Raw genomic sequence first — 72,089 nt, 5'->3', positions numbered from 1 at the left:
AAGAATAGATGTAAAATTGCCTTGCAAAATGTTGTAATTTTTGTTGGGTTGTGTTATATTCTTTCCACATAGTTAACAGGGGGTTTGGAGGGCACCCGTAACCCAGGGCAATGACATGGAAAATTTTGGTTTTGGACCCTATGTTAGGTTGGGCGGACCCACCTATGGTTTTGCGCATGATTTTCGCACATGTTTTTCGGATGCAATAGTTTTTGGTCCATGGTATTGGACGCGATGGTTTTCGGTCCATGGTATTAGATGCTTCGGCATAAATATGTATTGTAACATTGAAAGGAACATAATGAAAAATCAAGATGGTAGTCCCGGTTTTGGGATCCATGGGAAAATCTACGTGTATATGTGTTTTATGTCTTATGATCTCGCATTGTTTATTTTCTGTGTTTTAGAATTCGTATGCAAGTAATTTCTGTACGGGGTTAAAACCTACATTTGGTATCAGAGTTGTTTTGGCTTCAAGGGGACGCTTTTACTGCAGAGGGGTTTCGCTTGGGACTGTGGTAGACCCTATTCAGTGGGAGATCTGCGAGATCGATTCTAGTGGTGAAAGAATATGGTGAGCAGTGGAAAGATAGAGATCGAGAAATTTAATGGTCAGAGTTTTAAGTTGTGGAAACTTAATATGGAGGATCTATTGGTGGATAAAGACCAGTGGATCTAGGTACTAAACCAACGGGAGTGTTCGATGAAGAATGGAAGAAGTTAGATCAGAAGGCAAAGAGCACAATACGATTGTGTGTCTCAGATTCAGTATTGATGAATGTATAAGGGGAAGCTACATCGAAGGCTTTGTGGGACAAGTTAGGGACTTTGTACTGATCTAAGTCTCTTGTGAATAAACTGTTCCTGTGGAAAAAGTTGTATAACTTGAGGATGAAAGATGGAGACTCGGTGACAGAGCATCTGAATGCATTTAATATTGTGGTATGTTAGTTAGCATCTGTTGATATTAAAATTTCAGATGAAGATAAGTGCATCAGTTTGTTGTGTTCTCTACTAGATTCGTGGGATAGTCTGGTTATTGCAACAAGTAGCAATGCAATGGCCTTGCATTTTGATGAAATAGTCTCATCCTTGCTGATAGAGGAGATGAGATGGAAAAATATGGAGAGAAAAAATGGTGATGCCTTGTCTATACGAGGGTAGACCCAGAACACAAACAAAAATAAGTCATCGAGTGGGAGATGTAAATCTCCAGGAAAACCTATAAAGGTGGTGTACCGGAAATGTGGAAAGGAAGGGCTCTACAAAAGGGACTATATATCTAAAGCTCTTGACAAAGGAAAGGGATCTGATGAGGCTCCTTTTGCAGTGGTGAAAACCACCTTAGATGAAGGTGGGGATGTGTACTTGGCTTCTTCAAGTTGATTGACTCAGGTGCATCCTTTCACTTCACTCCCCATAAAGAGTGGTTCTGCAAGTATGAGAAATATGATGGTGGTGATGTATTCTTGGGGGATGACAGAAAGGCTAGTATCATTGGTCGCAGAAAATGAAAGTTGAAGTTGCAAGGTGGAAGGGTTAGAATGCTTACAGGTGTTCTACATATTCTTGCATTAGCTAGAAATCTGATTTATGTTAGCAAGCTGGATGATGTAGGTGTAAAAATAGTGTTCAAGAAGGATACCTACAAGATGGTTCGGGCAGCACTGGTATTGATGCAGGGAGTTCGGATTGGAACTCTATACAAGCTGCAAGGTAGCATTGTTATTGATGGGTGCAATAGTTCAGTGGTTCTTGAAAGTGGAGTAGAAAATCTAGTGGTCTCTAAAGAGAAGACCATGTTGTGGCATCAAAGGCTTGGACATATTGGAGAAAAGGGCCTTCGGATACTTCATGGTAGAGGTATGGTAGAAGGTATGAGCAATAGCTCTCTGGATTTTGATTTCCATGAAAATTGTGTATATGGGAAGTAGAATCGGGTGAGTTTCCCCTCTGGTAGTAAGAGGGCAAAACAGATATTAGAACTTGTGCACAGTGATGTGTTTGGACCTGTGAAGGTTCCATCACTAGGTAAGTCTATGTACTATGTATCATTTATAGATGACTTCTCAAGGAATACATGGATATATTTCCTTAAGAAGAAATCTAAAGTCTTTGACAGGTTTAAAGAATTTAAGGCTCTGGTGGAAAACCGAACGGAGAAGAAGATAAAGATGCTGAGGACAGATAACGGTGGAGAGTTTTACAGTGAGGAATTTGAAGAATTATATAAGAAGTTTGGTATAGCACAGTAGAAGACTACTAAATATACACCTCAGCAAAATGGACTTGCAGAAAGAATGAATAAGATGTTGATGGAAAGGGCAGGAAGCATGCTCAGTGGTGCCGGGTTAGGACAAGAATTTTGGGCAGAGGCAGTGGATACTACATGTTACCTGGTCAATAGGTCACCTTCATCAGTGTTGGAGGATAAGACTCCACAAAAGGTATGGACTGGTAAGAAACCCTCTCTTTCACATCTAAGGGTATTTGGATGTGATGCATATGTACATGTTCCAAAGGAGAAACGAACCAAGTTGGATAGTAAATCTGAAAAGTGCATCTTTATTGGGTATAAGGATGGTTTAAAGGGTTATAAGCTTTGGAACCCAGTCACATGGAAGGTTGTGTACAACAGAGATGTGGTGTTCAGAGAGGTGAAAGATGTTATTAAACATGAAGTACAATGAAAGGAACCTGAGAAGATAGAGTTTGAGCTAAAGGAGGAAGAATCAGACTATACAGCAGAGGAGGAATCAAAATATGAAGAGCCACAAACTCCGACTATGAGAAGATCACTTCGAGAAAGAAGGCAGTCTGAAAGGTATAGTCCATCTGCTTTCTGTTCAAATTTTTCTTTATCTATTACTAACAATCATCCCACAACTGTGAAGGAAGCAGTAGATTCAGAGGATGGAAAACTTTGGAAAGAGGCCATGGTTGATGAAATGGCATCTTTGCACAAAAATGAGGCTTGGGATCTGGTGGAGTTTCCAGCTGGAAGGAAACCCATTGTCAGCAAATGGGTGTTCAAAAAGAAGACAAGTGAAGAAGGAAAAGTGGAGAAATACAAAGCTCGGTTGGTAGCAAAAGGTTATTCCCTGGTGCCGGGAATTGATTTTGGTGATATTTTTTCTCCTGTTGCCAAGATAACTTCCATTAGATTACTTTTATCTATTGCTGCTACTTTTGATTTTGAGGTAGAACAGATGGATGTGAAGACAACATTTCTTCATGGGGATCTGGAAGAGGAAATCTATATGAAGCAACCTAAAGGCTTTGCAGTGAAGGGTAAGAAAGAACTGGTATGCAAGTTAAAGAAGTCTCTGTATGGGTTAAAACAATCACCAAGGATGTGATATCAGAAATTTGATACATTTATACGGGGACTTGGCTTCACCAGAAGAAAAGTATATCACTGTGTGTTTTTTAAATTAATTGGTGACCGTGTTATTTATCTGGTCTTGTATATGGATGATATGTTGCTGGTCGGAAATGACAAAGAAATTATCCAGGATTTGAAGACCCAATTGTCCTCCAAATTCGACATGAAAGATCTTGGTGCTGCAAACTATATTTTGGGCATGGAAATTAAAAGACATCGGGCAAAGAGGAAGCTCTGGTTAAACCAAAGGAAGTATGTCGAGACAATACTACAAAAGTTTGATATGCAGGATAGTAAACCGATGAAGGTTCTTATCCCTGTAGGTGCGAGGTTATCTACTAAACAATACCCCATATGCAAGTGTAGTCGGTAGCCTAATGTATGCAATGGTCTGTACTAGACCAGACATTGCACATGAAGTGGGAGTATTGAGCAGGTTTATGTCAAAACCAGGAAAGGAGAATTGGACAACAGTGAAGCGAGTTTTCAAGTATTTGCGTGGCACTAGTGATTATGGTCTGTGCTACCAAGGAAGACCAGGATTGGAAAGAGTGTTGGATATTCATGGCTTTGTTGATGCAGACTGGGCTGGATATCTGGACCAGAGAAGATCTACAAGTGGGTATGTGTTTAACCTATTTGGAGGTGCAGTCAGTTGGATGAGTAAGAAACAATCTGTTGTGGCACTATCAACTACAGAGGCAAAATACATGGCAACCACTCATGCAAGCAAGGAAGCAGTTTGGTTGCAGAGATTGTGTTCAAGTATGGGGTTAGTACAGGAAGCTATAAGGATAGACTGTGATTTCCAAAGTGCAATTTTCTTGGCAAAGAACCCTGTATATCATTGAAAGACAAAGCACATTGATGTTCAGTATCACTTTGTGAGGGATATGATAGAAGAAAAAAAGGTGTTGCTGGTAAAGGTGGACACTTTGAAGAATACTGCAGTTGCATTAACAAAATTTGTTAGCTCTGAGAAGTTCTCTTGGTGTAGGGAGACAATGGGCATTTCAGGGTTGGGAAAATGACTAAGCTCTCTTGTGGCCCCCTGTGGAAAGAAAACAACAAGTGGGAGAATGTTGGGTTGTGTTATATTATTTTCACGTAGTTAACAAGGGGTTTGAAGGCCCCCGGTAACCCCACTTTATGGGGTCCGGGGCAGCACCCCGAAAATTTTGGTTTTGGACCCAATGTTAGGTTGGGTAGACTTACCTATGGTTTTTTGCATGATTTTTGCACATGCTTTTTGGACGCGATGGTTTTCGGTCCATGGTATTGGACACAATGGTTTTCGGTCCATGGTATTGGATGCTTCGACATGTATAAATGTGTATTGTAACATTGAAAAGAACATAATGAAAAATCAAGCTGGTAGTCCCGGTTTTGGGATCCAAGGGAAAATCTCCGTGTATATGTGTTTTATGTGTTATGATCTCGCATTGTTTATTTTCTTTATTTTAGAATTCGTATGCAGGTAATTTCTATACTAGGTTAAAACCTACAATATTGGCGTCAATTTGGGTTGTTCATTAGGACGATGATCTGACGATAGAAGTTTTGTTTAATTGAGGATTTTTTGCCCTAGAAGGAAACCCGTCTCTATATATGATGGAATTGCATTACATCTATGAAAATCTGTATTTTGATTGAGCAAGAGAGAGGAAATTGAGAGCGAAGAGGGTGTTACAGCGAATCTTTTGTAGGTTGTATCTCTTCAGTTCGTTGGATAATATAAAAAGAAGGACTAGCTATTTCTCCGTGGATATAGCCGAAACTAGGTGAACTACGTATATCTGTGTCTCTCTTGTTTTATGTGTTTTCTTTGTTTATATTTATGGAATATCTTATGTGTTCCATTGGTCTATAATATATAATTTTAAACAACTAGTATCAGAGCTAAAGGTCTATTTGGCTGATAAACTCGCAGGAGAGAAGGGTTCCTGGTTCGAGTAGGAGTAATGGCAAAATATGGTAGGTTTAGGGTCGAAAAATTTAATGGCAAAAACTACAAGCTGTGGAAGATGCAGATGGAAAATTATCTATATCAGAGAGATCTGTACCTACCATTGAGCGGAACGACAAAGAAGCCGACAAGTATGACGGACACAGAATGGGATATTCTTCACAGAAAGGCACTTCAAACAATACCGCTGTGCCTAGTGGCGTCGGTAGCGTTTAATATTTCAAAGGAAACGACAACAAAGGGTTTAATGTCGACATTGGCCAAACTATATGAAAAACTCTCGGCCAAAAATAACGTATTTCTTATGAAGCGTTTATTTAATATGAAGATGTCAGAAGGTGGATCTCTTGCTGATCATTTAAATTATTTTAATACAGTTACAAGTCATTTAAGTTCTTTAGGGGTAAAATTTGATGATGAAGTTAGGGCTCTGTTATTTCTGTGCTCATTGCTATAAATTTGGAATGGTTTAGTTATGGCCATTAGTAACTCTGTCTCTGGATCTAGTACTTTAAAGTTTGATGATATTGTTGGTGCAATCCTTAGCGAGGAAATGCGACGGAAAAGCTCTGTTGAGACATCAGGTAATTCTTTGGCTGCAGAGACAAGGGGAAGAAAAATGGAAAGAGGAAGGAGCCTAGGATATTGCAGTAAGTCAAGAAAAGGCAGATCCAAGTCCAGATCGGGGATAGTGTGTTGGAAATACGGGAAGAAAGGACACCTGAAGAAAGATTGCAAGTCTCGGAAGGGAAAAGAAGGAGGTGTGCAACAAGAAACTAATCATGAAGCGAATGTAACAGGTGATGTGTTCCAAGATGATTTGATTCTTTCATTAGAAAATATTATTGATGCTTGGGTGGTAGATTCAGGGGCCTCATTCCATGCCACACCTGATAAGAAAAATTTTCATGATTATGTTTAAGGAGATTTTGGACAGGTTTGATTGGGTGATGATAAACCTTGTAAAATTGTTGGAATGGGTACAAATTTCATAAAATAGTAGAATGGAAATCAATGGCTATTGAAGGAGGTAAGGCATGTTCCAGATCTGAAGAAAAATCTGATTTCAACAGGGCAATTAGGAGGTGAAGGTTGCGTAACTACTTTCACAGATAAAACCTGGAAGGTCACTAAAAGATCCCTGGTAATATCGAAACGAGGAAAGGTTGGTACATTGTATTTATGTAATGGTATTTCTAATTCTATTAATGCTTTAACCTCTACAGGAGAAGATACGACATTGTGGCAACATAGGCTCGGGTGCATGAGTGAGAAGGGGATGAAGATGCTTCACTCAAGAAAGTTGTTGCCAGGTTTGATGCATGTCGATTTAAAATTCTGTGAGAATTGTGTTTATGGAAAACATAAGAGAGTCATATTCCTTAGAGTTGGGAAAGAAAAGAAGAGTGAAAAATTAGAGCTTGTGCATACATATGTATGGGGACCTGCTCAGGTATCATCTCTTGATGGCTCTCATTATTATGTTACTTTTATTGATGATGCAGCCAAGAAAACCTAGATTTATTGTATTCGAAATAAATCTAATGTATTTGATCCTTTCAAGAAATGGAAAGCTTTGGTTGAAAATGAGACAGGAAAAAAGGTAAAAGTGTCTCAGATCAGATAATGGAGGTGAATATTGCAGCAAAGAGTTTGATAGGTACCGTTCAGAAAATGGAATTCGTAGAGAGAAGACTATTCTAAGAACACCACAATAAAACAACGTGTCAAAAAGGATGGATAGGACAATCATGGAGCGTGCAAGGTGCATGAGATTGCGTGTAGGATTGCCTTTAAAATTTTGGGTAGATGCCACAGATACTGTCGTTTATCTAATAAACAGAGGGCCTTCTAGTTCCTTGGATGGTGGTATTCTAGAGGAGGCATGGACAGGTAAAAAGGTAAACTACTCTTTTTTAAAGACTTTTGGTTGTAAAGCCTTTGTCCACATTAACAAGAAAATAGAACAAAGCTTGAGGCAAAATCAAAGAAAAGTACCTTTATTGGATATGGTGTTAATGATTTTGGTTATCGCTTATATGATTATGAAAATCACAAAATCATTGGGAGAAAAAATGTAATATTCAATGAAAAGGTCTTGTATAAGAATCAGTTGCAGGAAAAGAAACATGAAAAAGAAAACAAAGAATACACAATACTTGATGATATCACAGGAAAAGTGATGGTGCCTGAAAATCATAATTATCAACAGCTAGAACAACAACCAAAACAGCAACAAGCATCTCAAACACCTGAAAGTGGTGTTAGAAGATCTACCAGGATAAGTAGACCCCCTGAAAGATACTCTCCTTCATTATATTATGTATTGTTGACAGATTCTAGTGAACCAGAATGTTATGAAGAATAGTGCAGGAAGAAAGTAGGAAGAAGTGGGAGCAGGCCATGAAAGAAGAGATGGAATCCATAGCACATAACCAGATTTGGGACTTAGTCAACTTGCCTGTAGGTTTACAAATTGAAGGAAGAAGATGGAGGAAAACAAAGGTACAAAGCTAGACTTGTGGTGAACGGGTTTACACAGAAGAAAGGTATTGATTTTGATGAAATATTTTCTCCTGTTGTTAAAATGACTTCAATCATAACTATTTTAAGTCTAGTAGCAGTTGAAGGTTTTCATCTTGAGAAGTTAGACGTAAAGACAACCTTTCTCCATGGGTATTTGGAGGAAGAGATATATGTAGCAGCCACAAGGATATGAGGTAAAAGGGAAGGAGAAACTAGTGTGCAGGTTGAAGAAAATCTTGTATGGCTTAAAATAGGCTCTAAGGCAGTGGTATCTAAAATTTGACATGTTTATGTTTGAACAAGGTTATACTAGATGTCACTCTGATCATTGTGTTTATCTCAAAAGGAAAAATGATGGCAGCTATATTATATTGTTATTGTATGTAGATTACATGCTTGTTGCAGGTTCTAGCATGTAGGAAATAAATGTGCTCAAAAGAAAATTGGCAATTTCATTTGCAATGAAGGATTTGGGTGCTGCAAAACAAATCCTTGGTATGAGAATAACTAGAGACAGGAAGAATCACAAATTAACATTGTCTCAAATTGAGTACATAGAAAAAGTGTTGAAAAGGTTTAATATGCATAATGCAAAACTAGTTAGTATACCTTTGGCTAGACATTTCAAATTAAGTAAGGTAGCATGTCCCAAGACTCAGGAAGAAATGACTCATATGTCTAAAGTTCCATATGCATCATCAGTTGGAAGCTTAATGTACGCAGTGGTCTCCACAAGGCCTGATATTGCACATGCAGTAGGAGTTGTAAGCACATGAACAATCCAAGGAAAGAACATTGGATGGCGGTGAAGTGGATTCTCAGGTATTTGAGAGGTACCACAAATCAAGGATTATGGTTTAGTGGTTCAATTCATGCTCTACAGGGATATGTTGATGCAGATATGGTAGGTGATAGAGATAACAGGAGGAGCACTACAGGATATGTATTTACTATAGGTGGAACAACTGTCAGTTGTGTTTCAAAAAACCAAAGTGTTGTTGCACTTTCAGCAACAGAAGCAGAGCATGTTGCTGCTACAGAGGCTAGTAAAGAAATGATTTGGTTACAAAGGTTTCTGGATGAATTGGATAAAAAGCTGGAGTTGGGCAGGTTATACAGTGATAGCAAGAGTGTCATACATCTTGCAAAGAACTTTGCATTTCATTCCAAGACTAAACATATATAGCTCAAATACCATTTCATATGGTCAACATTGGAAGATGGACAGTTGAAGCTAGAAAAGATACACACTAGCCAGAATCCTGCAAATATGTTAACAAAAGTTGTAACGAGGGAGAAACTGAGAATCTGCTCAATTTCAATTGGTCTTCAAGTATGATGAATAAGATGAGAAATAGCCAGGTCTAAGGTGGAGTCATTATCTAGCAAATGAAGTAGCGGTGGAGTTGCTATAATCAGTCTCCAAGCGGGAGATTGTTGGGTGTGGAGCCTGATTATCTTCTGTATTCAAAGGATTTAGTTGGATGTATACCCTAAGGAGACTGTACACCCCTCCACATCGAGGAGTGCAGGCAGGACTTGTCCCCCCCGTGGGGGTCCGGGGGCCAGCGGTCCCCCGGTGTGGGTTCGGGGGCATTGTCCCCGAAGCTAAGAATAGATGTATAATTGCCTTGTAAAATGTTGTAATTTCATAGACAATCTGGGCCATTCATTAGGCGAATGATCTGATGGTAAAAGTTATGTTTAATTTAGGGTTTTTTGCCCTAGAAGGCAACCCCTCGCTATATATGAGGGAATTGTATTACATCTAGGAAAATCTGTATTTTGAGTGAGGAAGAGAGAGGATTTTGAGAGCGAAGAGGGTGTTACAGTGGATCTGCTGTAGGTTGTATCTCTTCAATTTGCTGGATAATATAAAAAGAAGGACTGGTTGTTTCTCCGTGGATGTAGGCCAAGCTGGGTGAACCACGTATATATATGTCTCTCTTGTTTTATGTGTTTATATTTATGCAATATTTTATGTGTTCCATTGCTCTCTAATATATAATTGTTTAACAACAAGGATCAGAGCCGAAGGTCTATTTGGTTGATAAACTCTCAGGAGAGAAGGGTTCTTGGTTCGAGTGGGAGCAATGACAGAATATGGTAGGTTTAGGTCAAAAAATTTAACAGCCAAAATTACCAGCTGTGGAAGATGCAGATGGAAAATTATCTATATCAGAGAGATTTGTACTACCATTGAGCAGAAAGACAAAGAAGCCGATGAGTATGACAAACATAGAATGGGATATTCTCAAGAGAAAGGCACTGGGAACAATATGGCTGTGCCTATCGGTATCGGTAGTGTTTAATATTGCAAAGGAAATGACAACAGAGGGTTTAATATCGACATTGGGCAAACTATATGAAAATCCCTCAACCTCAAATAAGGTATTCCATATGAACCATTTATTTAATATGAAGATGTCATAAGATGGATATGTTGTTGATCATTTAAATGATTTTAATACAGTTACAAGTCAGTTTAGTTCTGTATGGGTAAATTTTGATGATGAAGCTAGGGCACTGTTGTTTCTCTGCTCATTTCCAGAAAGTTGGAATGGTTTAGTTATGGCCATTAGTAACTCTGTCTCTGGATCTAGAACTTTAAAGTTTGATGATGTTGTCAGTGCAATCCTTAGCAAGGAAATGTGATGGAAAAGCTCTGGTGAGACATCAGGTGATCTAAAAATGGAATGTACTTGTTTAAGGGTGCAAGGTATCCATTTCCCATAATTTCAAATGTGAGCTATACACTCAATGTGACCTTTGAAAATGTGAAAAATTCTTATTTCTTATACAGAGATAGACTGTAGGGGCATTCACCAGACATGTCACCTCTAAAGAGAGGATGATTTCCAGAGGCTACCTAGCCCTCTACAGGCTCTGCCTAAAGAAATAATGAAGTAAACACTTAGAAGTCTTTGACATACACATACTTGAAGTTTGATGTCTTGCGGAATAAGACAAATAACTTTCTGTGGCTGAATAGGTGATTATGTGTGTATGCAAGTTATGTATATTTGTTGTTTAACACTTTATATCAGTTTTGTTTAGCATATCATCTTCAGCAAATAAAAACATCAAAATGATAAAGTAGTTCACCCCCTCTGGGCTACATCTATTGGACCAAGCCTCTCAAACTAGGCTTGTCCTCTTGTATTAAAAATGCTACAAAGGCTTATACAAGAATATGAGTGTCTTGAAAGACAGATCTGACTGCAAATACATAATCAAAATATAGGAATTAGCTAAACATGCTCTTTCCCAAGCACTAAACAGTGAAATTGTACCTTATACAGTACTTTCCCCAATTGGCCCTCGTGGCCCTTTAAACTTTCATGGAGAATTTCGAGGTGAATATGACCTCAATTGGTTCTGAAACCTCTGCCATTAGACTCAAAAGGTCGAAAATAGTATACATAGGCTTTTGAATCACCAAAAATGGATGAACATAGCCCCCAAACAGCTCAAGCACCGAAATGGCCCTAGTGGCCCTGAAATCTTCCCTGAAGCTAAACAATGAGAAGAATGTCTCAACAGGAAAAAAAAGCTGTAGAAATGGATTCAGAATGCTGAAAAACTTCAAGAATTACCTTTGTTCCACATTCACTGGCTACACAATTCCTAATGCAACTCCCAAACTGATTTGACCCTAGTGGCTCCTGGAACTTCCACGAAGTAAAATCACCTGCAAACGACCTTAGATGGTTGTGAAACCTGTGCCAATGGCTTCAGAAGGTCGAAGAGACCCAAAATCAAAAAGCAAATTTGTCCAAAAAAGACTTTCCTAGCCAAAGTTATGGCTCATTAAAGTTTCTCCAGTCTGCCCTAGAAAAACTCCAAATAAAACTGGCTAACTGCCAGATAACCCCGACAAATAGACAATCCCGCCATTTTTGGAGCACTCCGCCAAAAATATGCCAACTTGACTGTCAGTTAACGGCCAGTAAATCCTGCATGTGACCAAAAATCTCGGGCTGGTGGTTTGCATTGGATTTCGCGCTGGCAGTTAAGGGTTTAGACCCACGGTTTTGGGCAGGTTGGTCACGTGTATGGGGGTTGGCCCTTAGGGGTTGGCACCCTTTGGGCTCACCAAAATCCTCTTTAAACTTTATGAAAGGTTTCTTGGCCATCCCCTATAAGATCTTCCTTCGCAACGTAATGGTAAGACGTTGGGTTAATATGAACAAGGTCGCATGTTCAAACCCCTCTGCCACCAAACAAACTTTAGTGTGCGCCCAACATAACTTTACTAATGTCACCCTAGCCATGTGGCTACCTCTGGGACTGCCACATGGCAGTCTTCCATTTTTTGCTCTAAATGGAATATTCCAAAGAATATTTTATGGAATATTCTATTTTAAATTTTTTTGAAAAAATTCAAAATTTCAATGTTATTGGGCAATTTTTCGTTTTGGCATAACTTCCTCATACGAAGACCGTTTTCTGAACCATTCACAATGCTGGAATCAGGAAGACAAGCTCTATCTGGTCATTCAGATTCAAACCAGTTTTGAGCACTTACATTTTTTTACCATTTTACGACACTTGGTCCTGAGCTCCTGATCACATCTCCCAAATGAGAGGCTTTTGGTCCCCAAAATCTTACTGAATCTCTGAACTGAACTGTACATCACTTGAGGAATAGAAATATCCTCTTCCGTTCAGCCAAAAGAGCATACTAATGCCCAAAATTTCATGCCTTGCCAACTGTCGTCATGACGACTTTTTGCTGCATAAGCCAAGTACTTGTCGAATCCCGACCAAGTTCTTTCACCAGACAAATTTGAAATTGCAAGAACCAACAATGATACTTGCGGATGTATGAGCTGAAATCTTCCTCTGTACATGTGGGCTTGCCAACTGTCACAATTCCCATCCATGGCACCTCCGCTCCAAAAGAAGAGCTGCCTCCCAAATGAGAAGACTTTTACTGGATGTAGCATGTTGAATGTACTGCAAATGCTCATCCAAAACTCTTGGGATACTTTCTGCAAAAACTTCTCAAAAGAAGTAGAGACCCATGCTGAAATTTGAGCCCTCTTTGCATGCATGCTTTTCTAGCTCATGGGATTGTGCATAGCTTTGCACCAAATTCTTTCACTACACCAAATGACACCAAAGGTATCTTGTGCAACAAGACAATCATCAACAACAATTTGTCCTGAAATATGCTGAACAATGGACTCAACCATCAACATAACAATTGTGTAGACAACCGACACAAGTCGACAAAACATGTGCACCACAATTAACACAAGTCGATAATCAATGTGTGACACAATCGACAATGTAAAAGTGTGCTCACAAGCAACACTAGTCGACTGTCAACAAGATACATTTACAAACACCTATGCATGTATCATGTACAATGAACTATATACAGTTCGACGAATACACCTACAACATCTATGTACAGGTGTAACTTCAAATCTTCTTTTGCAAAGACCAACAGATACATCAACCCAATAAAAACACATATGGGTGACAACAGCTGAAATGAAAAACATTGTTTCAAAACTAGTGAGTATTATACTCATCTTTTCCATCCTGCACTTGCATTCCCTTAACAAAGAAATGCATTCAATCAAAAGACATGCAACTTTAATTGGATAAGAATTCTAACCATTTCTTACCAATCCATTTCAAAGGTGCTTCCTTTAATTGCACATCGATATCAACATGTGTATCATCCTGACACATATAAATGATGGAAACTTCCTTCCCATTCTTGCCATACTCTTTCTCCAATTTCTTCAACTTTCGTGGAAGCATTGTTGAATTCAAAGTCCAACACCTTTCAACAATATGTCCTTGCTTATGGCAATAAGTGCAACACATGTTCATCTTCTTGACAGCATGATTTTCATTATTCAATGGAACTTTGGCTTCTTGCCTCCTTTCCTTCAAAAGCTTCTTGTATGTTTCCATTCTTTTCCAACATCTAGAAACACTATGGTTAACCAAACCACAAAAAGAACATGCAATTATTTTCCAATGCTTATGTGGAAATTTTCCATGCTTTACATGATCAAAGGAAATATGATTGCATCAGATTTATACCTTTCTCTTTCACCTTCATTACCTTGATGAGGAGGTGAATCAAATGAAGAAGAAGCTCCTTTTGGAACACCATCAATCCCTTCAATGGTTTTAGAGCTTTCACCACTTTCTTGTTCAAGTGCATGCTTATGCACACCTTCTTCCTTCATGGCTGCTTTGGAACTTTCTTCATAAGATTGTCCATAGCCAAGACCCAAATTCTTAGGCCTTACCTCAACCATTATTGGCTCAACTATACCCTGTGCATGTTTGCCCAATCCTTTTCCTTCATATCCCATTTTGGACATCAACTTAGACCTTATGCATTTGGTATGTTTCTCAAAAGAACCAACATAAACATTCTTGTAAGAATTTGAAGACAAACTAGAACTTTTTACCTCTTCTTCAAGCTGATACTTGGCTAAGGCTTCTTTGGAAACAAGGAGTTGTGTCTCCAACTCATGCATCCTTTCCAGCTTGATGTTTTCAATATGAAGTTGGCCTTCCATTTCTTGCAATTGGTCAGAAAGCAACTGCTTCTCTTCCCTCATGGAATTCAATTTCTCTTGAAACCTATAGCTCTTTCTTTCATCCTCATACATTTCTCTCACCATATTCATCATGATGAAAAATTCTTGCTTCAAGCCTTCATCAAAGAATCTTGTGAAGGAGGATGATTTTGAGAACTCACTTATGGAAGTTGTCATTATAAAAATGAACAAAAGAGCTTCAGCAAACTCAAACAACAAGTAGTTTGCAGAATAAGAAAGCAGTCAATCTTCAACACTGCTTTAAAACACCTTTCAAGCTACACAATTAAGCTAGTTATGTCAGTCAAGCAAACCTAGTGCTCTAATACCATCTGATCTGAAAATGAAATGTACTTGTTTAAGGGTGCAAGGTATCCATTTCCCATAATTTCAAATGTGAGCTATACACTCCAAGTGACCTCTGAAAATGTGAAAACTTCTTATTTCTTATATAGAGATACAATGTAGGGGCATTCACCAGACATGTCACCTTTAAATAGAGGATGAGTTCCAGAGGCTACCTGGCCCTCTACAGGCTCTGCCTAAATAAATATTGAAGTAAACACTTAGAATCCTTTGACATACACATACTTGAAGTTTGATGTATTGCGGAATAAGACAAATAACTTTCTGCAGCTGAATAGGTGATTATGTGTGTATGCAAGTTATGTATATTTGTTTTTTAACACTTTATATCAGTTTTGTTTAGCATATCATCTTTAGCAAATAAAAACATCAAAATGATAAAGCAGTTCACCCCCTCTGGGCTACATCTGCTGGACCAAGCCTCTCAAACTGGGTTTGTCCTCTTGTATTAAAAATTCTACAAAGGGTAATACAAGAATATGAGTGTCTAGAAAGACATATCTAACTATAAATACAGAATCAGAAGATAGGAATTAGCTAAACATGCTCTTTCCAAAGCACTAAACAGTGAAATTGTACCTTATACAGTACTTTCCCCAATTGGCCCTCATGGCCCTTTAAACATGCATAGAGAATTTCGAGGTGAAGATGACCTCAATTGGTTCTGAAACCTCTGCCATTAGACTCAGAAGGTCGAAAATAGCAGACATAGGCTTTTGAATCACCAAAAATGGATAAACATAGCCCCCAAACATCTCAAGCACTGAAATGGCCCTAGTGGCCCTAGAAGCTTCCCTGAAGCTAAACAGTGAGAAGAATGCCTCAACTGGAAAAAAAGCTGTAGAAATAGATTCAGAATGCTGAAAATTTTTAGGAATGACCTTCGTTCCACATTCACTGGCTGCACAATTCCCAATGCAACTCCCAAACTGATTTGGCCCTAGTGGCTCCTGGAACTTCCACGAAGCAAAATCACCCGCAAAAGACCTCAGATGGCTGTGAAACCTATGCCAATGGCTTCAGAAGGTCAAATAGACCCAAAATCAAAAAACAAATCGTCCAAAAAGGAATTTCCTAGCCAAAGTTATGGCTCATTAAAGTTTCTCCAGTCTGCCCTAGAAAAACTCCAAATAAAACTGGCTAACTGCCAGATAACCTCGACAAATAGGCAATCCTGCCATTTTTGGAGTGCTCCACCGAAAATTCGCCAACTTGACTGTCAGTTAACAGCCAGTAAATCCTGCATGTGACCGGAAATCTCGGGCTGGTGGTTTGCATTGGATTTCGCGCCGGCAGTTAAGGGTTTAGACCCAGGGTTTTGGGCAAGTTGGTCACGTGTATGGGGGATGGCCCTTAGGGGTTGGCCCCCTTCGAGCCCACCAAAATCCTCTTTAAACTTTATGAAAGGTTTCTCGGCCATCCCTTATAAGATTTGCCTTTGCAACATAGTGGTAAGACGTTGGGTTAATATGAACGAGGTTGCATGTTCAAACCCCTCCGCCACCAAACAAATTTTAGTGTGCGCCCAACATAACTTTACTGACGTCACCCAGGCCACGTGGCTGCCACATGGCAGTCTGCCATTCGTTTCTCAAAACAAAATATTCCAAAGAATATTTTATGGAATATTGTATTTTATTTTTTTTTGAAAAAATTAAAAATTTCAATGTTATTGGGCAATTTTTCGTTTTGGAATAACCTCCTCATACGGAGACCATTTTCCGAACTGTTCGTGGCACCGAAATCAAGAAGACGAGCTCTATCCAATCGTTCAGATTCAAACTAGTTTTGAGCACTTTCATTTTTTACCATTTTACGACACTTGGTCCTGAGCTCCTGATCATCAGGTAATGCTTTGACTGCAGAGACGAGGGGAAGAATAATAGAAAGAGGAAAGAGCCTAGGATATCGCAGTAAGTACAGAGAAGGTAGATCCAAGTCTAGATCGGGGATAGTGTGCTGGAAATGTGGGAAGAAAGGACACCTGAAGATATATTGCAAGTCTCAGAAGGGAAAAGAAGGAGACGCGCGGCAAGAAACTAATCATGAAGCGAATGTAATAGGTGATGTGTTGCAAGATGCTTTGATTCTTTCATTAGAAAATATAATTGATGCCTGGATGGTAGATTCAGGGGCCTCATTCCATGCCACACCTGATAAGAAACATTTTCATGATTATGTTCAAGGAGATTTTGGATAGGTTCGATTGGGTGATGATAAACCCTGTAAAATCGTTGGAATGGGTACAGTTTTCATAAAACATCAAAACGGAAATCAATGGCTACTAAGGGAGGTAAGGCATGTTCCAAATTTGAAGAAAAATCTAATTTCAACAGGGTAGTTGGGAGGTGAAGGTTGCATAACTCCTTTCACAGATAAAACCTGGAAGGTCACTAAAGGATCCCTGGTAATAGCGAAGGGAGGAAAGATTAGTACATTGTATCTATGCAATATAATTTCTAATTTTGTTAATGCTTTAACATCTACAGGAGAAGATACGACATTGTGGCATCATAGGCTCATGCACATGAGTGAGAAGGGGATGCAGATTCTCACTCAAGAAATTTGTTGCTAGGTTTGAAGCATATCGATTTGAAATTATGTGAGAATTGTGTTTATGGAAAACATAAGAGAGTAACATTCCTTAGAGTTGGGAAAGAAAAGAAGAGTGAAAATTAGAGCTTGTGCATACAGATGTATGGGGACCTGCTCAAGTATCAGCTCTTGGTGGCTCTCGTTATTATGTTACTTTTATTGATGATGCAACCAGAAAAACCTGGATTTATTGTATTCGAAATAAATCTGATGTATTTGATACTTTCAAGAAATGGAAAGCTTTGGTTGAAAATGAGACAAGAAAAGTGTTGAAGTGTCTCAAATCAGATAATGGAGGTGAATATTGCAGCAAAGAGTTTGATAGGTATTGTTTAGAAAATGGAATTTGTAGAGAGAAGACAGTTCCAAGAACACCACAAGAAAATGGCGTGTCATAAAAGATGAACAGGACAATCATGGAGCGTGCAAGGTGCGTGAGATTGCATGCAAGATTATCTTTACAAATTTGGGAAGATGTTATAGATACTATTGTTTATCTAATAAATAGAGGGACTTAAAGTTCCTTGGATGGTGGTATTCCAGAGGAGGCATGGACAGGTAAAAAAGTAAACTACTCTTTTTTAAAGACTTTTGGTTGTGAAGCCCTTGTCCACATTCACAAAGAAAATAGAACAAAGCTTGAAGCAAAATCAAAGAAATGCACCTTTATTAGATATGGTGTTAATGATTTTGGTTATCGCTTATATGATTATGAAAATCACAAATCAGTAGGAGCAGAGATGTAATATTCAATGAAAAGGTCTTGTGCAAGAATTAGTTGCAGGAAAAGAAAAATGAAAAAGAAAACAAAGAATACACAGTTCTTGACGATATCACTGGAAAAGTGATGGTGCCTGAAAATCATAATGATCAACAGTTAGAACAACAACCACAATAGCAAAAAGCATCTCAAACACCTCAAAGTGGTGTTAGAAAATCTACCAAGATAAGTAGACCCCCTGAACGATACTCTCCTTCATTATATTATGTATTGTTGACTAATTTTGGTGAACCAAAATGTTATGAAGAAGCGGTGCAGTTAGAAACTAGGAAGAAGTGGGAGCAAGCCGTGAAAGAAGAGATGGACTCCTTAGCACATAACCAGACTTGGGACATAGTCAGGTTGCCAACAGGTAAAACAACATTGCAGAATAAATGGGTTTACAAGTTGAAGGAAGAAGATGGAGGAAAACAGAGGTACAAAGCTAGACTTATGGTGAAGGGGTTTGCACAGAAGAATGGTATTGATTTTGATGAAATATTTTCTCCTGTTCTTAAAATGACTTCAATCAGAACTATTTTAAGTCTAGTAGCAGTTGAATATGTGCATCTTGAGCAGTTAGACGTAAAGACAACCTTTCTCCATGGGATTTGGAGGAAGAGATATATATGCAGCAGCCACAAGGATATGAGGTGAAAGGGTAGGAGAAACTAGTGTGTAGGTTGAAGAAGAGCTTGTATGTCTTAAAACAGTCTCCAAGGCAGTGGTATCTAAATTTGAGAGGTTTATGTCTATACAAGGTTATACTAGATGTCGCTCTGATCATTGTGTTTATCTCAAAAGGAAAAATGATGGCAGGTATATTATATTGTTATTATATGTAGATGACATGCTTGTTGCAGGTTCTAACATGCAAGAAATAAATGTGCTCAAAAGAAAATTGGAAAATTCATTTGCAATAAAGCATTTGGGTTCTGCAAAACAAATCCTTGGTATGAGAATAACTAGAGACAGGAAGAATCACAAATTAAAATTGTCTCAAAGTGATTACATAGAAAAGGTGTTGAAATGGTTTAATGTGTAGAATGCAAAACTAGTTAGTATACCTTTGGCTAGCCATTTCAAATTAAGTAAGGATGCATGTCCCTAGACTCAGGAAGAAATGGCTCATATGTCTAAAGTTCCATATGCATCAGCAATTGGAAGCTTAATGTATGCAATGGTCTGCACAAGGCCTAATATTGCACATGCAGTGGGAGTTGTAAGCACATGAATAATCCAGAAAAAGAACATTGGATGGCGGTGAAGTGGATTCTTAGGTATTTGAGAGGTACCACAAATCAAGCATTATGGTTTGGTGGTTCCAACATTGCTCTACAGGGATATGTTGATGCAGATATGGTGGGTGACAGAGATAACAGGAGGAGCACTACAGGATATGTATTTACTGTAGGTGGAACAACTGTCAGTTGGCTTTCAAAAATCCAAAGTGTTGTTGCACTTTCAACAATAGAAGCAGAGTATGTTGCTACTACAGAGGCTAGTAAAGAATGATTTGGTTACAAAGGTTTCTGGATGAATTGGTTAAAAAGCTGGAGTTGGGCAGGTCATACAGTGATAGTTAGAGTGCCATACATCTTGCAAATAACTCTCCATTTCATTTCAAGACTAAACATATACAGCTCAAGTACCATTTCATATGGTCAGCATTGGAAGATAGAAAGTTGAAGTTGGAAAAGATACACACTAGCCAGAATCCTACAGATATGTTAACAAAAGTTGTAACCAGGGAGAAACTGAGAATCTAATCAGTTTCAATTGGTCTTCAAGTATGATGAAGAAGACGAGAAACAACTAGGTCCAAAGTGGAGTCATTATCTAGCAAATGAAGCAGCAGTGGAGTTGCTATAATTAGTCTCCAAGTGGGAGATTGTTGGGTGTGGAGCCTAATTATCTTTTGTATTCAAAGGTTTTAGTTGGATGTATACCCCAAGAAGACTGTACACCCCAGCACGTGGGGGAGTGCGGGGGGACTTGTCCCCCTCGTGGGGTTTCAGGGGCCAGCGGTCCCTTGGTGGGGGTTCGGGGGCAGCGTTCCCTAAGCTAAGAATAGATGTAAAATTGCCTTTAAAATTTTGTAATTTCGTATTCAATATGGGTCGTTGATTAGGCAGATGATCTGACGGTAGAAGTTATGTTTAATTAGGGTTTTTTTCCCTAGAAGGCAACCCGTCACTATATATGAGGGAATTGTATTACGTCTATGAAAATCTATATTCTGAGTGAGGAATAGAGAGGATATTGAGAGCGAAGAGGGTGTTACAATGGATCTGCTGTAGGTTGTATCTCTTTAGTTTGCTAGATAATATAAAAAGAATGACTGGTTGTTTCTCCATGGATGTAGCCCAAACTGGGTGAACCACGTATATCTGTGTCTCTCTTGTTTTATGCTTTTTTTGTGTTTATATTTTTGCAATATTTTATGTGTTCCATTGCTCTGTAATATACAATTTTCTAACAATTTCCAGCTTTGGTGCAAGAACATTGAGAAAATGCTAGTTTGAGATGTGGTGGCATAACTGACAACAACACTTTTGATGTGGCTGTAGATCCACATGAGGTGTGATAGCATTCTATGTGTAACAACAACACGTAACAACATCCAATATGTAACAACACCTTGTATGTAGTAGCAATATGTAACAACACTCAGGGTGTAACAGTGAAGCATTCTACCCTTTCCTACAGTTAATCCTTGTTTCTTGTCTACTTCATAGCTTCATTATCGTGAGCCAATACATGAAAAAGATGAACTTCCCAACATACTCATTCAATTCTCTCCCAGTTAGCACAGAAAAGGAATAAAGCCTTGTGTTATTCAGTAAAATATAGCGAAGTAACATGAAAGTAAAATGGATTAAAAAGGTAAGAAAACAAGGAGTTTGGTCATATAAGGGCACAGGCTTGGAGGATAGAAAGGTCAAAACAGGGGAAATAATGTGTAGAAAATAGGTAAAAATCCACACCCAACATCTCCCTCCAACTGAAGCAACTTCATGTCCCCATGTAGAATCTCAGTTCCTTCTATTATGCCCCTGGTGGAAATCTATGAAATTGTATGCACCAATAGTATCATTACCTGGAGCTCTAAATCCTTGACCAACAATTAACTCTTGTGGCCAAGATTCCTCTTCATAATCACATAACTGATAATTGGGCTAATACTCTTCCAATGGCAACCATATCAAAGAGAATTTGAATCTGAGTCCGATCCAGAATGCCCCTAGTGTTAGCACAATCTGAGCATATTTCGACACCCATGTAACAACAACCACAAAGTTCTTGTACTCAAAGGGGTCACCTTCCTACAATTCTACACTACAGGCTTCAGTGCACTTGAGACATCCGACTAGTGCTTGGCTCTTCATAATTGAAGAAGATCCTCACGATTCTTCTTCTGTAAATGGACGATTGACCTTTGATTTATGGATTGCTCAAGAACTTTCCGAACTGTTGCTGGAGTTCGTAAGCCATTCCTGGTTCAGCCCCTGATCCAAAATGTTGTCCTCTCCTCATTGGTCTCTATTGTTTTCTTGGCTAGTTTCCACTCAATCTAGTTCCTCATAAATAATAGGAATGCCCACAACTGCAAGTCTCCCATGAAAGAAAGGACACTCTCCACCATCCTCATTTTCACATGTTTGCACATCATATTGTGTAAGAACAGCTCACGCAACAAATTCTGATCATCAAAATCACAACAATGGAAAATTTCCAAAAAGGTGTGGGTTAAAGAACCCATATAGGACCTATTCTCATAAACTACCCACAACTGAAATAAGTAGTAATGTTCCCACAGGAACATAGGGTATGAAGGGGATGGTCGCTTGCATGATAGCACATTTAGAGCAAGGTCATGGAGTTTGGTCTTATCAAACATTAGGTCGAAGATCTCCCGATGCAGTTGTTCATCCTTTTTCTTTATAATTTCTTTATGCCTCGGTGCCTCCTCTTCTCTTTCCCATTCTTCTTTTAACCATTTTTCTTGTAGGGAATCCATCATTCTCTTATGCGTCTTGAGTGGAATCACTACCTCCTATAGAGAGATTGCCAGCTGCTTCCATTTTTGCAGCTCTTCCAATAACAACAATTTCTTAGAATGCCATCCTTCAACAAGACCCGGTGTTCCCTCGCATGCATCATCAATTAAAGGTGTAGTAGCCTCCTGAGGGTAAAATATCCCACCTCGGCTGCTAGTTCCTCTGTAACAACAACTTCACTAGTGGGTTTTGTCACATTTTCTTTATTTTCCTAGTTAACTTCCATTTTTACTCTTGGTTCTTGTGTGGCAGCAGTAATATCCATAGGCTTCTATTCATCATTTTCCTTCGGGCCAACTTCATTCTCTGCTTTCGGTTCTTGTGTAACAGCAACAGTGACTATCATCTCATGGATATTATATTTCTCTTCCTCCTCTTGGTTGATTCCCTCCTCCACCATTGTTCCTGGTGAAACAATAGTGTTAGCCAAGGGTTCTTGTGTATCCATTGCTTGATCACTCTCTATGGATTGTGTTGTCTTAATTTCTAGTTCTTGTGTATCAGAAACGTCGTCAACAAGTTCTGGTGTAACAGCTTCCCAGTTTTTAGTTTGAATCCCCCTTGAGGTAGTATCTGTTGCACAGACTTTGAATCTAGCTTCCACCAACTTCTCAACACAGACTATGCACAGAGTGCTCGAGATTTCTCCCCTTCTACCGGAAATCCTATTACTTTGGCCATAACTTCTTCCATGACCTCCAATTTCAATCCTTTGACTTCTGTCTAGTTTCTTTTTAGGTTCTTTGTGAATTCCATGGCTACACCACTGTCTGATCCTTCCAATATTTGGAACAATTCGAACCAGCCTGCATCTTTGAAAACCTAGCATGCTTCAGGGAAATCTTCTAGGGCTTCTATAGACCTTGGCTCATGACGTATTGTTGCTCATCCCATTGCTTATGCAATTCAATGTTGTTTCACCTACTTATCCTTCCCTCCGACACACACTCTAGTTATTTCAACATGTACTACTATCTTCATCCTCTCCGAACACTCTGAATGGGGATTTAGTGCTTCCAGCAGGGGTAAATGGTAGGGTGGCAAGGTGGCACAAGTGAAGATTTTGGATTTGGAATTGGCACGTATGGTTCATGCTGCTTGTTATCGGGAAATATAGTGTCTATTCAGAATTGCTAGTCCCACTAAGACAGGTAGCTATCTTAGAAACAAACATATTAAAGTCACTTGTTTTTCCTTTACGAGAGAGAGATGAGAAAGAAGCAGAGAGTACCAACCTCAGTCCTTCGCTTGGCTCCTTTCTTGTTTCCTTTCTCCTTTGATAGAATCTTGCCATTGCTTCCTTACTTGTCCCGCTTCAAATAGCACCTGTAGATTCACAGTAGTATAATACCATTAAAGCATAGAGATCTATCACTATAAAAAATATAGGATCAGATATATATTGACCATATAAATGCATATATCAACACAATATTCAAAGATACACAAGAATATGGAGGAAAACTCAAATAACTTTATTAGTAAAAGTAGTATAAGAGAGGATTACAACCACTTGGTCTAACCCAGCGTCATCCTCCCAGCTTGAAGGCCCTCTTCACCTCACACAAAGCAAGATTACCCAACAATGTCTTCAAAGAGAAACCAGCAGCACCTGTTTACAAATTACCAAATTCCAACCTCTGGATCTCTGGGATGAGGGATCCATTTATAGATATTTGCAGGGGGGTGAGTTAGCTTTTGGGATTTTTATTAGTGTCATCTCTCTGATAGTCCTTGGTTCCACTTGGAGATTTCATGATCTCTTACTCATCCTTGGGCGAATTCAGGGAGGAAAGTGTCAAATGAGCAGTTCCTAGAAGATTCTCAGGGTCTCCACCTAGCAAAATTCTTGTGCCATTTGTCTGCTCTCATTCATCATACCCTACAGAAGGGCTTTCCAGTATTTGTCACACTTTTTGCATGTGGCAGGTGTGATGCATCGCACCCTTTGCACTGGGCAGTCTGTATGGTCCTGCTTTGACTAGTTCTGAGTGGTTTTTCATGCAAAACTTCTGGGAGATGATGTAATCAGCTGGCCTTGCTCCTTTAGGGTATGAAACAACACTTTTAGGGACTTAGAAGCCCTTGGTTTATGGACATATGTGATTGGGGTTACAGTTCCCAAATATGTCTATAATCGTTGCCCCCTAAAGCAACATGTCGTAAATCTTTTGATGTCGGGTGAAATGCTTTATAATAAGGATCTGAGGTTTTTCGCACTAGAAGGTGACCTGTAATAAGATACAATGCAATTCATTATCTTCATAATATTTTCATGATCTAGCTGAGGCGGTCATTCCCATGCTCAGCTTGATAAATTCATTTTCATGTACATAGGACATACAACCATCTGCATGCAGACTAATGATTTTGGTAGAGCCATCATCCCTTAGTTTGGATGATTGTCTGTGCAGCAATGACGTACATTTGATGTCTTTATTTTCCTGATTATATCACAGCCCAGATGGATGAAACTAGATCCGGGGTCTTCAAAACTCATTCAATCTTCACCCAAAGGTACAAGTCGATCCATGTGAAAAAGATGTTCTGATGTCGAACATGGAAGGACATCGTCTGATTACCAGCCAATGATGTAAGTTGTTAACAAGTGCGAGAGGAATCAACGATAATGATGATGACCCTCAAGGTACTGCAGTACTATTCACGTGGTGTGAATACATGATTTGATGTTGAACACCACGCAAAATCTTTTGGTCAAAGGCCATTAATGTAAACCTATCGTCGGAAGTGAGAAACTTGCCATTGAGGCATGCAACCTTCAATGTACTGCAAGGGTTGTCCCTTGGTCGGCTTCTTGGATAATGAGCTGATGTCGACAAGAAGTGACCTGTCGTAGGAGGGCATTAATGGATCCCACATCTACGACACGAAACGGAGAAAATGATTTTATAGAGGTGAAAATGATCTAATGATACAAGGTTCAGGGTGGCGGTCATGAAAGAATGAAGCATGAAGGTATTGTAGTGGATGAGACACAAGCTGGGTAGGTGAATTCTCTAAGAAACTTCTCTTGAACATATCGGCAACACTGAAATGGATTGGTAGCATTAACCCAAAAAGTGGATGGTACGGTGGACCAATGGTGATATGACCGGTGAACAGAATAACCCAACCCCACTCAATCATGGTGATGGAGTGAAAGTGTCATGTTCAAGAGCGACTTGCTACTAATAAAGTTTCTTCAAGTTTTCTTCCCAATTTTCCCCAGTCATTTCAGACTAGTACCTCTTTATTTTTATCAAGCTTGAGGAGTTTAACATATGCTTGTTCTATAATTTTCCCTTCAAGCAAACCGTCCACTATGTTTTAACGAGCCTAGCGACAGTGAAACTCGCTCTTGTCTTAATGGACAAGTTTGTCGCTATTGTTTTAACAAGTTTAATGACAAGGATAACTCGGTCCTTTTCAATTTTAGAGAGGCTGAAAAGAGACGGAAAGGAAACTCCAATATTCCTTTTTCGTAATATAATCCCTTAAGTCCAAAAACGTATAAAAAAATGCGAAAGGGATGACTTTTTGATAGTTTTAACGAGCCGAACAAGACAAACTCTCGATCTTTTTGTGTAATAATCCCCCAGGTCCAAAAAGATTAAAATCTAGAGGAAGGATGGCACTTCCAATCACTTTAACGAGCTGGAGAGGCCAATTGCTTGGCAATCTTTTCATATTTTACCAGTCATATGAAAAGAGCTTAAAGGAGACTCATTTTTTGAGGAACGAGTGATGTTTTCAGATAGCAGTTGGTTCCATGTAAGGTTTGGAACTTTCCAATCATGGCAATGTAAAGAAGGCGGCTAATAGGATCACTCGTCACAGCTATTCCTCAAAGGGGTAAACAATCAAATGGAGGTGAACAATCGGCTAAAACAAAGTGGAGGTGATGGTAAGAACACGACCAAGGCTAAAAAGCTAATGATAATCATTCACAATGGTTATTTATCGGAGGTGGGTTCATTTTTTTAACGAGCTTAAAATCTAGTGGAACATATGCTCATTACTAGGTTTCATTTTTAACGAGCTTGAACTTCGCGTAAAACTGCTCGTGCCAGTCGTATAATAAGGATGTCTCATCGATAGGTTCATTTTTTATGGAGCTTGCACTATTCAAAATTATGCTCCGACTCCTTTTATTATGTAAGCTAGGAACGACCAATCCTACGAGTTTAAAGGGTTAAGAACCTACAAAATAAGAAAATAAATGGTCACTTTTCACTTTCATGCAAAAGGTTTGCATGCCCCCAGGTATAGCGAAGTAGAGTTTCCCAGGTTACCCCTCAATTTGCAGACAAAAAATTTGTTCTATTGGGAAAGACCTACCTTTTTCAAGTTACCCTTCAATTTGCAGACAAAACATTCGTTCTATCGGGAAAGGCCTACCTTCTAACAGAGGTATCTTATTCTGGTCTAATCCCATTTTCCTAAACGGACAGGTGTGTCAGACCAGTCATATACCCTCTGCGGAAACCTACCCTATACCTGAATTTTTCCTGCCGAAGCAAACCAGGGTGCATGCCCCCTAGGTTTCAGTCACAACCACCGAATCACTCGCGTGCATCAAGTAGAAGGACTGGAGATTGATGAGACATTCCTTGCACAAAAGAACCTGTTAGGGATGGCATTTGACTATCTGTGAATAGGGGAATGAAAGCAGGTCTACAAGCTGGACCACTCTTCCTCCATGTGGAAAACACATCACTCGAAAGAGTGAGGAAACAATAGCTCCCATGCTATAAATGTAGTCACACCCAAGGAGTATATTATAATCTAAAGGTCCTTGGATTACCATTACGTTCAGATAAATGGTTTTCCTTCTCAAAGTTATTGGCAAACTTGGAAGGATCCCTAACGGTCGAGTGGTTCCTTTATCGAAGCTTTTCAGATTTCGCATCTCAAGCAAAAGCGATGGAAAACCAAGCGCTTTCCAAGAAGTCGAGGAAAGGATACTCACAGAAGCCCCTTCATCTATGATGGTACCAACCATGACCACTCTGTAAGTTTGCACTATGATTCGAAATGGTACATTAGACGGTAAACGAGGTCTACCTAATAGGTTCCAATCAAAGGAAATGACTGGGTTGCTTGGACGCGGGACTGAATAAATGGTCGGATACAACTCAGATGAACTTCCTTCTTGTGGTAAAGGAATGGGCAGATTGCCCCCATGTTCATCAGAGTCTGTGTTTACGAAAAGAATTTGAACGGTGTCGTTCCCATTCTCTTTGGTGATTGTATCATCTGAAGGTAAATCTTCTGAAGCCAAGATGGGGTCGAATGCCATCTCGACCTTTTGACTTTGGTTTGATGTGGAATCAGAGGGTTTATCTTCAATGATAGGTGCTTCGACCGACAACAAAGGTGGGTCAATCAGATTTTCAATTAGCAATGGGTTCGACAAGAGTTGCTTGTATCTAGGAGGGAGTCGTTGTGGTGATGTAGGACAATTATCCAAGACTCTTTTAGCTTCATCCAGGAAGGGATAATGGTGGAGGGCATGATCTCCTTCACACAGTCTGCAACAAAATTTAGATTTTCCTTTCTATTCAGTGACTTCATTTTCACTAGTTGACAGTGTAGTCTCAACATGATCGTCAGAGGTTGACGACACCAGATTGTACAAGTGGGGAGACCAGTCCCTTAAGTTCTATGGGATGCAAGGACAATATTGACGATAGTGGTCTCCTTTGCATATGACACATGGAGATTTAGGTTTGGATGGTGCAGTGTGTGGATTTTCGCTAGAAGGTGCATAGTTGCCCCTTGTTCCGTTGGCTTCTTCTTCTTCTTGTCCTTCCCTTTCTTGTTCTTCTTAGTTATTTGGTTTTTAGTTTTACTATCTTCACCAAGAGAAGAGGAAGAAGGAGAGGGAGAGACAAATGAAGTAGAAGGTTGGGAGGTAACTCTAGTATCATCTAGTTGCTGATTCGATTGTTTAGGAATCACGGTGCTTTGAACAACAAAGGTCAAGAAAAGCCATACCAGCAGGCCAATTGTCAGTCCTGGAAGGGACAATGTGGCCATATGAGGTGCACCAACATCTACCCAAGAGGAGAAAGGACTAGGATTTCCCCCGAGGGGAAATCCTTGGTTGGTGGACTCCATTTTCTCAACCTAAGACCAACGAGAGAACAGTGACGTTATTCTGATTAGAATAAATTTTAGACGATTTGACACAACTTGTCTTTTCAATTTTTAAGAGTCGAGAAAAAGCTAAAAATGACTCTAGTCACCTTCGATTTTTAGTGAGCCCGAAGTGAAAAGTGCTCAGATGGACCTTTTCCTTTAAGGAGTCTGAAAAGGAATGAAAGAGACTACTCTGGAAATCTAGACAGAGGGATTACCAAACCAATCGCAAAACTGCAGAATACTTTTTACGGTACGTCAGTCAATCTTCATGAATGCTGTGTTCAGTGCATTGCGATCGATAGGGAGGTAGACACAGCTTCCTAAGGATGAAGGATTTAGATTATTGTGGTATCCAAATATATACTCGATGGTACGTGGGAGCACAAGTCCATACTGGCACTTGTTGTCTCAAAGAGGAGGAATCACCCAACCTACGATGAGAACGATAGTTACCAGGCTTTACGACGGCGGAATACGTCTCTAGCCTAGACTTCTAGATGTTGTGTGTTAGGTTCCAAAGTGTTTTTATGTTCATTGAATTTATTTTATGGTTGATGTTTCTTAAGAAGTTTTCCTTTAAGGTTCACCACGTGATGTAGATATACAACTCCTAAAATGCAATCTAAGATGATAAACAGTCATTTAATCTTCTTTTTGCAATGAAAATCCTAGCTACTAAGGAAAGAGAAACGAAATCCTTTCAACATAGAGCAGAGAACACACACTAGATGCACTATCCTAAATCAAAATCATCAAGCAGTCTAAATGCAAATGCACATGCATGTATTTGTTTTCCGCTTTCTTAATGTGTGAATGACAAAAAGAATGCTAAGCACAAATCTGAACTATATCTTCTTTCAAAGTGACAATACTAATGATTTTCTTTTCAAAAAATGAAACGGAGACAAGATGACACTTTGCGATTTTAAATTGAAAAAAGCTTTCGACACTTGAAATACTATTAATTCAGATCAAATACAAGAGTAACAGTGTAATAGACTATAAAAAAGAGAAGGATACTTTTCTTTGACTAAAAACGACACTTGCGACACTTTCAAATCCAAAGACGACACTTCGATTAAGCTACCATTTTGTAAACGAGAACTGCGAATGGCGAAAAATACATAAAAACATTCACAAATATTTGCACAATGGAGGTTGGATGATGCAAAGGAAGGGGGTTTCAACAATGGTCTACTGATCACAGACAGCAAAACTCCTGAATAAAGCTGAAGAGAGTGAAGAAAAAACCAAAATCTAGAGGCAGAACTAGTCTTGTCTGATCATCGCACCTGTAACACAGGGAAACAGGGATACATCCCACCTACTGCACACAGGAGGTGCGATGCATCCAGATTTCCAAGAAGAGAAGGTGTGATGGTCCAGGGACAAGACTTTAACTTGGTTTTTGGTCACAGTTTGCAGCTTAGTTCACAGATTTAGGCCGAGAAAATGATAGTCAGTAACTACAAAGTACAGGGGCTGATCTAATGCGGTTACTCAAGCTACCTCTAAGGCACTTAGGATGTTTGCAAGTCAATTTTTCAGTTCATAAACAAACCTAGAGATTGACTGAAGCAACGTTGATCTACTTTTCACTTGCATAGCAAATGCAGTTTGGAGGCTAGCTGGCTTAACTTCAAGCTCCGTCTGTGGTTTATGAATAAAACAAATAGAGACACGCAATCAAACTAATCGCTCCCTAGCAGAGTCGCCATTTTTTTATCGGGAAATCTAGTGTCTATTCAGAACTACTAGTCCCACTAAGACGGGTATCTATCTTAGAAACAAACAAATTAAAGTCACTTGTTTTTCCTTTACGAGAGAGAGATGAGAAAGAAGAAGAGAGTACCAACCTCAGTCCTTCGCTTGGCTCCTTGCTTGTTTCCTTTCTCCTTTGACAGAATCTCGCCACTACTTCCTTACTTGTCCCGCTTCAAAGAGCACCTGTAGATTCACAGCAGCATAATACCATCAAAGCATAGAGATCTATCACTATAAACAATATAGGATCAGATATATATTGACCATATAAATGCATATATCAACACAATATTCAGAGATACACAAGAATATGGAGGAAAACTCAAATATCTTTATTAGTAAAAGCAGTAGAAGAGAGGATTACAACCACTTGGTTTGACCCAGCATCATCCTCCCAGCTTGAAGGCCATCTTCACCTCACACAAAGCAAGATCACCCAACAATGTCTTCAAAGCAACATCTCTTTGCAAATTACCAAATTCCAACCTCTGGATCTCTGGGATGAGGGATCCATTTATAGATATTTGCAGGGGGGTGAGGCAGCTTCTGGGATTTTTATTAGTGTCATCTCTCTAATAGCTCTTGGTTCCACTTATAGATTTCATGATCTCTTACTCATCCTTGGGCGAATTCAGAGAGGCAAGTGTCAAATGAACAGTTTCTAGAAGATTCTCAGGGTCTCCACCTAGCAAACTGCTTGTGCTATTTTTCTGCTCTCGTTCATCGCACCCTATAGAAGGGCTTTCCAGTATGCATTGCACTTTTTTCATGTGGCAGGCGAGATGCATTGCACCCTTTGCACTAGGCAGTCTGTATGGTCCTACTTTGACCAGTTCTGAGTGGTTTTTCATGGAAAACTTCTGGGAGATGATGTAATCAGCTGACCTTTCTCCTTTAGGGTATGAAACAACACTTTTAGGGACTTAGAAGCCCTTGGTTTATGGACATATGTGATTGGGGTTGCAGTGCCCAAATATGTCTATAACACTGCTCAATGAATTTTTCCTTACTGGTTAGTCATGGGGAGGTCTCGCCAATGGTTCCCTTACCCTTTTTGGTATGATTCGGCATTAAGTAACAATAACTACTGGGTCACATGCCTTAATTGCTAGATTTTTCAAATAATTACAAATCATGCAACATTCATGTCACAATTTGATTCGTTCCTCCCCCCAACTTAATTATGACAGATGTCCTTGGCCGTCAATAGTCATGTTAAATTGCCATGATTACAAAATAAAACGAATTCAATATTACCTTTTTGATGACATACCTGGGTGACATAGGACAAAGTTATGGACAACGAGATGCGCGAACTTAAATCTGATGACGATGCTCATGGTGATGTTTTTTTTGTTTATTACAATAGAATATCTCATTTTATTCCTGAAAAGTTGTTAGTTGTTATAGGTATAACAATCAAGGCGACTGATATATATTAACTTAATTTCTTTAAAAAGATAAAGAACAAAAAATCTTGTAACAACACTTATCGCATGATGATGATGATGATGATGGTGGTTAACGTCCACTGAGACCACATTGGTCTATTGGACCTATAATTTTATTAGTTTTTAATTATCTGGCTCCTTGTCTTTCTAGGCGAGATTGGTGTTGTAACCTTCTTTTTTTTCTCTACAGTATTCCAACTTCCTTTATCTTGCATCTCCTTCATCTCTTCTGGTTCTTCGGACATTGGTGTCTTAGCTTCGCGATGAATTGTGTTCATCCTTTTGAAGGTAGTCGAAGAAGAAGTTTGGTCTAGGAGATCTACTTTGCTGTTAAATGAAGATTTATTTTGTGCAGTATTTGAATCCTCATCACTGTTGATGCTTGAGGGGTTGTTGAGTTCACTTTGTTGTTGTTGGGTGGGGCTTTCTCCCTGCTTGTATTGAGAGTTGTTTCTTTCTTGGTCGATTTCTTGTGATTCAGAGTTTTCTCTAGAGTATTCTTCTTTGATTATAGTGTAGTGTTCTTTTTGTGCTCCTTCCCAACATGTAGATCTGTGGTGGTTTTTTCTAGCAGATTTTTTCTCGGAGGCTTTTGGGCAATTTTTGGCTAGATGGCCTGTCTCAAAGCAAGATCGACATATGAAGAGGACACTTTCATAATCGAGTTTCTGGTTCCACACATAGTCTTTACTTGTTAGGTTTATTTCAGCTGGGAATCCGGCGCTAAAGTCCATTTCCACACAGATGCGTGCATAGGTGGTTCTGGCATATTCCTCTGTTTCTGAGCACCTGCAATAAAATTCCCCAATTGCATTTCCAATGGCTTTTAGCGAGGAGAGGTTCCAGAGATGAAAGGGTAGACTTGGAAATCTCACCCAAACTGATGCTGAGGTTATTACTACTATTGACAGATCGAATGATGGATTCCATGGCTTCATGAATAGGCCTGATTTTTCCCAAAACCAAGGGCCAGAATCTAGAATACATTGTTTGCTTTCAGGATTTTCAAAATCTACTATAAAGAAACCCCTAGCACAGGGGTAGATATTAATTTCATCAGAAATGACAGGCTTCCATACCTTTGAGATCCAATTGTGGAGAGCTGTCAGCCATGGCCAAAAACCATTGAACCAACAGATTAGGGCACTTTCGGAAAACTTCAAAGCCTCATCGAGTGAGGTCTGGACCACCTGGACAGTGGGAGCTGGGGCTTCACTGACGATATGGGCAGGAGCTTGCCCTCCAGAAGCAGACAGAAATGAGTCAGCAGCTATCTTTTCGAAGCTGGGAGCCATATTTTCCTTTCCTGTAGAACTCAGCCAGAGAAAAAAAAAAAAAAAAGATAAGATTAGATCTAGATCTAGCCACACAAGATTAGATCTAAAACCCAGCGGCAAAATCTTAGTAAGCTTTTTAATCTTCAAGAAACCCTTAGCATATTTTGATTGTATGGCCCATAAACAGATCTATGGATCTCAACCAGTGCTTGTTTCCAATCCTGCTGAAGAGGTTACCGTGGTAGAGAAAATAGTCGATCAAAACCCAGCTGCGACAGATCAGCCGCAGAAGAACCGCAGATCAGCGGCAGAAGAGACGTAGAACAAAACGTGGGAGCCGTAATTCTAAATCAAAGCCATTTTTGCAAATCCTCAGAAGCAAACTCTGTGAAAAAACCACCCAACACCGCTAAAGTGGATGCACAGATCTGGAAAAAAAGAATTAATGACATGCTGATAAAAGCAACAGGATTGGAATGAATTAACGGCAGAGCGAAGAAAACCCTCAAAACCCAGGCACGGTAGATCAGCCGCAGAAGAACCGCAGATCAGCGGCAGAAAAACTTCGAAGCTTGGTTGCACGCCGCGGCAGATCAGCCGCAGAAGAAATAACTAACCACTCACCCAGAAATTACAAACACCCAGAAATTGCAAGCATAAAATTATTACAAACACCTAGATATACTTTGGAATAACAAATGTTGTTACAGAGGGTGTAACAGTTGCCACTAGGTGGTTTTCAACTGCTACAAAAGTGTCTATTTGAGCTTGAGAAAGGTTTTCACAGCCAGATTATTGTTATTTATTTTTATTTTTTTTACGGTGTAACAACCGCCATTAGGTGGTTTTCAGTTGCTACGGTTATCGGAAAAATTAAAATTTTTGCAACACAGGGGGGCTTTCCCCTGTTCCCATAATCTGTAGATCCGAATTTGTGATAATGTTGACAAATGAATCCTTCGAGGTAGGTTTGTGATAAAACCGAAGACTGTGCCCATTTGCAAGTAATGGTGTCCTTGCACTGTTAATGGTTACCAAAATTTACAGTTCCATTGTCAAAGACTGCATCTACCTCATAAGGACCTAGCCATCTAGTGCAGAGCTTGCCCTTGATGTCTTTAAACCTTAAGTCATATAAGAGAGCCCAATCTCCTTTCTGGAACTGTTTGTTCTTTATAAATCTCTCATGCCACTTAGCTCTCTGCTGTTGGATAATCTCTGTTTTCTAGATAGGAGCCAACCGTTTCTCCTCCAATTCATTGAGCTGGTTCAATCTTTGCCTTTGTGCTGAAGCCAAATCCAAATTGACCTGCAATGTTGTCCTTAGTGTCCTGATTTCAAATTCAATGGGGAATAAAGGGTTATTTCCATACAAAAGTTCATACGGTGAGAATCTAGTGGTGTTCCTCCATGTAGTCTTGTATTCCCATAACACTTCTGGAAGTTTTTCAGCCCAATTTCTTGGATGATTGGCCACAGTCTTAGTAAGGATCCCCTCAATGACTTTACTAGTGCTTTCTACCTGGCCATTTGCCTGTGGATGGTATGGTGTTGTGATTCTATGATGGATTTTATATTTTTCGACCAACTCCCAGATCTTATGAGATGTGAACTGCGGCTCTCTGTCTATGAATATCTTGTTGGGTATGCCAAACCAGAAAAAGATGTCTTCAAACATAAAGTCTGAGAAAGCCTACTCCGTGGCTCTAGTTAGTGCCTTCGCCTCGACCCATTTCATGACATAGTCAGTACATACCAACATGTAGGATCTATGTCTAGATGAAGGATTGATTGGTCCTACAAAATCTAGAGACCATTTCTCAAAAGGTTCTATGATGATCTGGGGCTATAATGACATCTCATCTGATTGGAGTGGTTGGTCCATTCTTTGACAACTATCATATCCCTTCACAAACTTCTTGGCATCCTGAAATATTGTCGGCCAGTAGTACCCTGCTGAAAGGACTGTGTATCCTATCCATTTGTCTATGAAGTGTCCTTCACAAGGTTCCTCATGGCATGCTTTAAGGATATCAAAGACCTCGTTCTCTCTAACACAGCGTCTAATCTAGAAATCAAGTCTAGTGTATAGAGGTTCCCATCTATCCAGCTATATGTAGCACTTTGTTGTATGATTTTCCTTTTCTCCTTGGAGGACAAATACTAGGGAAACTTCCCTGCAACACGATAATTGGCTATATCTACATACTAAGGTGATTAATTAGAAATAGAAAAAAGATATTCACCCTGAAAAGAATATTCAGTACGAGTACAACTGTCATCAATAGTTAGCCTAGAAAGAAAGTTAGTTACTACATTATCTTTTCCAGGCTTATCTACAATAGTGATATTCTTGTAACAACAATAACTAGTGTGTAATCATACCATTTGTAATTGGCTTATTCATTAAAAAACAAATGGCATAATGGTCAGTGTGTACAAATACTTGATATTCGATGATGTAATGCCGAAATTTATTGATGTCATGCACGACTGCTAAGAACTCCTTCTCGGTCACTGTGTAGTTGAGCTTAGCTGGAATTAGATTTTTACTTATGTAATAAATAGCGTAAGGTTTCTTATCCTCCAGTTGGCCCAAAACAACACCTACAAAAATACCGATGCATTCATAGCTATTTGAAATGATAGTTCCCAATTAGGTCCTCACAATACCAGAGCTGCCAATACACAACATTTCATATTTAAGAAGGCCTTCTCACACTTCCTTGTCCACAAGAAATCAACATCCTTCATGAGAAAGAAAAATAATGGTGATGCAATTCTTGAAAAAATTTCTATAAATCTTCTGTAATACCCTACATGCCCCAAGAAACTATGTACCTCTTTCTGCATTTTGGAGGTTGGAATTCATAGAATTACCTCTATTTTTGGAGGGTCTACCTTGATATTGTCAGCATAAATTTAATGTCCAAGCATGATCCCCTCAGTCATCATCATGTGACATTTCTTAGTGCTCAAGGTAACACTAGTTTGTACACATCACTCTAGCACTTTTTTTAGATTGACTAATGTTGTTTCAAAAGCATCTCCATAAGCTGTGAAATCGTCCATGAAGATTTCTAGACATTCATTCAGTAAGTCAGAAAAAATTCCCAGTATTTCCCTTTGAAAGGTTGTTGGCGCATTACAGAGCCCAAAAGGTAGCACTCTGTATGCGTAGATTCCCCAAGGACAATTAAAGGTCTTTTTATCTTTGTCTTTCGGGGCAAACTGTATCTAATTGTAGCCACTGAATCCATCCAAAAATGAAAAGGATTTTTTTCCGGAGAGAGTATCAAGGACCTGATCTATAAATGGTAATGGAAAATTGTCCTCTTGAGTGGCCTTGTTAAGTTCTCTATAATCAATACAGACTCTCCACTTGCCATTCCTTTTCGGAACAAGGACAAGCGGTGACACCCACTAACTATCAGATATTGGATAAATAAAATTAGCACTCACGGGTTTTTGTAGTTCTTCTTTCACCATTTCCTCTAGTGTAGGGTTCATGCGGTGTTGTGGTTGTTTGACTGGTTTGCAACCATCCTTTAAATAAATACGGTGAGTGCATAGGTTAGGGTGTATCCCCTTCATATCCATATAATCCCATGCAAATGCCTTTTTATACTTCTATAACAACTGTAACAGCCATTGATTTTGTTTAGTAGTCAAATTGGGATTAACATTAAAAAAATTTCCACATTCAATCTCAATTGGGCTGCCAGTAACATTTTGAGTGGTTCTAATTTGTTCAAAATACATATCTTCCACTTCTTCCTCCTCATTTGAATTTTTAATAGAAGCAATAGAAATTGAATTACTAATAAAACCATTAATAACATCATCTTCAGTCTCATCTTTGAAATACTGGGCTTTCCCTAGAGTGAGGAGTGGCAGAGAAAGAGCTGACTCAAGCTCAAACTCATCCCACCAAGGGTTGTACACATCCACATTTCGTTTTCAAGGATATATATTAAGGTTTTGAGTTGCCTGGCCATCCAAGATCACCATGGATCCCATCTTGCATCCTATAAATCCATCTGTAGTGGCCAGCCAAGGTCTCCCTAGGATCAAAGGATGCCCCCACAAATTGGATTTGGGTTGTAGGATAAGGAAATCAACTGGGTATCTCCAGGAAGCTATCGTAATCACTATATCTTCTAAAATCCGCTTGGGTTTAACAAGGGACCTGTCTTCCAATTCCAGCACAGTAGGAGTGCGTCTGAGTCCCTGTAGCCCAAGAGTGATAAAGATATATTTCGTCATTACATTAATGGTAGCCCCAAGATCAATCAATTCATTGGCTATGGGCTAATCATTAATGTAGACGGTGACTGTGGGATTTCTTGGATCATTGTATTTAGTAAGGAGAGGCTGAGAAGACATTAATTCAGATAAATTTCCCATCACATGTATGGTGGCAAGGGCTTTAGGCTTCCTCCCAGGCTTCTTGATGCACAAATCTCTCACTGTCTTGGCATAGATGAGTATTTCTTTAAGGGCTTGCAGTAAAGGAATACGTACATATAAATTTTGCAACTCCCTGAGGAAATCAGATTCAGGATGTGAAGTCATCCTAGGTTCGGCCAATCTCCGAGGGTATAGGGGATCCTACGTAACAACAGTTGAATGTGTTGTTACAGGTGTATCAACCTTCCCCGAATTAGCTATTACAAATGTAACAGTTATTCACAGGTCATCTATTACAGATGTAACCGCTTCCTATGTATCAGTTGTTGTAGGAAAGCCTCCAACTTCTCCTCTAGATAGTTCACAATTCTCCTCTGTAATGATAGGGGAGTGACTGTGGTTAATTACCATGCCCTATTGCAATTCTATTTCATTAAGTCCCACGGGGGTAATAAGGTAGGTCTGGAAGGTCGTATGAGCCTCTATGCCCTAAGTTGCTTTATTGTTTAGCTTTGGGTTAGGTTGCACAGGTAGTTGGGGTTGCACAGGTGGTGGAGGAGCAGGAGCTTGGAAAGGAGGTAACTGTAGCTATTTCTGCATGGGTGGTGCAGGTAGAGCTAAATTCTAGGAATTTCCTCTCCAGTTCTGGTTCCACGAGTATTGTTGGGATTGAGGATATTGAACAGGAGGATATGGAGACCATTGGTTCTGGGGTGAAGGGAACTGAGTTGAAGGAGGGGTAGGATATTGCCATGGATATGGTCGGTTATTATATGCGTTTTTCCACGAATTGAAAGAGGAAAAGCCTTGAGATATACCTGGAGGTCGCAGTTGCCATGGCCTCCTTCGTGTGATGAAGTAATAGGATTGCACCTCTTCGCTTGATTATCTATGTACTACCATTAGTCTAGGAAGCTATGGACACTTCTCTGTCAAATGCTCTAGCTCGTAGATATTACACAAGATGATGCTATTCAACTTGCATTCCCTGTGAGGATGTTTCTTCCGACAAGTTGAACATAACACAACCAATGGTGTATCGGTTCTTATTGTGTCTTTTTGATTTGTGATGTTGTTATCTGGGCTAAGAGAATACTCAGTATATCAGTCTTAAAATTTTTGAACAAATTTTCGATATTTGCCCTGGTTACTCCTCCACCTGTAGATTTTTGTATACGAACAGAGGCATCCCAAATTGTACTTATTCCTTTAGATGATCCTCAAGAGCATCGTAGGCAGAGCTTTAGACCCCTGCAGATTGTATTGCAACAGGTACACATAATCTTCTAGGCTTTCTTCCTCCTTTTGTGTCATTCTAAATATCTCTTCCCTTACGTCCCTGGTCCTACAATAGTCCTGGTAATTTGACAAGAACGTCTCCTTCATATCATTCCATGTTGAAATGGAAGCGGGGCATAATCCCATGATCCATCTCAAGGTTGCTCCTTTTAAGGTAGCAGGAAATAAATTTAACATCTGAGCATTCGTTGTATAATCATAACTTCTACACAAGATAACAAACTCAAATAGAAATGTATTGGGATCTTCCACAATCATCCCCTAAAAGGATGGTAAGGATGATAGGGGAATATTTCTCGTAGGAGCTTCACCTCCAATATTCCCGATTCAGAACTCAAAGGTGGTGGTAGTGGTGCCTGTTTTAGCATTTTTATGATTGATGTCCCCCATGATTAATTCTTCTAACCCTTTCTATAGCAGATGTTCTTCTACCTATGTTTGTGATGGCCCTGCAGACATGATTAATGCCTCAGATACTCCTGGGGCTGGCTATTTCACCGCACTACTTGTATTAGGACATTGATAAATCGACAAGTGCCTCCCTATCTTAGGTGTCCGCTATTCCCCCTCAGTTTCCCCTTTACCCTTGGTCCTCAAATTTTGGCTACTAACTTTCCCTTCTTGCTCATAAATCAAATCCTTAATCTTGGGGGTATGAGTGCTAGCCTTAGAACGATATGGTCCCGAGATGGAGGGATTGGAGGTTTTTGCTTTTGCTATGGAAGTAACAGCCTTTTGCTGCCTTGTTTTCCTTGCATTCCTTTTGAGAGCTGGACTATTCTTTTTCCTCCTTAGATATTAATTCCTGGATAAATGTGTTCCTTCCCAAATATTCACCCTTCGTTTCCTTTTTACGACCTGTCGTCCCTGTGACTTATTAGAGGTGGGGTTTTTTCAGTGTCTTTGTAAGTCCTATAAATGCACACATGGACCCTATGTGTATTAAATCACACTCTAAGTGTCTCAGCCTTCGATAATGGTGAGCTCGCCCAAGTATGTTAGAGCGATACGTAGGTTCTTACCTCTCGTCTTATCGCCCAGTGACGAAGAGCTAAAAACACACTAACAAAGCATAAAAATTTCCTAAGCATCCTAGTGATCACAATGGTGAGCCCACCTAGGTATGTCAAAGAGATGCGCAAGTTCTTACCTCTCGTCTTACCGCCCAAGCACTGTGGACTAGGAGCACCCTATATCAAACAAACAACTTGGTTGACTGTATCCTCACTTGCCATCCCTAGCAACGATGCCAAAATGTAGTGTGGTTTTAATCAACCTTAATTGACTTAGGCTGCAACATTAATTGTCAACCCAGTGTAGGTCTTTTTGTTTCAATGGAGTTCGCACTGTTTGAGCCGATACACTCCAGCCAAGCATAAGAAAATGCAGAAAAATTGTAAAATATGTCATTGTTCTAAATTGCTGAATCATACCATGTGTGTAGATACAAAAAACACTCTACATAGTTAAATCACAACTCGCAGCTATTGAAGTAAAGGCATGCCACACAAGAACTAACATCTATTCCAGCTGGTTACTAAATTGATTAACTCTATGTAATAGCATAAGATAAATAGAAACAATAGCGAATGCAATCCACGATTTGTATAGCAACAACGAGAAACCATAAATCAATGAAATAAACTGAAATGTATACTACCTAATCATTGCAATCCTTGCCAAAGAGGAGGGCCCTTCCTCCTCAGCAGGGCATAGGAAGAACACAAAAAGTGATTAACGAATCAGTTGGAAAGTAATAACAACATCGATGTGCCAATTGATATTAAATAAGTTTAGGATTACAGAAATAGAGTAACAATACTCTTCTATATGTTGCCTATTGATACATAAAAAGTCATACTCTTTTATAATTATTACAACGAAAAATTATAAAAATAGTTGAGTCATGAGAATCTCCCTATTCTCATGCTGATTAAAAATAAAGAAGTTACAACCTATTGCTAAATAAATATACATCAGTTGCAATTGCTTGAGTCTTTTTGCTTCAAAAATAAACAATCCTACTGCCGACAACTCTTATGTGGAATAGTACCCACATTTCAGCTTTGGTGCAACAACATTGAGCAAAGGGTGGTTCGAGATGATGCAACATAACTAACGATAACACTGTTGATGTGACGGCGGATCCACGTGAGGTGTAACAACATCTGATGTGTAACAACAACATGTAACAACATCCAATGTGTAACAACAATCTCTAACATCACCTTGTATGTAGCAGCAATCTGTTATAGCACTCAGGGTGTAACAATGAACCGTTCTACCCTTCCCTACAGTTAATCCCTGTTGCATGTTTGTTTCGTTGCTTCATTCTCGTGAGCCAATACCTGAAAAAGATGAACTTCCCAACATACTCCTTCAATGCTCTCCCAATTAGCCACAAAAAAAAAATAAAGCCTCATATTATTCGGTAAAATATAATAAAGTAAAATGACAGTAAAATGGATTAAAAAGGTAAGAGAACAGGGAGTTTGGTCATATAAGGGCATAGGCTTGGATGACAAAAAGGTCAAAACAGGGGAAATAATGTGTAGAAAATAGGTAAAAAACCACACCCAACAACGGCCTCATAATCGTAGTAATTAATTGATGTGATATTTGGTAAGTTAGGCTTGGTAAACTATATATATATATATATATATATATAATGTCTTTTTTAATGTTTAGGGTGTTACAAGTGGTATCAAAACTCAGTTTCATACACTAAGACACTTTGGGATATATATATATATATATATATATATATATATATATACATGCAATGACTGTGATTTCTTAAATCTAACTAAATAAAACACATATGTGAACACAGAAACAGTCTCTATACAAAGGGAAGAATGCAGAGAAGTTCAAGACCACCCAATACTCCAGAACCAGCTTATGTGAATGCTAACCCTAACATTTGGATATAACTGGGCGAGGAGACTCGTCAAGCTAATGCAGTTTTACTCGAAACTGTTTAACAGTTACGTGTTGAGATGACAAATTTAAGAACGTGAAATGAATGATTACGCCTAGAACAGGGGAGGATTCTCAAAATTCTGTCTAATCAACCGAACCAAAGACATCCAGAGGAACACGAGAGGATTCTCAAAAGTCTGTCTAATATACAAAACCAAAGACATCTAGACCCCAGTGATGAAGACAAAGAAAAGACCCCAACAGCTCAGCATGGTGAGGAAAATGTTGAATCAGCCAAGAGACATAGGGAGGACAAAGAAGGACACTAAGATAATGTATCCGACTAGTGGAAAACAAAAAGACAAAATTCCGAACTACAAGGAGAATTTAAAAGGATTAAACCATCATTCTTCAAAGGGGAATCTAAAGAAGCAGTGAAAGCTTGGTTAATTGATATGGGTAAATATTTTCAGATTTACGAATACATAGATAAGTTGAAGGTGCGTTTGGCAGTCTATCAATTAAGAGGTAAGGCAACCCTATGGTGGAAAGAAATCAAAATAGTAAGAAAGATTGACGAGGAATAGGTGACATGGAACGAATTCCAAAAACATTTTAAAGATAAGTATCTAACTAAGCATTATTATGATGAGAAAGCAAAGGAATTTCATGAATTAAGAGTGGGGGCCATAACTATGGATGAGTATGTGGCTTGATTCACCTCCCTATTGCGCTATGTGCCTTATATGAAGAAAGAGAAAGCCAAGGTTCAACGATTCATTAGTAGCTTACCCAAATTCATGAAGGAGAAACTTAAGTTCGACTACCCCAAAAAAATGGATGATACAGTACGAAAAGCCCGCATATGTTACCAGCAAATGAAATAGAAAAATGAAGGATCTAAAGGAGGGATGAATAAGAAGGGAAGAAGTCTGATTCCAAGTAGACACCCAAAATTTTCGAATAGCATAAATTTATAGCAAAAGCCTCTCAATAAATTCCCAACAAGGAACCAACCCAAGGCTGTCTATTCTGAAAATATACAGTCAGAAGGTGTTAATAAATACAGTAATGATCAATAATCAAAACCATAACTTTAATGCTGGGGATGCAAGAACCCCACTACTACAAAAATTGTCCACATAAGGTGATAACAAAACAACTTGCAAACATGTAGGAAGCATCCACTGTTGGAGAAGTGGTGAGGAACATACCTAGAATTAATGTTGCCTTGGATGATCATCAAGTGGAGTATCATCCCACCATGATTGAATGTGAAGGTATGATTGCTAAGAAACTTGTTTTGATTTTATTTGATCCCAATGCTAGCTTAAGTTATGTTAATCCTAAAGTGGTAGAAAAGTGTTAACTATAGACTAGTAAATTTCCAAAACCTTGGCTACTTCAACTAGCCACTGGGGAAAAAAGAAAGGTAGTTGCCAAAACAGAACAATGTCCCATGGTCATTTCACGACAACCCATTCACGTGAACCTCAACATTCTTCCTTTGGGTTCATATGATGTTTTAATCAGAATGGATTGGTTGGGAAAATGGTGGTCCTTGGTTGATTGCAAGTATAAAACTATCAGTTTTATTTCCGAATCAGGACAAAGGAGGGAACTTCAAGGAATCAAGAGTAATACCAAACTGCGCCCTATACTGCTAGTCAGCTAGGAAAGTGTATTAGGAAGGGTTGTCAAATATATGATTTTCAAGTGGGATTTACCAACTCCGAGAATAAAATGACCTCCTTGGAAAATATTCCTGTCATTCAAGAATTTGCTGATGTATTTCCTGAATCTATTCCTAGATTACCACCCAAATGGGATATTGACTTCACCATTGAACTAGTTCCAGGTGCAACCTTGGTATCCAAGGCCCCTTACCGAATGAGCATACCTGAGTTGAAAAAACTCAAAATGCAACTTCATGAGCTTCTAGATAAAAAATACATCTGCCCAGTGCGTCCCCTTGGGGAGCTCCCATACTATTTGTACGGAAGAAAAATGGAACATTGAGATTGTGTATTGATTATCGTTAGTTAAATAAGCTGACCATAAAAAATAAGTATCCTTTCCTCGTATTGATGATTTATTTAATCAAGTGCAGGGAGCCAAAGATAAAGGAGGAGGACATCTAGAAAACTACATTTCGAACTCATTATGGTAATTATGAGTTCATAGTGTTGCCATTTGGCCTCAAAAATTCCCCAGCTACCTTTATGAGTTTGCTACACGGAATTTTCCAGCCCTATCTTGATAAGTTTGTGTTAATTTTTATTGACGACATTTTGGTATACTCTAAAAGTCAAGAGGAACACAAAGAAAATTTGAGAATTGTGCTGCAAACTTTACGGGAGAACCAGTTATATGTTAAATTTAGCAAATGTGACTTTTTCAAAGATCAGATCCAATACTTAGGTCACGTTATATCAACAGAAGGAATAGCGGTGGATCTGAATCAAAACCATTATGGAATGGACCACTCCAAAGAATTTCCCTGATATCAGATCTTTCTTGGGTTCAGCTAGCTACTACCATCGGTTCATTGAAGGGTTTTCAAAAATTTCTTTTCCAACGAATTCCTTACACAAAAAGGGATGCACCTTTGCATGGACAGTCGAATGTCAGTAAAGATTTGAAAGATTAAAACACCTACTTAGCACTCCACCCATGCTAAAAGTATCAGATCTAGAAAAGTCTTTTGTGGTTTGCATGGATGCAAGTAAAGATGGTGTTGACGGAGTGCTGACACAAGAAGGAAACGTCAATGCTTACGAATCACGGAAATTGAAGGATTATGAACAAATATACTTCGCTTATGACCTTGAATTAACAATGGTAGTGCATGCACTCAAAAGTGGCAACACTACTTGTTCGGGAAGAAATTTTTGTTGTTAAAAGATCATAGCAACCTTACGAATTTCTTCAACCAGTCTGGCCTAAATGCTCAACAAGCCACATGGACAACATTTTTAAGTGAGTTTGATTTTGAAATGAAGCATCTTAAAGGGAAGGAAAATAGGGTGGTTGATGCATTGAGTAGGAAGGTACATTGAATTTATGAGGTTTAGATCAATCAGGCATGCTCAAACATTCCAGAAATTATAAAGGAGGCATTGGTTAAAGATCTAGAATACACTTTTGTTTGGCAGAAAACAAAGGAAGCTCTGTTAAAAGGAGAAAAATCAGATTTTGAAATAAATCTTGATGACATCCTTACCTTCAAAAACAGAATTTATGTTCCTAACCAAAGTGCTAATAAACAATTAATAATGGATGAGGTTCATCGAAAACCTTGTGCGGGCCACTCGGGTTACTAGAAATTATTATCAGCCATCGAGAAAGGGTATTTTGGCCCGGATTAAGGATGGATGTCATGGAGTATTTATCCAAATGTTTGGAGTGTCAGTTGGTGAAGGCGGAGCATAAACATCTCGCTGGTTTGTTGCAACCACTATCCATTCGAGAATGGAAATGGGAGACCATATCATTATACTTCATCATCGGTTTACCCCACACTAGGAAACAACATGATGCAATTATGGTTGTAGTAGACAAATTGAGAAAAACCACACACTTCATACCTATGAAATCCACGTACAAAACTGTGGAAATCGTGGACATATTTATGAAGGAAATCTTCCGCCTACATGGTATACCCAAGGTGGTAATTTTAGACAAGGATTTGAAATTCACATCCACATTATGGAAAGCCCTCTTTTCAGGATTGGGTACCCAGATCCAATTTAGTACGACTTATCATCCACAAACAGAAGGGAAAACTAAACGAGTGAATCAAGTGATAGAAGATATGCTACGATGTTTGTGATGTAACAACCACATAAGTGGGAGGTTACCTCCACCTCATAGAATTTGCATACAATAATGGACATCACAGATCCCTGGGTATGAGCCCTTTTGAGGTGTTATATCGAAGAAAGTGAAAAGTACCTGTGGACTATAATAACCCCATTAATAAGCTAGCATTGGGTCCCGACATGCTAGTAGAGATGGAGGAAGCCGTTAAGAAATTTCAACAGAATCTAAGGGCTACCCAAGATAGGTAGAAAATGTAAGTAGATAAAAAAAGGACATACAAAGAATTTCATCTAGGAGATCATGTATATCTAAGGGTAAAGCCCCGAAAAAATTTCCTTACAGTGGAGGGGTTTTGCTAAGTTAGCACCCCAGTACTGTGGACCTTTTCAAGTCTTGAAACGAATTGGACTAGTAGCCTATAAACTTGGGTTACCATGCCACATTCGGTTTCACAACATTTTTCATGTTTCGTTGTTAAAGAAATATGTGTACAACCCACAACATATAATAAATTGAAAAAATATTCAGGTAAAAATTTAAAGGATTATATACATTTTTATAAGTTGTTTTGAGGGAATTATGACAGAACCTCTTCGTATTCTTGATTGGAGAGAAACAACCTTGCAGAGGCGAGTCATCACCTAGGTTAAAGTGCAGTAGAATCACTTTGGCCGTGATGAGGCCACCTGGGAAGAGGAATAATTTATGCAGGAAGCTTATACGGCATTATTTGCTTAAATTAGAAAGAAAACCAGGGATGGTGTTCCTCACATGGGGGGGATATGTAACACTCCAGGCTCCGTGAGAGAATTATTGTGGTTATTAAATTCAGTTTTATGATTTACTTCATTTATTTTGTGTTATGTTATGACAATGACTAAGGCTGGAAAGCCAGATAACAAGTTGTTACCTAATTTATGATTGATTAGGAATTGAGACATGTTAATTAAAACAAACTATTTGTTACAATTAAAAAAAACAGTTAATAAGAAAAAGTTATACCCTTTCCTTGGAAGTGGAAATATAGAGGGGAAAAGATGGAAAATGGGGAAACTATCCTAGAGCTGGGGGAAAGAGTGACCAGTGGGAAGTTGCTCATTAAGAGTCGAATTAAGTGCAGGACTTGAGGCTAGACAGTAGAGTCCTGAGGCCCAAGGCTCCGACTGTAGTTTGATATAATCTAGTGCAAAATAGTGAAAGTGCTTGGGGGAGAGCCTGGACATAATCGCCAAACTTGTGGCTGCGAGGAGAGACTTTCCAGATATCTTTGGTATTTTTTGTTGATAAACTAATTAGATAAGTAATATAGCTTTTTATTTAAGCAGGGATGATGAGAGATTAATAGAGTAAATGTTTGTTTACAGTATCATGATAGCTCATTACATAGTATGAAAATTATTCTTAAACTCGTAATAGAATATGTTCAAATAGAGAATTTCTTTCTTAGACAAGTAAATAAATCTGATGCTCATACATGAATTGAAAGGAGTTCATAGCACGAAAAAAATTGTAAATGTACAGTAAAGATGTAAGGCTAGTAAACCATGAAGTCCAAAGGAGCATTCGGCTCCTACAGTTCTATTTCTAAAATACAAATGTAAAAATGGGTAGAAAACATTCCCATTACTTTTGGTGGGATAAAATATAAATTTTAACCTTAAATAGAGTATTTCCTTGTGTCCTTTAGGACTATTAAAGCTTTTGGTATTCAAGAAAACAATATTCTACACGCATATGGTACCACGAAATAACTCGGTGAATTCCTCAAAGCATAAACATTAATACAAATAAGTAATAGAAGCATTAAATTAAAAACCACACAGATATCAACAAATTTGCTAAACAATCATATGGAGCAGTAAAACCCCTTTGGTAGGCGATAAAAAGGAAAAGTTGTATATATATACTATATCATTAAAATAAGTAAGGCTTACGATCGAAACATTATTGCAGTAGAGTGAAAGTTCTATTGCATTCAACCAAGCAAAGACAGAATCCAAGAAGGGAAAAAACCCTCGATTTCTTATAATAAGACCCTTGAACTCTTAAGAACCCTCGACTTCCGAATACATCAAACATTAATTGTTCCAAAGGAATTCTATACCCATTGTTATAGACATTTTTGTGCCTTACAGCATTGAGCATGAAATGTCCATAATCTAAGGGATCCAAAGTCCCTAAACATGTTGTTCCTACCCCTAGAGGAACAAGGCTAACAAACCACAGCAATTCACAGAAGTTCTCCACCAGAAACTGCTCAAAAACAAGTCAATTCAGGATCAATTTAGTGGCTCCACTAGCTGTCTACGCTGAAATGCAAATTCAACACTGGCTACCTGCACTGCAACGCAGGTAGAAGCACTACCAGGGTGCGCTGAGCGGGAATTGACAAATGGCAAGTTCATTCCAAGAGGTGTCAAGACCTAGGAAGCTTCCAGAATCTTCCTCAATGACACTTGTCTCAGTGAATTCGACTAGTGATGAGTAAGAGGTTCCCAATCTCCAAGTGGAAGCAAGAACCTCCAAGTGGAATCAAGAACTGACAGAGGGAGAGGACGCTAGTCAGATCTCAAGCTGACTCATCCTCTCTCCAAACATCTATATATGGATCTCTCCTCCATGAGATCTAGGGGCTAGAATTTGGTTATTGCAAAGAATTGTTGTTGGTTTGAGATTGGAATCATTGGGTGCTTAATGCTTTGAAGGGGGTGAAGATAGGAATTCCATTTGCTAGGAAGGAGATGCTGGATTGGAGCCCTCTGAGTTGTATCTCTTCCTGAACCTTGTTATTCATCAATAAAGCTATCTTGGTTTCTCCTATATACTGATGTATCTTTGATGTATGATTACATTAGTATGTTTAGTTTATTTCTAATCCTGAACTAGTTATGAATATGAATCCATGTCTTGTGTAGTGTTCTCTTCTTGTGCTCTTGCAGAAACCTCTTGAAGCTGGGCGAGCGAGAAGGCAAGTAGCTAGGAACTCTCAAAGAGAAGAGAAACAGGATCGAGGGACAAGCGGAAGACACCGGTTAGTCCATCCATCTCTCTTCATTCTTAATTCATAAAGGAAGAATACTAGAATAGCTGTCTCTGTTTGTTGCTAAGCCACTGTCACACCTTAGGTGGATAGGATCGTCCTGCATAGGCATTTTTCCCCACAACAAATTGGCGACTCCGCTGGGGAGATTTGTTTAGTAATTTTATTTGTGTTTCCATCATTGTTTGTTTCATAGACTCAAGAGCAACAATCAAACTGCATCTGCTATTCTCAGATGCAAAGTAGACAGCTGCTGCTTTGATCCAATCACTGGATTTGTCTATGATCTGAATAATGGACTCATAAATGATTTGATGGTCCTTTGTGATAGATCTTAGTACCCCCTCAAAGCATCCCTTTGATTGTACCTTGCTTGTTGCTTTTATTTGGCCTGAAACAGTAGATTAATCAGCAATCTGTAACCCAGAACCCAGTGAGAAACTCTCGTTTCTCCTTCAACGCGACCCCTGTGAAGAGGTTCTGCATTTCAACGCAGGTCTCGTGAAGGCTACCTGCGCTGAATGTCAAAACCTCTGTGTTGAGGTTGCGCTGATCCAGTTAGGCCTTGTGCAGCTGGGGTTCTCTGCTCTGTTTTGCCTTGTTTTGATCTTTGATTTTTGCAGCCTGTAACCAGCATAGGTACTAGTCTGACAACTCCTTTTCTCTGCTTAAATTCCGCCTCGTTTTGTACAAAAAGGTTGTGAGTGTTTTTATGTGTTTGTGGCATCATTTATAGTTTTCCTTTGCAAGAGTGAAATAGTCATCCTGTAGCCCTTGATTCAGATCTGTTGATTGTGATCTTAGGAGAGAGTTCATTGGCTGTTTACAGTTAATTATACATTTACTTTTGCTTTTGGTTTGAGTTTGTCTCTTTTGAGTGTCAAAACAAGTATTCATTTCGAAAATCGTTAAGTGTTGTAATCTCTTCTACCCTTTCTGATTTCGAAAAAGTGAACTTGTTTGTATTAGTCATTTAAAAGCAAATTCAAAGTTGTACAAAAAGCTTTCTTTTTAGGCATCAATATTAAGAGAGCGGAAAACAAACCCCTGCATTGTGCATTTGCATCTTGATAGTTTGCATGTTTGATTTAGGAAAACTGCATTTAGAGTGTGTTGATTGCTCTTTGAGAAAATATGGTGTCTTTCTTTTCCCTTTGTAGCTAGGATTTTCATAGTTGAAAAGATATAAAGCTTGTTTATCATCTTTAGACTGCATTTAGGAATTGTGTCATACATCTCGTGGTGAACCTCAAAAGGCAAACTTCTAAAAAGATCAACCTAAAATAAATTGAATGAACTTAGCAACGCTTTGTAACTTAACGCACAACATAGAGGTCTAGGCTAAAGACGTGTTCTGGCGTCGTAAAGCCTGGTGACTGTCGATCTCACTGATGGTGGGTGATTCCTCCTGAGGGACGATAGCGCCAATACGGATTGTGATCCCACGTACCGTCGTGTATATATTGGGAGACCCCTATAGGCATAAAACCTTTATCCTTAGGAAGTCGTGTCGGCCGCCCTACTGATCGCAATGCACTGAACACAGCATTCAGGAAGATCGACCGCCCGTACCTTAAAAAGTATTTTGCGGTTTTGCGAAAAGTTTGGAACACCCTCTACCTAGAACTCCAGAGCAGTTCCTTTTGTCCTTTTTCAGACTCTATAACGGAAAAAGTCCATCCGAGCATTTGTCACTTCGGACTCGTTAAAACATCGAAGGCGACTAAAGTCATCCTTTGCTTTTTCTCGACTCTTTAAAATTGAAAAAGCAAGTTGTGTTTAAGCGTCGTTAAAATTTATTTTAAACGGAATAATCATCACCTTTCCCTCATTGATCTTCGAAGTTAGTCTCCCTTCATCGAAAGTTCTTGTAGAATCGCTAAGAAATCTTTTGGATAGACTAGTGTTGATGCCTCAAAAATCGTTGCAACAACATTGGGGGATAACCACCCGGTCCGGACCTTAAAAGCAGCTCCTTTTCCGTTTGGTGTGGTGGCTCCGACTGGTTCAACTAGGTCCAGTTACCTTTTCCCTATTGCTATTGGTTTATGATGTATCTTTACATACCAATAGACAGGGATATCAGATCACTTCTTCTTGCTGATCAGGCAAGAGAATGACCCTTAAGCTGATTTGGGTTCAGCCAAGCCACAACTAAAATATTGCCTCTTTGAGGAGAGGACTTAAAAGAATGTAGAATTTACTCTAAATGCAAGCTTATTCTATGATCCAAGCAAAAGAAATTAATCTAAATCCTATCTTAATTAGGCAGATATAGATCTAACCCAACTAAGAGCAAGATAATTAAAGTATTGGGATTTAGATATGTCTTGTTTATAATGAATATCAAGTTAATGAAGTAGTTCAATTAAATAATATTATGGATATCAAAACACATCCTATTGAGACCTTTTAACTGAAATAATAAACCAACAACACTCAGGAAGTAGTTCACATAAATGATATTTATTATCAAATCAGCAAATCCAATAACTAAACAATAATATGTGGAAATAGTTCACAACATATTACCACTCAATAAATCAGTTTTAATAAAGCAGATTTCTGAGTAAATAGTTACTCAGAAATCAGAAATTAATCCATAAGAACAGAGATACATGATAAAAACATTGAGACAAACTACCCATATTGACAATAATGCACAAACATGAATAAAATGACACATTCCTATTACCATAAAAATGAAACTGATATTTGAAACAGTAGTATTAAAAATACCAATTTATTGCATCCATTTCTCTGATCTTGGTCTCCAACAGTTCTTTACATTGCTTGAACTTCTGCCTTTAAAACTAGAGCCACAATAGTGCAAACTCTGCCCCTCATACATAATCCAAGATACAAAGGAAAAATCCTCAATAATCCCCAGATCTGAGATTTTCTCTCCTCTCTCCTACAACTCTAAATTCCTATTACAGCAGTGCTTTTTTAGAAGCCTAGCATTGCAGAGGAGAGCAACCCTTTTTACATTCTGCAATCTATTATTTATAATATTTGTGAAGGAATTCTTGAGAGAAGAGTTTGTTGAAGAGAAATCTGTTAAATCCAATTTTATTTGCTCAAAAATCCTGATCTTCAATTTCTGGAGCCTTCTCATTGATTAAGATCTTTTTCTCCATATTCTTTCCACTGTTTTCCTGCAAAAAGAAATCAAAATAAATTAAAATGCAACAATAAAATCAATCATGGCATTGCTGGCATTTAAATCAAATCCAATCAAATTCTATTTAAATAAATAATTGAAAATAAACTATAAACTTTCTCTTGATGTCTGGGATGGTTTAATTGGCCAGAGATATGATTAACCAATGGATTTGCAATTAGAAGAGGTTCTGGACAAATGACAATGAAGAAAATAACTCAGAAAATTGATTTTGTTTTCAAAATTCGTAGCTTGATCTTCTGCCTGATTTTTGACCCAATAAATGATTAAATCTGTTAGTGAAACCTCCTCCAAAATGTTCTCCTTGATTTTCTCTTTCCAATGAGCCATCCTGGGCCTCATTTGGCCAAGTAAAACTCATTCTATGAGCTTCCAAAGTTGATGAGTCAAATCTGGCATGAATCTGGAAATTCTGTTGCTGGGCTAAAAAAAATCAAAATTCTCATTAAAAATTAAATCCTAAATTAGAATTCTAATTAATTCTAAATTAATTATTAATTATAAACTAAACTAATTATTAATAAACTATTTATTAATTAAAATTAATCTAACTAATTAATATAATTAAACAAATTTAATCTAATAAAAAAAACTAATTAATATTAATCTAAATGATATTTAAATTTAAATCAATGAAATTAATTAAATATTATAAATTAATTAATCTAATTAATTTAAAACTTATTAATTAAATAATATATATTAACTAATTTAAAATATTACATAATTACTTTAATATATATTATATCATAACATAAACTAATATACCAACCTTCTTTATTTTTACATTTCACTCATACGTGAGTGATTTCAAAAGAAAATACCAAACCGTTTAACGAGACTTAGGGTTAAAGAATGATGTCTTATCGCATCGGCAAATTGGGGAATGGAGGTGCTCATTAAAACATGTCAAGTGAACTTCCCCGATGCGATATCGCATCGGGGGTTATGGGTGTTATGGTGTATATCGGGAGTTTGAAAAATGCATTGTGAACAAGACTTCTGACCCGATATCGCATTGGGATGGCTTATGGATTTTTTAAAATATATTGCGAACTAAAGCTTCCGATGCGATCGGAAAATTTTTTATTATATATATATTTTTTGTTTTAAATTTTAATTTAATTAAATTAATTATATAATATATTAATTAATTTAATTAATTTAAAATTTAATTTTAAACTTAAATTTTATTTTTGTTTTATTTTTATGAACATAAGTTTCCAAACTACAGCCACTTGAATGATTGGGTTTTCGAGATTAGGATTTGATTTGGAAATTAGAGTGAATTTCTTAAAATCCCGATAATTAATCATTTGGCTGCATAACTAAAAATGAAAAATGTTAGCAAAAACTCGCTACGGGTTAATATTTAAAATGAATGCCTTATTGAACTAATTTATTTACAAAATACAATATTGTACATTTTATGCATTTTTAACCCAGGCTAGATAAATGATGAAACTTCAAAGGAGTGTCATTTTCAAACCAGTTGACCAAATGAGGTGAAACAAGCGTCAATGGGAAGCTTATAAAAAATCAATTCTAATAAAATAGTCAAAACAAGAATCCAAAGAAAATGTAAAATTAACAAAAGCATAGAGCAATCAATAAAAATCCAAAAAGGTGCTTAGCCAAATTTTTTATAGAAAGGGTCCCCATTATTTGAGTTGAGCAATTCAAAAATGGGGGGTTGTGTTTTTACCACAACAATGGTGACACGCAGGAGAAGAACCAGTTATCTCTGTTTAATGAGATTTTCCTAAAATTAAAGTAAAAATAATTAAAGAAGAGAGAATTATTTTTTGGAATGCTTGACTAGGTTCATTAATCTTAATAAAAGCAAGAATCATCTAACTGTAATTTTCCTCAAAAATTTTCATAAATTAAAATATTTCAAAACTCTATATCAGTCCTTAATTAGTTGTAGAGATAAAGCAGGGGTCACTTTACAGCTTAGCTTTCAAAATATACTCCTTTGTCATAGGTAGAGTCACTGCTGCCAGCAAACATCTATAGTTTCGATAGGGTTACCTTTTAATCATAAATGATTCAGAATCCCATCTGTTTAAGAATTATTGATCCAGAGATAAATCCATTTATATATGCTTATTTTTTTTGAATTTTATTTTTGTTATAAATCTTAAAAGCCATTGTCCTGGTTTTGTGGCCAGATAGTTGATAATGCCACTCACTGGCTATAATCGGACTGAACAAGCTGGCTCGTGATGAGAACCCTTGTCTTATAATTGTTTGCAATCATAAAGCATTACCCTGGTTTGTTTAGCAGTGTTGGTAATGTCAGCCTATTTTTCCCCTACGATCATGGTAAGCAGGCTCACAATGAGACCTCTTATCTTCTAAGTTTAAATATATTTCAGGATTATCCTCTAGAAAAATAAGACTCTTTGGGACAGGGAGAATCATTGACTCCTTAAGAGTTAAAAATGACAATTTTAGAGTTAAAGGTGATTTGCTGTAAAGTGTCTTTACTTTGTTATAAATAACTTTTCTTGACTGATAATAGAACTTTGAAAGATCCTAATGAAATTTTGAAATCTCAAAATGATTACAATTTGATGAAAAGGAAAATTTTCAAATATTATGATACTTTGCCAACTTCTCTTGATTAGTAATCTCTTCCTTAAGTATATCTACCTCTATAATAAGAAAATCAAACTTCACTAAGAGATTTAAGAAAAAGCTAATAGGTGACTATTAACAATTTTTCTCCACGTATCCTGACCATTGTTAGGTAACAAATAGGCCTTCCATATAAATAATGGCAAAGTCACCAAAATCAAAACTGAAAACTAAAAAAAAAGAAGTCTTATGCTAAAGTGAAGAAAGAAATCAGTAATAAAAATAAAAACAAAGAAATCTCTAAAAATGGGAAGGAAAATCCAAGTTTCGCATGATAAACTCAAACAAGAATGTTTATACCAATGTCTCCATTAATATGAAGAAAAAGAAAATAAGCATGTAATCATTCCTTCCTATGTTGAGATCTAGAAACATACTTTGCAGAGTTGTAAGTGTTTTAGGTTTTTTTTTTTTTTTTTTTGGATAGCAGTGACAATAAAATTCAGTCACCATGAAAACTTTCTGTCTGATATTAATTTTCTTGTTTCAAAGCATCATCTTAATTGTTTTCCAATGAAAGGAATGCTAAAGAAACAAACTAAAGGTTCAGAAACTTCCTGGTGTAGTTGTTTCATGGAAGATCATCACTGCTTCATGAAATTAAGCCAGGAGAAGAGTATGGACTTCGAAAATATGATCTGGCAGAGGATTGAAAGCTTTAAATGGAGAGCTGCAAAACAGAGTTTTATATCAGCATAATTTAAAAACAAAAATGAAATTAGAATGATGAAATGGAAATTAATGAAAGTGGGAACATGAATCTTACCATTGGATAATTGCTTTTGATCTTACCTGAAAGGTATCAGTTTCTCCAAGCTAGCTGACTTCTTATTTTAATTAACATTAAAAACATGAAGAAGTCAAACTAACCAAAATCCTATAACCCAAAATCATTATTTATTTTATTTAAACTAAAGCAAGCAGTAAAATGTAAAAATGGAATGCTTAGTATTCAAGGAAATTGAAATTATAAGAAATGCATCAGGGATGAGAATGAGAATTTGCAGTAATGACTATTCCTCAGAATATTATACGTTTCATATAAACTCCATGATTTGATAAATTGTTCAGAATCAAGACCAAATCCAAGATAATAAAATTTAAATATGAAGATAGAGGTCTTGAATTCCATTTTTAATTATGGAATTATATATTTAAAACTAAAATGTATGAGAAATTGAAATGATTTTTTGTATCCTGCAAATTTGTCATCAATTGCCTTTTTCCAATAGTGGTTACCCAAGCTCGCTTTAACACATCGCCTCATCGGATGATCCACACAACATGTTTCTTCACCATCCTTTAAGTTTAATTTGCAAGACTTCATTTTTGTCGCTATGCCATATATCGATTAAATGTTAATGTCTGAAAGGCATGCATTAGAAGCTATTGCATCAAAGGTTGCATCGGCGAATCGCCGATATGAAAATATGTGATGAGAAGTTGTGCTATGAGATGGAGCGATCACATCATTAAAGAAATATTATATCGGGGGTCGGGGCATATTTACACTGTGCTTCCCACATCGCGCATCATACATCGCAGAATCAGAGATTTGATGTAAGCATAAATAACAATGCGACGAAGCGATTGCGATATCGGCGATTGGCAAACTTTTGGTACCCGATATAACATGATATGATTCTTGCGATGCCGATATGCGATGAATGACGTGTCTAGTTGGCGATCGACAATTTTTAGCACATGGTGTAACAATATTTGATATCCCAATATGCGATGAAGAGTGGACCCGATAATTTTATGATGAAAATTTGATAACATATCGGATCCGAGACATCGGCCCTTTAAAAGTTATACTCTTATTTTTATTGAGATTGAGTGGATGCGATAGTTTTTATAAACTTGATTCGAATTTCATATCGGGTCCATAATTATGTGGTCATCGCAATATCGGTAAATTCATTTATCGGAGATCAGCGATTCACTGATCATGGAAGTATACTTCACTTGCAAACCTCCGATATGCGAAATGCGATATGGCATATGAGTAAGATAATACATTGGAGGTCTTTGATGAGCAAAGAAATGCTAAAAATTACTTCCGATGAAATCTTATGATGCGAATGGTCTTATGATATTCCTTGGAATGTCGATTTGGTTTTCTAAGTGAATAAAAGCAAAATTAAAAAATGTTTAAATTCTAATGCATCACAAATAAAATTTCCCTGAGCCTATTGCAAATTTGAAATGGGTTTACTGCTTACTTCAAGTTTTTGAAAACCAATGAAAACCTGTAAATAAAATAGAACACGAATCAAAAATAAACTAAGGAAAAGAGAAACTAATAAGAGATGAGAACGAACTTGAAAATGCGTACCTGGAAGGAAATTGTTTGCGAATTTTACCTTACGAATCTTCAAATTCTTCCTTTGATTTATCAAAATTTTTACTTTGTTCAAAATCATCTCATTATTTATTTTAAATTTAAGTGTGCAATCAGCCTAAATAAAATATGTTTATTCATGTCCAGGGAATATAAAATTTATCAGAAATAAATATTAAGCTATGCTTCCCTTTCGAAGTGAAACAAAAATTTATTACCTCTGTTCATTCCGAATTAATCTTGAAAAAAATTTGTATTGTTATAGTGACTGTTCAATGATGCCTTCAGTAAATAAAGATGATGCATTTTACAGTATCAGATAATAAACTAAAGATTAGAATGAGATTAAGCCACTAATTGTGGAAAATATCAAAACAGATTTGAATGTGTGCACTTGGAAAAATGGACATCCTTAAGGTCAGCTTTTAGCAAATTCCGAGGAAGATAATATGAACTTCATATGATTACCGTGGAAGGTTGGACTGGTTAATAGTGATTGAATTAGAATTAATCTTATCATAGACAGTCATACATTTCATGGGATAATGAGATCATGAAGCTTTTATATCCTCAACCTTTATCATATAAATTTTAAAAGAAAATCTTAGAAGGAAATCTCAAAATAAAGAAAAGTGGCTTTGAAGCGATCGATGCCATGTGCAACTTTAATTGAATTTAATCAAGACATTATTCGAAATAGGCAGAGTAGAGGTATTGCTGTAAGAAATTTAAAAGAAAGCAAGAATTAAAATTTTCTGATAGGGAAAAATGTTTTCACTGAACATGTATGAGAATGGCTGATTGCTTTGTTTTATTTTTAATCTACAGAACTGTTAAAAATAAATTATCTAAACAAAACAAACAAACTAAATTAATTCTACTCCTATTCTAACCATATACATGAAAATGACTAGGTATAGTCATATTTCCAGTGTAGCCATTTTCTCATTTTTATTCCCGCGTTTATGTACAATTCAAATGTTAGTAATAAAAATACATATTTGATTAAACTAAGGAAAATAAATATGAAATCAGAATGTACAGTTATTGTTAGGAACTTAATTAAAATCTCTCTCTCCTGAAATTTCTTTTCCAATTGACTATCAATTGGATCATAAAAATCTGGATGGATTTCTATTAAGGATTGGGAAATGTTCAAAGGAAGAGATAACAGGCCAGATTGTGAAGATGAGCTTTTAGATTCTTTGACCTGAAAAAAATTTGTTAGTGTTATGTACAAATGTTAAATCATTGCCAATTTTCCTTGAAGGAAAAATTTCCAAACAATTTTCAAATGAGTCAATGAAAAATGGATGGGAGCCTCTCAAATAAAATGGCAATTTATTAATTGAATTGAATTGCTGGCCAGATTGCAAAAATACATTCTCTTGTTGACATTGCATTTGAAAAGATAGAAGTTTTTGATAAAATATTAGCATTGATATAAATTGGAATATTAATATCTTTCAATGTTGATGATTATAATATGAAACTTGAATTTCCCAATTGGGCAATGCATCAATTGAGTGTTTGATAGTAAGGTATTCAATATGCTAGCTAAAAGTGTGGAAAATTTGAAAAATTAAATCTGATTTTATAAAAAATAAGTGGGGAAATAAAAATAAAATGAAATTACTATTTTTACAACTAATGTTACAGCACATTTGGGATCGTTTTGAAATGATTTCATTTTCACAAGGAATGGCCAGAATTATGGAATTTGGGTAATTTTGAATTCCAACTTGTGAAATAGAAAACGAATTATGATTATGAATAGGAATGAGATTTTGATCCTCATATGAATCATAAATTGGAATGATTTCTTAAATGGTGAAATCATGAACGTAATTTGCTGCTCTAAAATGAGGATTAGTTGGGATAATTCCTAAATTGAAGCGTTCCTCATCCTCAGATGTTATTTGGATTCTATCATGAGGATTCTCTTGAGAATAATAGAAATCAACATCCTCAATGTCAGAGTAATCATCATAAATGACCTCACAAGACTCTCTAGAATTCCGTTCAATTTCATCCAATATACCAAAACAAGGAGGAACAAAAATCTCATGTTCATTAATGGCAAAAGAATGATCATTAATTGCTTCTCTATCTTGATAAAAACTTAATGGTAATTTATTTAAATCATCCTTTTTAATTTCTGAAATATCATTAATACCAGGAGGAAAAATATTACCATTATTGAAAATATCAGGATAAAGGGAAAAATGTGAACTTGAAACAATGCATTTAAAACTGTCTCTGTTTGAGAGCTCTTATGCATTATGCTCATTGTAAATTCCAGATTGCAGATCATTCCTTTGCGTGCATATGCTTTCTTGAAGAACGATGTTTTGCTTCTCTGATTTTGGCATTTGCTCATCATAGAAAAATTCAGAAATTTGTACAGCAGTTTGCATTTTATTTACTTTGATTGCTGCTTGTACTCGCTGATTTGCGATTTGATTTTCCGAATTTACTTCAAAGTAACTTTCAGATTTCAAGGCGGCTTTTTCTCCAAGATTGTTGTTGTTATCTTCTTGCATTTGAATAGAAATATTTTCCAAGCTTTGTGAAACCACTTCATCACCATTTATTTGTACATCCAAATTGGGACTCTCATTTATACTGGAAGGGGATGGAACAAAGCTCGAATAAATTTCATATGGATTGGGAATGGTTGGAAGAGAAAAAATATATTCAAACCAATCTAATGATTCTTCTTCCGTAGGCTTATCTTCATATTTAAATCTTAAACAATTCAAGTGAAATCGAATATGAAAATCAATAACAGACTCATTTTTAAACCTTCGTAGATATTCAATTTCTTCATATACCTGTTCATAATCGTAGCCGTCAAATTTACAAATGAAAATTGTAACAAATTGATCTCAGCTATGGATTGAGGCAACTGGAAGAGTTTTGCACCAGTTTCTGGCTTTTGCCGCAAATGTGAGAGTAAAAATTCTGCATAAAATGTCTTCATCAATTGCTTGAAAATCGTAATTTGAAACATTTTGAATAAATTGAAAGACATGGTTAAAAGCAGAAGAATTTCTCTTACCATTAAACTTTTCCTGAGACAAGAGCCTTACCACTTCGGGTGGAGTATTGGAGGATGCACGTCCATGGATACAACTCCAAATTGGGAGCTTAAGAGGAGCCATCACAATAAATAAAATATTAAAATTGAAAAGACTCCAATAGACAAATTTCTCAGGCCCTCCTTCTAGCGTAAAAAATGTTGATGCCTCGAAAATCGCTGCAACAACATTGGGGGATAACCACCCGGTCCGGACCTTAAAAGCAGCTCCTTTTCCATTTGGTGTGGTGGCTCCGATTGGTTCAACTAGGTCCAGTTACCTTTTCCCTATTGCTATTGGTTTATGATGTATCTTTACATACCAATAGACAGGCATATCAGATCACTTCTTCTTGCTGATCAGGCAAGAGAATGACCCTTAAGCTGATTTGGGTTCAGCCAAGCCACAACTAAAATATTGCCTCTTTGAGGAGAGGACTTAAAAGAATGTAGAATTTACTCTAAATGCAAGCTTATTCTATGATGCAAGCAAAAGAAATTAATCTAAATCCTATCTTAATTAGGCAGATATAGATCTAACACAACTAAGAGCAAGATAATTAAAGTATTGGGATTTAGATATGTCTTGTTTATAATGAATATCAAGTTAATGAAGTAGTTCAATTAAATAATATTATGGATATCAAAACACATCCTATTGAGACCTTTTAACTGAAATAATAAACCAACAACACTCAGGAAGTAGTTCACATAAATGATATTTATTATCAAATCAGCAAATCCAATAACTAAACAATAATATGTGGAAATAGTTCACAACATATTACCACTCAATAAATCAATTTTAATAAGGCAGATTTCTGAGTAAATAGTTACTCAGAAATCAGAAATTAATCCATAAGAACAGAGATACATGATAAAAACATTGAGACAAACTACCCATACTGACAATAATGCACAAACATGAATAAAATGACACATTCCTATTACCATAAAAATGAAACTGATATTTGAAACAGTAGTATTAAAAATACCAATTTATTGCATCCATTTCTCTGATCTTGGTCTCCAACAGTCCTTTACATTGCTTGAACTTCTGCCTTTAAAACTAGAGCCACAATAGTGCAAACTCTGCCCCTCATACATAATCCAAGATACAAAGGAAAAATCCTCAATAATCCCCAGATCTGAGATTTTCTCTCCTCTCTCCTACAACTCTAAATTCCTATTACAGCAGTGCTTTTTTAGAAGCCTAGCATTGCAGAGGAGAGCAGCCCTTTTTACATTCTGCAATCTATTATTTATAATATTTGTGAAGGAATTCTTGAGAGAAGAGTTTGTTGAAGAGAAATCTGTTAAATCCAATTTTATTTGCTCAAAAATCCTGATATTCAATTGCTGGAGCCTTCTCATTGATTAAGATCTTTTTCTCCATATTCTTTCTACTGTTTTCCTGCAAAAAGAAATCAAAATAAATTAAAATGCAACAATAAAATCAATCATGGCATTGTTGGCATTTAAATCAAATCCAATCAAATTCTATTTAAATAAATAATTGAAAATAAACTATAAACTTTCTTTTGATGCCTGGGATGGTTTAATTGGCCAGAGATATGATTAACCAATGGATTTGCAATTAGAAGAGGTTCTGGACAAATGACAATGAAGAAAATAACTCAGAAAATTGATTTTGTTTTCAAAATTCGTAGCTTGATCTTCTGCCTGATTTTTGACCCAATAAATGATTAAATCTGTTAGTGAAACCTCCTCCAAAATGTTCTCCTTGATTTTCTCTTTCCAATGAGCCATCCTGGGCCTCATTTGGCCAAGTAAAACTCATTCTATGAGCTTCCAAAGTTTATGAGTCAAATCTGGCATGAATCTGGAAATTTTGTTGCTGGGCTAAAAAAAAATCAAAATTCTCATTAAAAATTAAATCCTAAATTAGAATTCTAATTAATTCTAAACTAATTATTAATTATAAACTAAACTAATTATTAATAAACTATTTATTAATTAAAATTAATCTAACTAACTAATATAATTAAACAAATTTAATCTAATAAAAAAACTAATTAATATTAATCTAAATGATATTTAAATTTAAATGAATGAAATTAATTAATCTAATTAATTTAAACCTTATTAATTAAATAATATATATTAACTAATTTAAAATATTACATAATTACTTTAATATATATTATATCATAACATAAACTAATATACCAACCTTCTTTATTTTTACATTTCACTCATACGTGAGTGATTTCAAAAGAAAATACCAAACCGTTTAACGAGACTTAGGGTTAAAGAATGATGTCTTATCGCATCGGCAAATCGGGGAATGGAGGTGCTCATTAAAACATGTCAAGTGAACTTCCCCGATGCGATATCGCATCGGGGGTTATGGGTGTTATGGTGTATATCGGGAGTTTGAAAAATGCATTGCGAACAAGACTTCCGACCCGATATCGCATTGGGGTGGCTTATGGATTTTTTAAAATATATTGCGAACTAAAGCTTCCGATGCGATCGGAACAATTTTTATTATATATATTTTTTTGTTTTAAATTTTAATTTAATTAAATTAATTATATACTATATTAATTAATTTAAAATTTAATTTTAAACTTAAATTTTTATTTTTGTTTTATTTTTATGAACATAAGTTTCTAAACTACAGCCACTTGAATGATTGTGTTTTCGAGATTAGGATTTGATTTGGAAATTAGAGTGAATTTCTTAAAATCCCGATAATTAATAATTTGGCTGCATAACTAAAAATGAAAAATGTTAGTAAAAACTCGCTACGGGTTAATATTTAAAAGGAATGCCTTATTGAACTAATTTATTTACAAAATACAATATTGTACATTTTATGCATTTTTAACCCAGGCTAGATAAATGATGAAACTTCAAAGGAGTGGCATTTTCAAACCAGTTGACCAAATGAGGTGAAACAAGCGTCAATGGAAAGCTTATAAAAAATTGATTCTAATAAAATAGTCAAAACAAGAATCCAAAGAAAATGTAAAATTAACAAAAGCATAGAGCAATCAATAAAAATCCAAAAAGGTGCTTAGCCAAATTTTTTATAGAAAGGGTCCCCATTATTTGAGTTGAGCAATTCAAAAATGGGGGGTTGTGTTTTTACCACAACAATGGCGACACGCGGGAGAAGAACCAGTTATCTCTGTTTAATGAGATTTTCCTAAAATTAAAGTAAAAATAATTAAAGAAGAGAGAATTATTTTTTGGAATGCTTGACTAGGTTCATTAATCTTAATAAAAGCAAGAATCATCTAACTGTAATTTTCCTCAAAATTTCTCATAAATTAAAATATTTCAAAACTCTATATCAGTCCTTAATTAGTTGTAGAGATAAAGCAGGGGTCACTTTACAGCTTAGCTTTCAAAATATACTCCTTTGTCATAGGTAGAGCCACTGCTGCCAGCAAACATCTATAGTTTTGATAGGGTTACCTTTTAATCATAAATGATTCAGAATCTCATCTGTTTAAGAATTATTGATCCAGAGATAAATCCATTTATATATGCTTATTTTTTTTGAATTTTATTTTTGTTATAAATCTTAAAAGCCATTGTCCTAGTTTGGTGGCCAGATAGTTGACAATGCCACTCATTGGCTATAATCGGACTGAACAAGCTGGCTCGTGATGAGACCCCTTGTCTTATAATTGTTTGCAATCATAAGTCATTACCCTGGTTTGTTTAGCAGTGTTGGTAATGTCAGCCTATTTTTCCCCTATGATCATGGTAAGCAGGCTCACAATGAGACCTCTTATCTTCTAAGTTTAAATATATTTCAGGATTATCCTCTAGAAAAATAAGACTCTTTGGGACAGGGAGAATCATTGACTCCTTAAGAGTTAAGAATGACAATTTTAGAGTTAAAGGTGATTTGCTGTAAAGTGTCTTTACTTGGTTATAAATAACTTTTCTTGACTGATAATAGAACTTTGAAAGATCCTAATGAAATTTTGAAATCTCAAAATGATTACAATTTGATGAAAATGAAATTTTTCAGATTTTATGATACTTTGCCAACTTCTCTTGATTAGTAATCTCTTCCTTAAGTATATCTACCTCTATAATAAGAAAATCAAACTTCACTAAGATATTTAAGAAAAAGCTAATAGGTGACTATTAAAACTTATTAATTAAATAATATATATTAACTAATTTAAAATATTACATAATTACTTTAATATATATTATATCATAACATAAACTAATATACCAACCTTCTTTATTTTTACATTTCACTCATACGCGAGTGATTTCAAAAGAAAATACCAAATCGTTTAACGAGACTTAGGGTTAAAGAATGATGTCTTATCGCATCGGCAAATCGGGGAATGGAGGTGCTCATTAAAACATGTCAAGTGAACTTCCCCGATGCGATATCGCATCGGGGGTTATGGGTGTTATGGTGTATATCAGGAGTTTGAAAAATGCATTGCGAACAAGACTTCCGATCCGATATCGCATCGGGGGTGGCTTATGGATTTTTTAAAATATGTTGCGAACTAAAGCTTCCGATGGGATTGGAACAATTTTTATTATATATATATTTTTTTTGTTTTAAATTTTAATTTAATTAAATTAATTATATAATATATTAATTAATTAAATTAATTTAAAATTTAATTTTAAACTTAAATTTTTATTTTTGTTTTATTTTTATGAACATAATTTTCTAAACTACAACCACTTGAATGATTGGGTTTTCGAGATTAGGATTTGATTTGGAAATTAGAGTGAATTTCTTAAAATCCCGATAATTAATAATTTGGCTGCATAACTAAAAATGAAAAATGTTAGTAAAAACTCGCTACGGGTTAATATTTAAAATGAATGCCTTATTGAACTAATTTATTTACAAAATGCAATATTGTACATTTTATGCATTTTTAACCGAAGCTAGATAAATGATGAAACTTCAAAGGAGTGTCATTTTCAAACCAGTTGACCAAATGAGGTGAAACAAGCGTCAATGGGAAGCTTATAAAAAATTGATTCTAATAAAACAGTCAAAACAAGAATCCAAAGAAAATGTAAAATTAACAAAAGCATAGGGAAATCAATAAAAATCCAAAAAGGTGCTTAGCCAAATTTTTTATAGAAAGGGTCCCCATTATTTGAGTTGAGAAATTCAAAAATTGGGGGTTGTGTTTTTACCACAACAACTAGATATGTCTGAACAACCGTCGACATCTAGGACTGTGTCATCCGACATAGCAGCAGCAAAACCTCCTACTACTACTCCAACGATGTTCAATGGTATACCATCTGTCCCGGCAAGTTATCAACAACAAGCCAGAGTCCCATCAGGGACTGCTTCGACGACATGGTTAGTTCCTATCTCTTCATCCGGATTATCATCTGGTATTTCTTATGTTGAAACTCAACGAATTGATCCAATGTGTCTTCAAAGGCCAATCTGCCCTTTAAGTACTGGATTGCCACCATATGGAGGGCAGTATGCCTTTTCATTGTTCCCTCTCGGAGAACAACCATATGGGAGTTTACAACAAAGTTCAGGTCAAACTAGAATTACATCCAGCGTTTGGGTACCAATAGTGCCTCAGCAACCAAGGGTTGCATATTCAATGCAACCAATCAACCCTGTGTCGAATATTCCCACTATACCTGGTATGGTGACTGCGTCACAAGTACAAGCGCTACCTGTTGTATGTCAACCCCAAATTTCTCAGGTTGCAATACAACAGCCTCTTGTCTCAACGACTCAATCACAACCTCAGGTTAGTGACTCCTTATCTGGAGCGACTCAGGCTCAAACAATTACTATGACTCCTCATCTTGGTCAATCATCCAGTATTGGACAACAGCAAATGGTCTAACAACCAGGGCTAGTTCAATCTCAACAACCTCCATTCCAACAATCATATCAAGGACCTGAGCAACAAGTCTTTGTAAGTAATGGACAACCATATTATAGTGGTTATGCCCATCAACCTTGTCAATGTTGCCAGCATTATGCTAGTATGAAAAGACCCACTGCTCAGGCGATTCCATCTTATCCTGGGTATGCTTCGCCTAACCTGAATCAACAGTTGCCCTTTGTAGCAACTCTAGAATTACCAGATCTAAATCGACTGACGAATGATCCAATTGCTTATGCCCCTTGGTGGCCAGCGATTCCGCATAAACTTCCGTAAGATATTCCTAAATTTAATGGAAATCCAGGTGAAGATCCATCGAATCACGTGATGAAATTTCATCTATGGTGTTCATCAAACACCCTAAATGATGATTCGATAAGGCTTCGCCTTTTTCAGAGGACGTTAACGGGTCCAGCGGCAAAATGGTATATTGAATTGCCTAGAGCTTCGTTCGACAACTTCAGTACCTTAGCCACGACTTTCTTAACCCATTTTCAATTACCGATAAGGTATGAAACGGGAACAGAACTCCTAACCAACTTCAAACGGACAACGGCCACTCACATATCTGATCATATAAATGAGTGGCGACGTCGTCGTAGGATGGTAAAAATGTACGTTCCCGATCAACTATTAGCTGAATGGTTTATCAAGTCGTTACTTCCTGCCATAACGGAAGATGTGGCAAAGGGGGGAGTCCTAACGGAAGAGCAAGTTATCGCTCGTGCGCAATATCTAGACTTGGTCTATACTCAGTCTGGCACACTTTACAACAAAATACCTGACGCCCCTAGACCGAAATTCTCAATTCCTCCTCCTCCTAAATCAAACAATGAATCTTACACCGGCGATGGCGTGATTGGCAAAACAGATACGAAATCGACAAAGGCTACATCTAAAAAGGCCTGTAAGATTTCTAGTCAAAATGAAAATGAGGAACTTCTTGCCTCGGAAGTAAATGTCATGTCAACCGACAAGGGCAAACAACTGAAGCAACCAAGGGGCAAGAAGAAAAAGAAAGGGAGAAAAAGGAAACCCCCTGCGGGGTGTCATATATGCGATGAGGATCATTGGACAAGAGATTGTCCACATATAGCTGAAGTTAAGAAACTCTTTAAGAGTTCAAAAACCCCAGCAGTATTGACTGATCTGTTTCCAAGCCCGAGAACCAAACTGGTTGCTAATCAAAATGCTTCCCGATCCCAAGTGCTTATGTTGTCTACCTCAAAGCAGCAGAATGATGCTTTGACAAGAAATAAAGATTACGGGAATCCACAGTTGTCGAATAACAAGACTAATGAACAACCTAGTAGTTCGACGACAACTTTGACCGAAGTTGTGCCACCCATCATTCATGAACCAATGATAAAGCCGCCAAAGGGAATAGTACACAAATCGACATTTAATCCTCGTGCCAAAATAGCACAGAATTATAATATAATAGAGGACCTGGCCCAATCGCCGTCCGCTATGTCGACGCTTGAGGTACCGCAAAATTTCCTCTCCCAAGAGCAAGCTTTATTATCAGCAATAGGTGAAATTGACCCAATGGACTCCAACCTTGTGGCCTTTGATCATAAAGGATATGACCCTCAGTTACCAGCTCAACTAGCTTTCCTTATTCAAGTGAATGCCCTCAACAAAACTGTTCATCGAACAATTATTGATGAGGGGGCATCTACGTGTATTATGTCGATGAGTTGCTGGAAGAATTTAGGCTCACCACCCTTGTCGAGATCGTCAATGACGTTAAAAGCATTTGATGGACGATCACACTCAATACGGGATTTTAAGTAACTTGCAAGTTGAACTAGGGGGAAAAACAATAGGAATTGATGTTGAAGTAATTGATGGAAACCTCGATTACAACATCCTACTGAGAAGGCCCTGGATATATGCCATGGCCGCAGTTGTGTCGACCTACTTCAGGAAGATTGCATTTCCCTTTCAAGGAGGAATTACAGTCGTCGACCAGCAAACTTTCCTACCTGACAATTCACAAGTCACGGGAAGCATTCCAATGATCCATGGAAGCAATCATTTGCTTCAAAATATTAGAGTAGGTCTCCTAAAAGACCCTGCCTTAATGAGTACTTTTGCCCTACCGCCTGCAAGTAATCTGGCGGAAGTGGCCACAGTGGAAACCTACAATATGAAATCTTCTATATCTAATGGATTCGGAAGATTCCTAAACATTTTGTTAGCGTGGATCATCACCCTAATAGAAATACTGTAAATACGGTGGGCTCCGAGGACGGTTCTAATCTCGTGTCAACCTCGTTAAAATATGAAACAAGGAGTCATGAGGATATTTCTTTTACTGTGTCAACCTCATTAAAAAAATGAAATAATCTCATTTCCAAATCTCAAAGGTAAACCTTCATTCCAACCACCAAGTTGAATGCAATGAAGCTTGGGGGGCATGCACCTCGATTTGCGTTGTTATGCTGGGGGCATGCAAACTTATCATCGAGCAGTTTTAGCACACAGTTCATGCTCGTTAAAAAATAAATGCAAGATCCGAGCAGTTTTAGCACATAGTTCATGCCCGTTAAAAAATAAACATAAGATTGAACAGTGTTTTTCCGCGTTTAAGCTCGTTAAAAAATGAACTACCTCCCGGTAAATAACCACAGTGAATGTAATATCATTAGTCATTAAAGCCTTGGTCGTGTTTGCACCGTCACCTCCATCTTTCCATTGGCCGATCTTTCACCTCCATATGATTGTTTACCCATTTTGAGGAACAGCTGCGAAGAGTGATTTCACTAAGCCATCCTTGTGACACTACCGTGATTGGAAAATTCCAACCCGTACCTGGAATCAGCTGCTAACCCGTTTTATCACTCGTTCCTCAAAAGACGAGTCTTCTTTAAGCTCTTTTCATCTGACTCGTAAAATATGAAAAGATTGCCGAGTTTTGGCCTTCCAGCTCGATAAAGTGACCGGAAGATCTATCCCTCCTCTAGATTTTAATCTTTTTGGACCTGAGGGATTATTGCACAAAAAGATCGACTGCTTGTTTTGTTCGGCTCGTTAAAACTATCGAAAACTCATCCCTTCTATATTGTTTTATACTTTTTCGGACTATTAGATGACGAAAAAGGACTTTCGGAGTTGACTTTACGTAGCTTTTCAGACTCTCTAAAAATGAAAAGGACCGAGTTATCCTTGTCGTTAGACTCGTTAAAATCATTAAATAGCGACAAACTTGTCTTTAGACGAGAACGAGTTTCACTATCGCTAGGCTCGTTAAAACATAGCGATGGGCTTGCCCGAAGGGCAAGTTATAGAACAAGCATATGTTATCCTCCTCAAGCTTGACAAAAATAAAGAAGTACTGGTCAGCAATGACTGGGGAAAAATTGGGAGAAACTCGAGAAAACTTTGATGGTAGCAAGTCGCTCTTGAACATGACACTTTTCCTCCGTACCACAATCGGGTTGGGTTGTTTCATTCACCCGTCACATCACCATGGTCTCGCCATACCATCCATATTTGGGGTAATGCTACCGATCCATCGCATAAGTGTCACCATATGTTCAAGAGAAGTCGTTCAGAAAAGTCAACCGTGTCCCATCCACTGCCATACATTATCCTTCATCCTTTCATGACCGCCACCCTGAATCATATGTCATCAGATCGTTTTCACCTCCATCAAAATCATTTGCTATGTTCCGTGTCATTGATGTGGGATACATTAAGGCCCTCCTTTCACGGATTGCTTCTTGTCGACATCAGCTCATTATCCAAGAAGTTGATCTAGGAACAACCCCTTCAGTACTTTGAAGCTTGCATGCCTCAATGGCAAGTTTCTCACTTCCGGCGACAGGTATACATCAATGACCTTCGACCGAAAGATTTTGCATGGTGTTCGACACCAAGTCCTTTATTCACACCACGTGAATTGTACTGCAGTACCTTGAGGGTCATTATCATTATCGATGATTCCTCTCGCACTTGTTAACGGTTTACCTCATTGACCGGTAATCAAGCGATGTCTTTCCATGTTCGACTTCAGAACATTTCTCACATGGATCGACTTGTACTTAGAGTGAAGATCGAACGAGTTTGAAGACCCCGGATCTAGTTTCATCCATCCGGGCTGCGATATATATTCAGGAAAAATAAAGACATTGACATGTACATCATTGTAGCAGATAGTCATCCTACCCCAAAGGATGATAATTTCATCAAAATTATCAGTCTATCATCAGACGATTGTATGTTCTATGTACAGAAAAATGAATTTATAAAGCTGAGCATGGGAATTCCCACCTCAACTAGATCATGAAAGCAGTATGAAAAATAATGTATTGTATTGTATCTTATTACAGGTCTCCTCCCAACATTGGATGAACTTCGGATCCTCCTGATAAATCATTTCACCCGATAAATGGCCTCATACTTTAGGGGGCAACTGTTATAGACATTTTTGTGCCTTACAGCATTGAGCATGAAATTTCCATAATCTAAGGGATCCAAAGTCCCTAAACATGTTGTTCCTACCCCTAGAGGAACAAGGCTAACAAACCACAGCAATTCACAGAATTTCTCCACCAGAAACTACTCAAAAACAAGTCAATTCAGGATCAATTCAGTGGCTCCACTAGCTGTCTTCGCTGAAATGCAAAGTCAACACTGGCTACCTGCACTGCAACGCAGGTAGAAGCACTACCAAGATGCGCTGAGCGGGAATTGACAAATGGCAAGTTCATTCCAAGAGGTGTCAAGACCCAGGAAGCTTCCAGAATCTTCCTCAATGACACTTGCCTCAGTGAATTCGACTAGTGATGAGTAAGAGGTTCCCAATCTCCAAGTGGAAGCAAGAACCTCCAAGTGGAATCAAGAACTAACAGAGGGAGAGGACACTAGTCAGATCTCAAGCTGACTCATTCTCTCTCCAAACATCTATATATGGATCTCTCCTCCATGAGATCTAGGGGCTGGAATTTGGTTATTGCAAAGAATTGCTGTTGGTTTGAGATTGGAATCATTGGGTGCTTAATGCTTTGAAGGGGGTGAAGATAGGAATTCCATTTGCTGGGAAGGAGATGCTGGATTGGAGCCCTCTGAGTTGTATCTCTTCCTGAACCTTGTTATTCATCAATAAAGCTATCTTGGTTTCTCCTATATACTGATGTATCTTTGATGTATGATTGCATTAGTATGTTTAGTTTATTTCTAATCCTGAACTAGTTATGAATATGAATCCATGTCTTGTGTAGTGTTCTCTTCTTGTGATCTTGCAGAAACCTCTTGAAGCTGGGCGAGCGAGAAGTCAAGTAGCTGGGAACTCTCAAAGAGAAGAGAAACCAGATCGAGGGACAAACGGAAGACACCGGTTAGTCCATCCATCTCTCTTCATTCTTAATTCATAAAGGAAGAATACTAGAATAGCTGTCTCTGTTTGTTGCTAAGGCACTGTCACACCTTAGGTGGATAGGATCGTCCTGCATAGGCATTTTCCCCCACAACACCCATAAATTAAAAAACCAGAGACCGAACAATCTTTCAAACCAGAAAGTAAAGCAAGCTACATAAACTTTGCAAATAACCAAATTGACATTAACTTTTTACAAAGTCTTCCCAGAAAAAGCTAAGAACTAGGTAAGCTCCGGCCAAAGACCTCTGCCAAGCGATTTATCGTAGGCATCAAAACCTTAGCAAGTAAACTGGGTAAGTTTTGGTGAATAATTCCAACTTGTACAAAGTCGTGTATTGTATCAATCCTCGAGATATTGGAGGGCGTGAAATCAACTCCATGTGAACCCAGGTAAGGGCGGCATGTTACCTGCAACAACCCCAACACTCCATTAACTGAGGTATGTAATATATATATATATATATATATATATATATATATATATATATCTGTTAGTGTCAGTATTTGAAACCTTTCACCAGTGATCAAACATGCTCTTACAAAGTGGTCTTAGGGCGAAAGTCAAATTTTGTCATTTCAGTGAGTCTTCAAGTAAAATTTGGTCACTAGGTATTAGGTCTAGGATTTGTTTTCACTCCTTTCAAAATTTTCCCAATGTTGGTCCATGTCATCATTCGGCTGAGTGTACCATCATTCAAAAGGTTTTCATCATCATTTCAAGTTCCAATGGGTCATTTTACACCTTGTTTGTGCTTCAGTTGTACTTGGGTAAGCCTCATTTTCCTCTCCTAGGGTTTTGAAGGTAATTTTTCTTGGATGGTCAAATCATCAACAAACCTTTTTATCCTGATGCTCATACACCTTCCCCTATCCTTAATAATATACCTTCTTAAGCACTTCCCATCACTGATATCCCTCAAATTCATCATTTTCCCACAAACCCTAGCTTATTACTACAATTTGACAATTTTCTAGGCTAGGCCTGTGTTTTGCCCTTTTGGACCCCTTCCCCTCACTCATTATTTGAAATTTCACTTTCATCTACTTCCTAATATCCCTCCCTATTTTCCAAAATTTTCTCAAGAGTTTAGAAGCCTTTTATCCCTTCATTTCCCTTCATTTCTACAAATCCCCTGTTCCACATATCGGGATAGGTTTTATTTTGAGACATAGAAGATGAATTTGACAAATGTGAGAGA

Source organism: Pinus tabuliformis, chromosome 1_1 (assembly GCF_031772625.1).
Source record: "Pinus tabuliformis cultivar Carrire ecotype Pingquan chromosome 1_1, CPIR1, whole genome shotgun sequence".
NCBI classification, from domain to species: Eukaryota; Viridiplantae; Streptophyta; class Pinopsida; order Pinales; family Pinaceae; genus Pinus; species Pinus tabuliformis.
This window is presented reverse-complemented; position numbering follows the sequence as displayed.